Source organism: Ruditapes philippinarum, unplaced genomic scaffold (assembly GCF_026571515.1).
Source record: "Ruditapes philippinarum isolate M1 unplaced genomic scaffold, ASM2657151v2 ctg2656_1_1_1_1, whole genome shotgun sequence".
In the NCBI taxonomy this organism is placed as follows: Eukaryota; Metazoa; Mollusca; class Bivalvia; order Venerida; family Veneridae; genus Ruditapes; species Ruditapes philippinarum.
This window is the reverse complement of record NW_026861372.1, coordinates 19,677-91,765: the sequence shown is the minus strand read 5'-3', so window position 1 is coordinate 91,765 and position 72,089 is coordinate 19,677. Positions and strand designations below refer to the sequence as shown.

Sequence of the window (72,089 nt, the reverse complement as noted above, 5' to 3'; positions counted from 1 at the left end):
CCTACCTTAATATGTTTATATGGTTATTATTTATGGCGTAAATCTTGCCATTTTCTTCAATTGTCAATTCTGGCACCAGTTCCAAGTCGAAAAAAAGGACTTCAGTTTAAAGCAGATTTATGAATCTGTTGCAAATGCGAAGCAACATGCCTACCGTTCTCTCTCTATAATTATGTTAACCATAAAAATATTTGTTATTTACTGTACGATTTACATAAACACAAATGAATATTTAAAAGTCGTAAAATTGTTGTCTGTATTTGTAAAGAAATTGATTTGCTCTTTAATCTTTGTTCTTTCACGGTAATGATTATGAAAAATCTATATGTGTCATGTAGCAATACTAAACGTATTCAAAATTGAGAGAAAACAGAAACCCAAAACGGCAAAATTGACTTAGCTAGAATGTCCAATGAACGTGCACATTCAGGATCACTTCCATTTTTATGCTGTAAAGCGTTTTGCCTCAACGCGGCAATTTCAAAGTCAAAGGGTATTCTTTTGTAAAGAGTTATTTATACGTATAACCATAATGTTATAAACCTGTAGCAATGTTTAAGTATAATAGATTCATCTTTTTAATACATTGGCACTCGTTGATAAAAAATATTTTACATCCTGTTTTCATACACACGGTAACCGTTTTTCGTGAACTGGATATAACTTCGTTCACTTAAGAACACTAAACACTATTTATTTTATTATTGCATTTACTTCTGATGATAAACTACATATCTGACAAATTTAGTTAATAATATCAGTCAATCGTTCCCTTCCTCTCTTTACAATGTATATTGGTGAGCTCTCTGATAAAGCTGAGTTGACTGATAAAATTAACTAAATTTGTCAGAACAGAAATAAATGCAATTATAAAATAGATAGTGTTTAATAGTGTGTTTAATAGTGTTCTTAAGTGAACGAAGTTATATCCAGTTCACGAAAAACGGTTACCGTGGGTATGAAAACAGGATGTAAAAATATTTTTTATCAACGAGTGCCACTGTGTTAAAAAGCTGAATCTATCATACTGAAACATTACTACAGGTTCTTTATATATATATGGTTATACGTATAAATAACTCTTTACAAAAGAATAACCTTTGACTTTAAAATTGACGCGTTGAGGCGTAACCCTTTTCACAGCATACAAATCGAAGTGATCCTGAATGTGCACGTTCATTGGACAGGCTAGCTAAGTCAATCCGAGCCTGCACAGTTCAATTTTGCCGTTTTGGGCGATATTTAGGGTTTCTGTTTTCAATTCCACGTTTAGTATTGCTACATGACACAAATAGATTTTTCATAATCATTACCGCGAAAGAACAATGATTAAAGAGCAAATCAATTTCTTTACAAATACAGACAACAATTTTACGACTTTTAAAATCATAGCGCAGCGAGTAAAAATCATTTAAATATTCATTTGTGTTTATGTAAATCGTATAGTAAATAAAATGTTTTTCATGGTTAACATAATTATAGAAAGAGAACGGTAGGCATGTTGCTTTGCATTTGCAACGGATTCTAAAATCTGCTATAAACTGTAGTCCTTTTTTCGACTTGGAACTGGTGCCAGAATTGACAATTGAAGAAAAATGTAAGATTTATATCATTCATAATAAAGATATGAACATATTTAGTTAGAGTTTTGCCTTCCGTACTCCCGGTTGATGTAAACCTGACTTTTTAATCATGACGTAGACCAGATAACGCCAGAAAACGAAATAGCTTGCAACTGAAGCCCGCTCTAATACAAGCAACTTCCAAGGTTATGCAAAGTGTTTGATAAAACGGCTTATACACTGACGAAGATCCAATATTCTGTTGAAAGCTTATATTTTTCCCCGTAGACTGCTGCATATCCCAAAGAAATTGGTACAGAAATAAAATATTTACGGCTATTTTCTTTTCCGAATCGAGCAACATTTGTCTTGGAAATGATGCCGAAAATGACGTCAATGTCACGTGGTATTGCCACACTGTATTATAAAGTACCGTGACAGCATGCAGGCTACAGAATGTTGCTGTTTGAACAACACGTGTTCACAATAATCATCAAACGTACATGTGTTATAGAGTTTATTTGTTAGTAAGTTTACTTGTTAGTATACCGACCTTGGTACCAAATAGCGCCTTTTATTGTCATTAACGTGTAGGGATAAATCATTGAATTCCACAATAGACTTTGTCGTCTCCAGCGTCTGTAAAATAGTATAGTCTGATTTTATTGACCTGTCAAATATGAATACATTATAGCACTCATTTAAATATTCGATCCCCTTCGGTTTTGTCCGTTTATTTTACGAGAATTAATATGGAGCATATGACTAACGTTTGGAAAACTCGCACTAGCTTAAAATAGGTTCTCGTAACATCCGCAATAGCACAGTCGGTAAAGTCGGTAAAGATACTACCTAATGTATGAGAGTTTCGAGGTTCGATCCCTTCTTTTTGACATTCTTTTTATGCTTATTCTTTCTTTATATTTAAGAATATTTTAATAAAAATTGTCAAGCGTACATGGATATGAAACAACTAAGAAACATTGAATGGTCATCACGTTTTGTATTGTATTTTACGGCACTGAAATGACATTTATTGATTTTAATCCGAAAGAAATTTGATTACTAATTCTTTAACAATCTTATATGCAGTATAGTATTTACCAAACAATCGCTAAAAAATAGTTATGAATGAGAAAGAAAATGTACATACGCTGTTTCGATCTTACAACACGTAGGAATTAGATATATTCCTGTAGTTTACCCTATTTCAGTATAAACAAGAGTACTTTAACCACATCTTACTGCGTAAATCTCACGGAATTTACCGAACATTTATCGAATATTAATATATTCTGTGCATTGACCGTATAATCAGAATGGAATTGACAGGTTAATAAAATCAAACAATACTGTTATAAAATACTTATAGACAGCATAATGTTGAGATAGTTATGTCCTTGAAATGTTTGATCAAGGGATCTTATTGTACTACGACTTGCGTAATTTGATTCTTTCTGGTGCCCCCAGTATCATAGTATATTAAATATATACACACATACAAATAGATTTAACATTTCCAACTTAATGTAAACATATTTTAGATGTCAATTTAAAAACATTTCAATATGTAAACACAACTTTGAATTTCTGTAGAACGAATGTAATTGAAAATTATACTTTTAATAAAATGATATCATGAACGTACGGGTGCTTAATTTTAGCTGGACACTTTTCTATAGCTGAATTCGAACTCCAAGCTTCAATTGGTGTTCCTCCCCAGCTTGAATCAATTAATCCTATTGGATAATCAATATGGTCTTGCAGGTCACGTGCAAACATGAAACAAAGTGCCGAGAAATCGTCAATTATACCTGGAAACAAAAGTTGTGATAATGACATTCAATCGAAAGCAAACAAATCGAATATTTAAACACTTCTTTGGGGAACTAATTTAGATATTTACTAATCGTACAACTGAAAACCGTTGTTATTAAATAATGAAACATTTTACCTTTAATTGGATATATCCACGGATGAAGAACCTCAACATCTTCTCTGGCTGAAGAACTGGGAACTTGTTTAGTTGTTAACATTCGTATATTTTTGTATTGTAATGAATGGGTGATTTCATATTCACTATTATTTACCTAAAAATAAAACATTAAATTTGTTTATATAAGTTTCACATTAGTTGTTTGAAAGTAGTTTAGTAAAATGTTTCTTATACATATCTATTGTGAAATAATGTTAGATAACGACTCAACAATGTTGCAATGAACGACAAAAGAAACAATTACCATACTCATTGAAAATTGCATGTTGCTTTGTCCTGAACATAACCAAACATCTCCAAATAACACGTCATAAAGATGGACATTGCCTTCACTTGAATTCACGAGAATTTCGTGCGGACCAGGATCGTTTTCTGCTGGAAGTTTGACTGTCCATATTCCAGTGGAATCTGAAATTTGAAAAAAACGCCATTTGAAAACATAAAGTGTTTTTTAATCAAAATATGAAAATAAGATCAACAATGGAGAGGTAAAACTTTCACAAAACTCAGCCTATAACCTTATGCTTCTAAGGGATCACTTTTCTTCTCTCAGAAATTCATAATATCCAAAACCAAAGGCTTCCGAAGGGAACAAAACACACAGGGTGAGACAAACTTTGGGAAAAGGGGGTCTTTAATTGACTATAAGGAAACCTTTGTTGATTATAAGAACTTAATGGGGAAAGGGATGTAGGAAAAGTAAGTAGGGGTAGAGGTCTAAAATGGAAAGAAGGAAATTCGTACTGGCGAGGTGAAATAATTATGAAAGTCAATACAAAACACATAAACAAGACATAAAGTAAGATTATATCAAAACTGTAATGGTATATGAAACTTGACATTGAATATCACCTTCTCTTGTTGACCTTTATTTTAATAATTATCATATAGATTTTCGGAATTAAAACCATCATTCGGAATTAACATACATTAGTCAGATCAGTTTTATTTTCATATCTACCAAACTAATAGGGCTATAACGTTCGGTGAATGACTCATTTGCTACGCGTATGTGTGGGTTGCCGTTGGATACGCGCTAGTCTGAAAATATGGTTATGTTACCGAACAAACATTTTTTCTGCTTAAGTGTTCGGTAATATATGCACCCGCTCTAAATCTTCAAGAATGATCTAGCTGTAAAACGCCAATACAGTTTGTTAAACTCACTAGCGTAAAATTCGTTTTTTTTTTCAACCGGGCGGAATTATTTCAAGGGTTCTAGGACTCTCTTTAGGTCATATTATATCAACACATATTAGATCTTTATCTTTTCCAACCCGATTATATAAAACAGATTTGAAAATTGCGCAACTCATATACAGAATATTCAGTACAAATATTTCATTATCTGGTAATATATCTACCATCCGATGTCTCATTGTAGACATTTGTTTCTGCTACAAGAAAGCCATCCATCCAGACAGAAACAACGTCATCGATGACGTCAGCATATCCCCATAATATAGCGCGTTCCGGGGCTCGTTGTAAAACCATATGATCGCTGTAAGAATTGGAAAACCGCAGAGAGCTTTGTACACCTATGTAAAACATAAAGAGAAAATCATATTAATTTTAGTGTAATCAGTAATAAGTATATTTATGACAGCGGTTGTAAAATAATTAACATTTTATGATATCGCCGCTTGAAAAACAGATATTAGCTCTAAAAGTGAAATATCTTATGTAATGCATTCTAACAACATGGAATTTTCAAGTAAATCTATTGCAGATGAGTTTTGTTCCGAATTGTGACCGGTTTTTAATATTGTAAGTAGAATCTAATTTAATTGTGAATATATGTACTATCAGGTATTAAGATATGAGACATTATACCAAACATTATCACAAACGTTAACGCACTATTCTAACACTCCACAAGATTTTGTCACTATAGACAAAGAAGAGGAAAAAAAGGTGTTAAACTGCCAATAAACACTGGTTAGGGACTACTTGTATATGCGGTTGTTATAATGACAACCAACAAAGCCTTGGCAACAAAATAGAATGGACCTTATGTCAATATAATGATGTCACTCTTTCTGAAATATATCAAGACTTAATATGAGATGACATATGATAATCTGTGTGCAATTAGGGCATCATCAGATTTTGGTACCGTTGTATTTTAAACAATTATCAAACAAAATCATGTGAATCAACTTTAAAGGCACATTATGCCTCAGAAACGAACGCGATTCATTCATAAAATGCAGGCGCCAATGACGTCATTTAAAGCACATGGGGTGTAAGACAGGGTTTTTAGCATCGGTGTAACTGTCTGATATGCAAGAAAAAATCACTATAACTGCACCGGCTGCCAAAAAGCAACAGAAGCAAAAGTCGGTTTAGGTAATTATCAATGGCTATCTTTTTTTGGAAACTACGAGTATAAAAGAACACCTAAAATAAAAAAAAATTAAAGAAATAGATATTAAAGCATTTTTGGGCATAAGGGGCGTTAAGAAAGCGAAAGCAAAACCAGCTAAAACGATTCACTATGCCAAGTATAAATCAATCATTCATGAGTTCATTTCGTTCAGCTAATTAAGTACTGAATGTAATAAAACCTGACAGGTGATATTGACATTTATACCATGTGGTCTAATTATACTTTATCTTTACATTATCATCAATACAATATACAACAACAACAACAACAAAACAACATCATCAAAATCTATATTTTCTTAACAATGTTGTGTAACTTTGCAATCGAGCGCAATTGGTTGATATATTAAGCATTTAAAACGTGCGAAATTATGTTTGCCCTTGAAAAAATAATGTCAATGAAGAGTATAGAAAATAATTCGGCACTGAAAACACTAAACTTTCCTCGAAAATGAATATGTTAAACATGATAAAATTCTGTCTGTCAAAACATATGACAAAAGTTCCATATATGAGTGTAAAATATACGTACGCAGTGAACTCACAACCACTTTAAAAGCCGAATATAGACTATTTTTAAACCGCATTTATCATTAAATGATGTATACAAATTTTATTAACTTACTTTTTTTCTTTTCATGCTTTCATGCGGCTTATTTACTTAATATATGAAATGTTAAGAATATATGGAAAAACTTACCAGAAATTAACAACGTTATAATTATAACGTTGTAATCCATTGTTTAAATGTTTAACTTTCCTCATCTGTATGCTCAAAATATATGAATACGTTTACACCGTTATGTTACGTTACGTTATGTAAAGTGATTAATTTGAATTCACGAAACACATTAACGTATTGAATCATACAACTAGTGTTAAGTGCATGGCGGTATAATAGTAATTTGTGATCCGTGACACGCATGAGATAATAGTCTGTCCTAAACAACATGATTGATTGTTGTTATATATATGACTAATATCATAACAAACAATTAAACATGCTCAGAAATATTGGAATATGTATTATAACTGCGATGGTATTTATGCTTTTATAATTGTTTTTATGTATGTATTGGAAGAAATGACAAAATAAAATGTTGATCTGGTATAACATTGATCTGGTATAACAATTATCTAGGATAACATTGATCTGGTATAACATTGATCTCGCGTAACATTGATCTGGTATAACATCGATCTCGTATAACATTGATCTGGTATAACATCGATCTCGTATAACATAGATCTGGTATAACACTGATCTGGTATAACATAGATCTGGTATAACATTGATCTGGTATAACATAGATCTGGTATAACATTGATCTGGTATAACATTGATCTGGTATAACATAGATCTGGTATAACATTGATCTGGTATAACATTGATCTGGTATAACATTGATCTCGCATAGCTTTGATCTGGTATAACATCGATCTCGTATAACATAGATCTGGTATAACATTGATCTGGTATAACATAGATCTGGTATAACATTGATCTGGTATAACATTGATCTGGTATAACATTGATCTTATATAAATTGATCTAGTATAACATTGATCTGATATAACATAACATTGAGCTGGTATAACATTGGAATGGCATGTCATTGATATAGTATAACACTGATCTGGTATAACATAGATCTGGTATAACATTTATCTGGTATAACATAGAGCTGGTATAACATTGATCTGGTATAACATTGATCTCGCATAGCTTTGATCTGGTATAACATCGATCTCGTATAACATAGATCTTGTATAACATTGATCTGGTATAACATAGATCTGGTATAATATAGATCTGGTATAACATTGATCTTGTATAACATTGATCTGGTATAGCATTGATCTTGTATAACATTGATATGATATAACTTTTCTGTATAACATTGATCTGATATAACATTGACCTTGTATAACATTGATCTGGTATAACATTGATTTGTTATAACAGAGTCAAACAATTCATGTCAATTCTTTAATGTACTTAAAGTAACAAAATTCTGTCAAAATGTAAAAAGAATGAAATATAGAGGTCATTGTAAATTGTTGAGAACAATACTGAATTCTATTAGACTCGTACACAGAAGCAAAACTTATATCAGACTCGGCTCGTCTCACAAAGGTTTTGACAGCTGTGTACGAGTCCAATAGAATTCATTATTATACTCAACAGTTTATAAAAGCCTATATATATTTCCATTAAAATGAAACGAAAGAAAAAAATGTTGAAAGCTTAATTGTTACAATAGAAGCTTATAAGGATCTTACTCCGACTGCTGGGACAGACCGTCATATCTAACTCAAGGGTAACTGTTTTTTTCGGCGGTAACGTCCGAGGCTCTGCCGAGTTTCCGCTAAACAGTTACCTGAGAGCTAGATATTCCGGTCTGTTACGACGTCCGGTTTTTGATTTATACTCTTGCATAATACATATTAATCATATTAATCATATTTCGGAAAGAAATTGCGAAAACTAGTATTTTCATTTAGCACCTTTTTTCTTGTAGAAACTTATGAATTTACATGTACAACTACATGCAAAACGGCAAAATGACGTCATTCTAAAAACGCTATTCATTCATAAAGCAAATAGGCCCGTGGGAATGACGTTTGTCTTACATGGCACCGGTGTAAACAGTAGATAATACTGTCTGATATGCAAGAAATACTTTTTCATAATCTATGTATATTTTTGATATTTCTCTCTGGAAAATAAATTACATGTATGTGCATGTTTAACAGTATTGGCCGTTGTAAATTATCATTGCATATAGAGCCGCGTCTTTATTTTCTAGGATCCTACATAAAAGTAAAGCAGATAAAATATTCTGAAGTATGTGCATTTTATCATTGGTACTTACTGTTTTGACTTCTGTCATACAATTAATCTAAGAAGCTGTATTTGGTTATCGAGCTTCGGTGCAGAATATCTTTATTCAAATTTATCACATACCTGTGCCTTTTTTACGACTCCGTATCAATGAACGCAGTAATTTACCCATCGTCAATTGCGTTAAACAAACATAGCGTAGAAATATGAATAAGGGGAGATTGCTGAAATGAAGCGAAAATAAAAAAAATGTAAAATTTACAGACTCGGAAAGGCGCAACATTTCTGACGCCCCCTAGTAAACCTAGCCAAATGTTAGACTAACTGTTAACCTTAACAGTATATAAGCGCGTCTTTGAACAGTAAAACAACTTTTTTACTGTACGCAGTTCGTCTGTTGGATAAAACTAATGTGATAAAGAGAGAAACTTATTCACTAAACCCTTAAAACTCTATGATCAAAACGTTATGTTCACCAGAGTTTCATATTTTAAAATTTTATTCTTTTATTCATATCGTTCAATAAATTCAGTATTGAACTTACATGTATTTGGTATAATTATATAACAGTGTCCCGCATTTTTAAGGAACCAAGTCTTCACCTAATTTCATGTGTGGTTTCTCAAAAAAGAAATATCACTTGTATTGTTTTGCAAAAAAATCCTAATAGATGAAAATATTAAGACAATTAATATAAACCTACCTACGTTTAATACACATTACTTTAAGAAAAAGAACGTTAACTTCCACAACAATTCTTGTTGTTCCCCTTGTGCAACATTTTCCCCAGTTGTAGCGTGTAACTGCTTACGCAGATACATGTATTGTAGCCGTTGAATCATTATAATACTTCAAGTTTGTAATGACGCATTTTTATGTTGGCTGCTTGGTACCATTTCCTGTTTTCGCCCCGTGACCCGCCATTTGAAAAGTAGAGAATTAACACGTTAAAATGGAGGGGACACGGATCGAAAACACGCTAATTAGCGGGGCCGAGGGGCGAAAATTCGAGATTTTAACTACTTAAACGGCGAGGGCGTGGAGCAAAAACACGTTTATTAGCGAAGCGCGGAGCGAAAAGTCGATCTTTTAACGAATAATTTGGCGGGGGCGCGAACAACAGCACGCTTATTAGCGTCCTATAACAATAATATATTTCGCTTCGCAGCCCTGTCGTATTACAATTCAATCTCAACTTTTTGCCCCGCGTCCCCACTAATAAGCGTGCTTTCGCCCTGCGCTTTTGCCATTTTAACTTGTTAATTACCTACTTTTCGATTGCTGGATCGCTGGGTAAAAACACGTATGGCACAAAGCAGTCAACATACTTTTTGGATAAGCGGGACAATTATATAAACTATATACACGGCAAATGTCAATTTGATCACTAGTTTCACTTTTTTCACAAATAAATGAAGTTGGCTGCATTATAAATTCGTTATTAAGACAATTTACAGGTTATATGACTGTATTAAAAAGTTTTTGCAGTATAACCCGAGCCTAAAGGCTTAGATTATATGTGCAAACAGGGACAAATAGTTTTAGTTATGAAGAGTTTTGACAAGTTATGTGACCCTATATAAATGGTTGTTTAGAAATATAACCAGAGCCGCTTGTTGAGTGTTATATTGCAAAAACCCGTTTATATACGGTCATATAACCTGTCAGGAATATTTTTAACGAATCTTTAATACAGTCAACTTCCTTTTCAAATTTTGTTATGTCGCCTTTCTTTAGATATCTTGAAGTTTTTTTATGTTTTGTATACACCGCACGGTATAGATGAGGTCACAGTGTGAGTTGATTTTTCCCCATTCCAGCGCATGATTAGTTAATAATGTTATTATCAAGAAAATAACTATCTGTACGTCTGTACAAAGGTTATTTATGAGCATACATTTTCACCAAAAGTAAGGATATGCTTGCGTTTATTATGCATAACATACAACAGTAATGCATATGCATGAATTTAATTCAGGTTGCTATGTTATTTTAATGTGTATTTATTCTTAATAATAATAATAATAATAATAATAAAAATAATAAACAACGAAACAATTAATTTCACTAATGCGCACTAAGTTAGGTTCAACAGCTCAAAATTTTACTTTATTTATCAAAAATGAAAACTCGACTAACACGATTCACTTAATATGTTCTTGCCTACTATCTTTTTGGTCAAGTTGAGCATATTCATACAGAAACATTAAAGGCCTGAAAAATCAAAACTTTATTGAAACCAAAAGATTGTAATAGAAACACAATAGACTATCCAAGTACAGTGAACTTGAGTTTACGCATAAGATCCTATATGTTGTATTTCTTGACTGATAGATAGATTGATAGATAGGTAGATCTTTATTCAGGTTTAAACACACATACATGTATACATAATACAAACACTTAAGCATTTTATATAAAACTGATGACACAATTGTAATAAAATATTTCGGAAGTTTGTCAAAACATAAAATATCACAGACGGTCATTAAATAAAAAATATAATAACTAAAAACAAAAATCTAATACTATTTCTTTCTATGACTAGATATCCAATTTCACTACTTTAAATAAAATGTGACGACGTAAGTGGAAACATGTATAGGTACTGTCAGATAACCTCGGATTGCCCATGAAACCCGAGGTTATTTCCAATGGGTCTTGGATATTAATAAAAAACCTTAGCTTATTAATATTAACTATAAAAAACAAAAAACAATTGAAACATATTTGAAAAAACAAAACTATCTATGGAAATGGAAAGATTTCATTTACGTAAAATATCAAATTTAAATATTTCCATTAACTTTGCTAAAAGGAAACAATAAAAGTTTGAGGATCAATATCTAGTCATACTGTTGGATTTTTAATTATGATTTCCTAACTGTTCTTAAATGGGCCCTTCATGAGTTTTAAAATCCCTTTCTTACTAATTTTTTTGATTATGTTTGGCAAGGAATTCCAATCATTAATTGCTTTTTGAAAAAAATTTACTTATCTTTCCCATAATTCTTGGACCCTAAAAGTACGTCGCCCGAGTTGAATAAAATGAATGTCTCTAACGGTTAAAAATTTTCTTTCTATAGAAGGGCACTGGTTATTAACAATTTAAAAACGATGATTAAACGTTATTGCTTATTTCTGTTTTCCTACATTTAGTAAAGACATATTAGCAAGAATAACATTTTGCACTATCTCTAAAATCCCTACCCGTGTATAAATCTAACAATTTTTATTTTGACAAAATTTGAAGCTTATTTTTAAAAACACTTGTTCGACTCGGGTACCAAGAAGAACAATGCAAATCATGATGGACATTTGTTAATGGCTGGATAAACTATTTTCTAGCCCTAAAATCTAAAACATTTGCTTGCCTATACAAAAACTTAAGACGTGAATTCACCTTTTAACAATAGATTCACCTGACAAAGAATCATAAATATTTAAACCTTGATATTTAACAGATTTTGTGGATTCAATAGTATGTCCATTACAAACAATTTTAAACTCTTTAACTTGTTTTAGTTTACGTTTGGAACCAAAAATAAGACATTCAGACTTTCCTAGATGAAGTGACAATTTGTTATCTACAAGCCAAGATGAACAAGACTCTAGTGTTTGTCCAAGTTTTTGAGAAATAATACTTGGATTTTTGTGAGCAAAAAGAATTACACTGTCATCGGCATACAGAATTAAGTCTACATTCTTGATCTATACTAATTCTCATGTCATTTACATAGCACAAAAAATAAAAGATACTGAACAACCTTTAACCAGTATTTATGTTTTCTTTCTGTCCCTTTAGCCAAACATAAGTCATTTATCGTCTTAACATTATTATCGTAAGGAATAATGATAACAACGACTAAATAGGAGTGACCAATACTGGGCAAAGCGTTTATTAAACGTACATAAACTCAAACGCACATTAGTTTTATGATAAAAAAAAATAACCACGAAGAATGAGTGGTAAATGTGTCCGTGCACTTATACATAAACAGATTAAAAAAAAAAAAAGAAATGCTTTGGATAAAAAGCTTAATCGTTAACAGTTCTAAACCTCCCCGTATGCAAAAATCAAGGTTATACTGTAAATTGAAACAACAAAAAATTTTTTTCTAAAAAGATAAAGATTTTGTAAACATTTTAATCAAAAAATTAATATGTGTTTATAATTTAAAAGCAAAAAAAGACCTTTAACGAGAAATCATATATGGGTTTGGGGGTGGGGACTTGATTTAATTTTTAAACCCCGACTGTAAGAATGAAAACCCATATTGTATGTCGTAAAAAGGATGACATTTTTTTTTTTAGAGATATTTCTAGTTGAATAGGAATTTTTCCCCTTTTCTTAAAAGTGATACCTTTTTCCTGGAAAAAAAACTTTCTAAAAAAACAAATGTGGAAATTATCATTTTTTTTGCGTTTTTAAAATAAAAATTAGGCAAGAACGGGGAAAAATCATTTTCTTTTTTTGTTACACATGGGCACCGGCGAAAAAATTAAAACCCAGTCTTGGTGTCTCAATTTTAATTTAATAATTCCCAAAAAAAATATCGATTTCTTAAAGAAATATTTCCCAAAAACTTTAAAAAAAAAAAAATTTAAAAACGGAATGGCTAAAAACTTTTGTTTATTAAACATTTATGTTCCCAAATTTTTAATTTTTTTTCTAAATGTCGGTTTTTAAAATGTATAAAAATGTTGCCTTACCCCTCAGGTAAAAACCCCCTTTTTTGGAGAACTCTTTTGCTCCTATGCACCTAAGCTATGGAATTCCTTCCCCACCCTCAACTGGAAGTGTTTTTAAAAATTTAAAAATTAATTATGATGGAAGAGAGGGTTGCATGTTTTACTGTCGAAACCCTGCATTTTTTTAGCTCCATTTTCCAGTTTTGTTCTTCCTTTTTTTTGTGGTCTTCCCAATGTATTTAAAGTTGTTTGTTATATTTGGGGCCCTTTTCTGTTGAAAAATGTGGGTTTTTAAATCTATAATTACGTACATATACAGTGGGAACTGGGGGGGGTATAGTTCCCGCCTCCAAAAATCCCCCGTTGAGGGGTTCATTTTTGGGGGGGTTTACATATTGGACGGCAGAGAAAGGGAAAGGGGGCAAAAATATATTTTTAAAATGCTCGTTCTTGGTTAGTTTTTTTGGGTTTCATATTATGGGAAAGGGAAGTGTGTTGTTTTTACTATGATCAAAAAAGAAAGAAAAAAAAACTCGACAATCTGATTTTACTCGGGGTACGCCCCCCGCCAAAAACAGAAAATCGTGGGGTGCTTTTCTATTTTATTTTCAATGGTTTAAATTTTTTTAAATTTTTCAAATAAATGTTTATTTACAGATTTTTTCCGGGGTTTTTGAAAATTTTTTTTTTTATTCCCGCTTTCGAGGGGGTGCTGATCACTTCTTGCCAATTTGAGTTGGGTATTTTTATTTTTTTAAAACTTAATTAGTGGTCACACTTTTGTGATCCTTCTCATCTTCAATGTCTTATTTTCTTTCTTTTATAACAGGCCTGTGTCAATATCAGCAGAATCCACCCAACTTTTAATTTAATCTTATTTTATGTATGTGCTAATATGTTCAGCATTTTTAATCTAGATATATATTATTTTATTCACTTATAATACAGTAATTAACTGTTATTCTTAGCATATCAATACTATTCATTACTTCTTATTATTTTACTTTAAACTATTACATTTAGTGTCTACATCCCACATTATAGTATTATGATTAATTTAACTTGTCTTTTACCATTTGTCTTTCAAAGTTTATCTTAATGTGCTTTTTTATGAGTTTTTATGTTTATATGCATGTATGTCGGTCAAAAGCTATACATAGCTTATGTTTTGTAAAATGTTATATATATATATATATATATATTTATACCGACAATAAATAAAATACAATTTGTAAAATGTTATATATATATATATATATATATTTATACCGACAATAAATAAAATACAATTTGTAAAATGTTATATATATATATATATATATTTATACCGACAATAAATAAATTTTGAAATGATTTGATTTGATTTAAAACCACTTTGCTTAAGAGCAAACGAAATGCCATACAAAATTGAATTTAACATGGATTCAGAACGAATATCACTCTGCATATGGGAAATATACAATGACAACGTATAATCGCTACAAGGGACGGGGAAAAAATCATATTTTTATTCGACCCTATAACTCCGCCTTGCACGGAACGTCGCATTCCGCGACCAAATAACTACACCGCCTTAAGCGGACAATCGCATTCCGCGCCACTTTTTTTGCGGACACTTGCCTTAAGTGATGATAATATTCCACCTTCCGTGATAAAATACTAACCGCATTCAGCGGACCGTCGCATTTCGCGACATTCTTTGAAAAAATACAGAATAACACAGGGACTCTTTATCTATGCTGCATATTTATTTATTTTTACATACGTAAACACGCACAAATATAAAGAATAAGTTTATTAAAATTCGAATCTAATAGCAAGAACTTTACTTTTAAAACGTCTTAAATCAAATATACATTTTGAAATGTAACTGGTGAAGATATCTTTCGCATTATCAAAATCGAGAATTCCGTGAACAGCATCAATTCTTAATCCGGAAGAACCGAAGAGAATTGGCCAAAAGGGTGAACTTGGCCATTTGGGAACGACAAGAGTAGCGCGTGCGCGACAATACAATACGTGCAAAATTGCTTTAGAAACTAGGCATACAGGAGGGACCAGCAAGTTATTACTTGAGCGCCAGTCTTGAGTAAAACAATCGACAGCTTCAGTGTCAACGTCTATGAACAGAGAGTTAAATCTCAATGTCTTGCGATTTTTAGAAGTTTCAAAACGGTCAATATCGTGAGGCCCCAACATATAATCGATGTACTCAAAACATCCTTTGACACTTCCCAATCGTCGGTATTTAAAAAGTTACTAATATCATCAGCGACTGTATTATATTCTCTTGGAACCCACTGGATTTTTAAATCCACACTGTACAGTATGCATGTGTTAAAGATTTGTTCAGCCTCGTTTTGTAAATCGACTTTAGTACCTCCGCTTTGAACAATATGAAAACGCTTCTATAGCTGAATCACCCGGGGACTTACCGCCTTTTCCTGGTAATAAGCTCCACCACGTGAACAACCAGCATTTTCTATCTCGCTGTCTGACATGTATACTGTGTCGTGTAAACTTGATGTTAACTATTGCCCAGTATTGCGTCGAATGACCAATATACCTATAACACTGGTTTAAAGTATACAGTCAGTGCATTGCACACTGACCATAACCATATAAGGTAAAAATCGGAAAACGTACGAATATTAACGAATGAAAATAAATATATTTAATAACATTTACAATTCTCAGTTTTACAGAATTTCTCCTTTGTTCAACATAAATATAAGTATATTTATTTGTGTTTTGCCTTTAAACTCCTAACAAATACTTTAAATGTATAGTTTTGGTATTTGACTGTCATATTAAATAAGTGTATGGTTTGCGATTGCATAAATTTTATTTAACATCAGTCTAATGTTAATAAGACATATTTTTGTACATGAGTTCATAATAATATAGTTCATAATATAATCATCGTTCATTGAAAAAAGAATTTTTAAATATATTTGGGTATTTTATGCTTTCACTTTCTCTAGGAGACCATTAAATTATGAAAATGATAAAAAATGTAACTTACATGATTTATACAGACACTTCATCCCAATTCCTCCAGCTATTTGTGAAATTTGACTGAGGCACTCCATGTTTGTTTTGCATTTCATAAATTAAAGATTAACTATGCTCAAATTTGATACTTTTTCTGACTTCACACAAAGAAGATATGTTATGCTTTAACCTATTACGCGATATTCATGCCTTTTAACGCCTTTTTCATACCCCCCCCCCTTCTGTTCGGGGGTTTGAAGGGGAGCGGCAGTCCCCCTCATCGCCAAGAAAATTTTGGACTTGTGAGAGGCTAAAAATGACCACAGAACGATCATAAGGTAACGTGTAACCAACGCTGAAAAGCATTTGACTCTATCTCAATCCATTGAGAAGTTGCAGCACTTTGAAATCAATTTTGATGGAAAAAATCAACGCAAAACAGTGATTTTTGGCAATTTTGAGATGTCCCCTCGTTGTCATGGTAACAGAAAATTTAAGCCTGAACATGTTGTTGCAAAGGCAATGGTCCAGTCAACATTTGTGCCAAGTTTGATTAGTATTGAAGGAGTTTTTATATTTTATAGCAATTTGAACTTGTAACGGGAGACTTTTCAATGAAAACAACCATTTTTCACAAAATGCTCATGAAGTAATGGGTTAAATGCTACACACTTTAAGTGAACACACTGATTATACAAGTATAGTGTCGCAGGTTCTTTTTAAAAAAAATACCATATTTACTTAATTATTATTATACAAGAAAAACAATAAAAATGGAACAAACAATCAACACAAGATAAGTTTTAAGGTTTATTTATTGATGATAACCGACGTTTCGACTCTCACGAGTCTTCATCAGGGTTATAAAATATCAGAATACTAGAAAAATCATTGTCTAACGTATAAAAATCGGGTATACTTTACGTCACGTGATTTGTTCTAAAAATAGTGTAAATTATGTCATTTTGGGTTAAACCTATAATCTATATTTAATTGTATGCTTTTAAGAAAAAATACCGTAAATGGAATAAATGTTTATGTTAATGTCATTCAGTGTTTGTTTCTTTTTCATCCTGCCAATTGGTTGATGTGCTTGTGTGGCTGCTTCACGGAGATGGATTGTTACTTCTAAAGGGTGACAGTTAAAGTGGGGATAATTCCGGATCTATTATCATTTCTTTTAAAATTTCGTCCGTTGTTGATTTTAATGCATTCTGTAGCCATAATTTTACGCCAGTATTATACGGAATTTTGGTATGGTGGTTGCTTCAAAAGGTTTTTTCCAAGGTTTGATAGGTTGTATTTCAATGTTGTCCTGTTTATTCTCTAATTTGGTGACGTATCGTTTTATTTGTTGTTTGTGTATAGTATTACTGTGTTTCTGAAGGTGTTCCCGTCGGCTAAAAGAGTTGTTGCAGATGTAGCATATAAATCGTAATTTCGTGTCTTGGTGAATTTTAAAGTGTCGGTTGAAGTTACTTTTTGATCCTTTCAGAAACTTGTTGCAGGTTTTACATTGTCGTCGTTTTTGTTTGATATTTCGATGAAGTGCTCGTTATTAGTTGTTGACTGTTGTTTCTGTAAGTTACTTTGGATTTCCATTATTACTGTATCAAGCTGAGTCCGGATGGTGATCGTGTTTTGAATATTGATATAAGCGTATTTTTAGTTCTGAGGCGGATGTTGACGTTTCTAGGTTTTGATAATATCATAGTTACGTCGACGTCATTAACGTTGTGTTCATGTGTTGTGTAATGGCGAGAAACGGGTTTATAATTGTTGGCATTTTTTTTGTCTGCGAAATGGCCATATAGACGTTCTCTTATAGTATTACCGGTTTGTCCTACATATTGTATTCCACATTTGTTGCATGTTATTAAATAGATTAAACTGGATGAATTACAGACATACATTGTATGTGCCTTTGATATGAAAGTATTTTCATGTTGAATGAATTTTAACATATGATTTACTGCTGATATGTTTGCATGCGATACAATTTCTTTTACATGGGTGTGATCCTTGTGGTTTCATCTGGAGATTGATGTCTGATTTTGTGAGTGTGTTTCTTAGGCATGCTGGTTTTCGAAATACTGTACATATTTTGTTTTTATTAAACATTGTTAAAGTGGGGTCGTTTTCCAGGAGGTGGGTGTATTTAGAGATGATATTATTTGCTCTTAGAATAAGCGGGTTATGAGTAATTATAAGCGGTATAATTTCCTTTTGTGATTTAGTATCGACATTGGTATCAAGATCGGTAATTTTGGCTTTTTTGATAGGTTCGTATATTAACTTTCTGGGGTAACCGCGTGCAATAAGGTTTTCCGTAAGTTGTTTTGTGCATATTTCAAATTGTTCGTCAGTGCTGCATATTCTCCTTATTCTGACGGCTTGGCTATATGGGATACTTGCTTTTTGGTGACGTGGATGGAATGAGCTATAGTGTAAATACATATGTGCATCCGTTGGTTTTGTGTATAGTGTGGTCGATAATTTTCCTTTTAAGTCTTTGTTGACAGTAACATCCAAAAAGATTGCTGATGTTTGGTTTATGTCTACCGTAAATTTGATCGTTGTGTGGAAACTATTTAAGGCCGTAGTGAAGGAATTCAAATCCTCTCTCGAGTGTGGCCAAAGTACATAAATATATCGTCAATATATCTCCACCATACCAGTGGAGATATCGGGTATTTCGCTAGGAACTCTTGTTCTATGTTATCCATTAAATTATCGCATAGCTAGGTGCGCATTTGGTACCCATCGTTGTTCCGGCCATTTGTTCATAAAATGTATCGTTGAATCTGAAACTTGTTTTCTTGAGTATGAAGTAAAATATTCTTATTAGGATCCAGGTTTTAGGTTCTTGTTCAGATCTTTGTTGTAGTGCATATTTGGCTGCTAAAATGCCTTCTTTGTGTGGAATATTAGTGTAAAGTGCTGTCACATCTATTGTGACTAGGAATGCGTCTTTAGGTACGTTGTTTAATTCGTGTATTTTTTTTCTAAGAAATTACGAGTATCTTTAATATATGCTGGGACTTTGCGTGCTAGTATTTGTAAAAAGTGATCTACAAATTCGGATAATTTTTCTGTAGGACTTCCACAAGCTGAGACAATGGGGCGTCAGCGGTTATTTGGCTTATGAATTTTAGGTAATAAATAGAAGATGGGTGTCCTGCAATTTTTCGCAGTAAGGTAGCTGATGTGTTGATGTGACATAAGGGAGTGTTTCTTAAGATATGTAAAAAAAAGTGTTGATCTCTCTGGTGGATTTGTTCGTAAGATCGGAGGGTGTAGTCCTGTATGTGTTTTTGTCGTTGAGTTGTCTTAGACTTTCGGCAATGTAATCTGATTTATTTAAAATGACTATCGCTCCATAATTATTATTATGTCATATTTTATGATAAAAAAGAGATTCAATCCGATAAAATAATTATAAAATATTTTCTCCACTATCAAAATTATAGTTATGAAAGGTGGAAAGTCTACAATATACTCATTTGCCAAACAATGTGGAACACAGGAAATCATCGTTTCGGCGACTGAGGTGAATTCTGGCGGCATATTGCTGCAGCATTCATTAACATCAATAAAAAGAACTAAAATTCATAAGCTTACCTAATTCAAGTCCAACGAATATCAACATTCTATATCGATTTTTTTTCTGTTTCACAGTATTATTTTACTTGTCGCAGCCATCTTGGAGTCTGGTACATGCATTGATATATGCGATATGATTGGACAAGCCCAATTGGACGTCCAATTAACTTTCCAATTTCCTAATGGATTGTCTTCAAACTTGAACAAAATAGTCTTTTAGGATAGACCTTCAAGTTAACCCGACAGACCTTGACCTTCACTCATAAATGACCTAGACCTTAAGTTAAACGTCAAATTATTGAAATTTTCAATGTTTCTGTAACTTGCTATAACTTTGTTATTAATAAATGGATTGACTTCATATTATAACATTACATCATCGTAAGGATGTTCTAAAACTCATAATGACCCTTTTTTTTGCGACGGACGTGTCCTCAAGCGCGTTCAGAGCTTTGTCATCTACACATGGGATTTCGTCGGCTACAATCGAGCAAGTGTCCTCAACCGCATAACAGCCCAAGAAATAGTACATGAATTTGATACTCTAAAGCTCCCATACTTTTTCGGGATATCTTAAAAACTTCCATATTTAGCCTTTTCAATTTCAAATTAAGTTATGCAAGTTAGAATATGAACGTATTTGATTGATAAAAACGCTGTAGCCCCGTAGTATTATTACGCAATATGCAAATAACTGCTGAAACGATTTACCGCTGTCGAAATAGTAGGACAGCAAATTATGCTATAATTAAGGGGTAAGCTCAATAATTTCTAGAAATTATAAGTAGGAAATAAATATTTCTCCATTAAACAAAGCGTTTTTATAAAAGAGCAAAAGTTTTTTCGTGACTCAGCAATTCTAGAATATCTCAGGCATTAATTTCATAATTTTCTAGGTCACGATATGAGTTAACCTGCTATCAGCTAATATGAGTTGTGATAGATTATAATAGATAACACTATTCTAAAAATAGATTTTACCCCATCACCACTACATCACCTGTGCTTACTTTCGGACAAGCGATTATCATTTAAAAGGGACTTATATCAGCATATAAGCAGAGTAGTTAAAGATAAAACCTTAGTATTTCATAACATAATAAAAACTAATGAGAGATGAAGTATCGCTTACACAAAAACGAACGTTTTAACTGATCCCGCGTTGATTGTTTCACTTTATATTAAGATATAATACTGTTAAAGATAAAAGTAGTAAAACGATACATACGCATAAATTATGTTTAATATGAAGTATTCGTAAAATTAAAAGTCTATTTTATTTATAAATAGAATAGAATAGAATAACTTTTATTTCCAATCAAGGGTCATGCTAATTGACGTATAAATCACAATAGTAAGGAGATAAAAAATAAAAAGGTGGTAAAGAAAATAAAACTTGATTTGTATTATAGCAATAACAATGATCTGGAAATAAACAAAATAACTAATAAACTAAACTTATATATTTAACATCATATTAAACTTATAATGATGCTTAGATACAAATTAACTGTATTGTTGTATCATGTTTGTAAGTATTCCTTTAAATTACACCAAGTTACACAAAATTTATACCTGTAGTGAAGCTGTACTGTAGAGAAGCATTCTTCAACCAAACTAACCAACATATGACTTCAATTCAAGTAGAACTACACGTACTGTTTTGCACACATGTCCTTGAAAAACACAAATACAGAGTAATATCAATTAACGTTTTCTCAGTATCATTTCTGAGTTTCTAAAAATAAAAATAATATCTGCAAATTGTATCACGATTATTGCACCTTTCTAAACCTTTCACAGTCTCTCAAAATCTATATTAACTAATACACTTCTCGAGGACTGGTGGCGATTATAAATAAACCCTCTCCCCATACACACATTACATCTTTCAAAGTACTGCATTTTCTCACACGTTTGAAGTTTCTAAAACTTTAAAAGTTTCATTTTCAATTTGTTACTTAGAACTTTGATTTCAAAGTGTAATATGCCTCCCATACAGCCAGCATAAAAGGAAGGGAAAGAAGTCAAAGAGGAAGAAGAACACCAAGGTCAGTAGAGTTGGTGTTGGGTGTGAATATGGTCAAAAGAATAAGAGAGGAAAACACATGGTATACGTATACTGTCCGATAGCCGACCGGATATCTCACGGCCTTTGCCCGTATACCTTACAGTCCCGTAACCCATACAATGGTTTTCACCGCTTGACTGTGCGAGTATCCTTTGGAAATTGTCCGAATACCTACCTGGACCAAAGAGAAGGAATGACCACCCCCTTCTTCACGGACAGTATTAAATTGTTTATGTCTCAAATTATCAACAGTGTCCCACCGATACATCTATCTCGGACGGTCGATGCTTGTAATATGGCGTTGGCTTTAATGAGTTCCTTTTTGTTAATATGGTACCGTAAATGATTTATTTTGCAATGGCAAAACTTTATGGTATTTTATCATTATAAATACATGTGTTCTCATTAATATCCATTCCATTGTCAAAAGCAACATTTACACAGTCAAATAAATGGAATATTAAGTTTAAAAAAATGAAGGTTTTATTGAACTTATAATGTATCGGTAGATATTTACATTCAGGAAGAAGAAATTACACGTTTTACGTCAATGGATCTCTGCGCATGTCCATTTTGAAACTTGCGTAGTCTGTTATGTTAGTGTTCTTATCACATACGGTTTAAATGGTTTATTGTAAGGAAATTAAAATGACTTAAAATTGAGGGTTAGATTATACTGTGACAATGTATTTAATTGTTTATTTTGCTGTTATTTTTGCTGGAATGCTCACAGGTAATTTAAATATTCAATTCAATATTTTATTTACCCTTTATACGTTTTAAATTAATCCTTAATTAAACCGAGTTTAAACTATTAAGACAGACTACGAATGAACAGTATCAAAACGCTGTTTTTGAAAATGATGATAAAAAATTCAGACATGTTGAAAATGAAAATAAAACTATTTGAAGCTATCAAACGAGTTACTCTTTGATTTTTAATAATTCATTTTTAAACTTTGGTACAGCATTTGTAACATTCAACTACTAGAGTACTTCGTTCGTGATTCTGATCGATAAGCGACCAATAAATGTATACATATGGATACCTTTAAACACAATGTTGGTAAATGTAAAAATTCTCTTTGTCCACTGAAATGAATGTATGTCAATGCATTTTTTAAATCTTTTTATTCAAAACTGACTGTTACTGTAAATGACCTTACAATTTTGCATATTAGACTCACCGTTTAATATAGAACAATGCGTACACAAAATATGACCTGTAATTGTATTGCAGCATGATTTTTTTTATTTCAGATGCAGCTGCAATAGACTGCTTCAGTTCAGATCTAGGTAAAATGGAATTCGACAGGCTGACATATTTTATTTGATAGATACATAATTCAATCCCAAATCCAAACCTTTAAATCCTTATTAAAGATCTTAAATACTTTTTATGTTTTAAATTGTAGTAGCATTTTAAGTTTCATGTATTACATAATCTCGGATAAATACAATTGTTTCAAGGGTAAACCAAATTTTACAAAAGATTTCATGATGACAATTTACTTATGATGTAAATAAAACGGACTGTTATTTTTACAAATAATTGAAGAAAATAAAATCATATACAATGTAATAGATTTGTGTTGTTAGAACAAATGTTATTTCTAAAATGTTTCCATCTTCAGAAGAAATAGTCACCATATATACATTGATAATGTTTTTGTTTTTGCAATTTTAGATGTTTGCAATGCAGAAATTCCCGAATTTCCAAATTTATCGTCAAGAGATCCCACATTTGTAATTACCAACAAAACGTCAAATGCGACATATTGTGATGTGTATTCAATAACCACATCTCAATGGTACAAAAGCGAAGCAAGAATGAGTGTAAGTTGCCCAGGCATGTACATGTGTGGCACAAAATTCCCTATCTGGATGGTCGGTAAGTTAAAAAAAATATGAATATTGTTTTAAAATGTATTGTTCAGCTTCGATTAAAACCTTAGAATTTGAAAACAATAAATATATTTGCACCCGTTAAGTTCCCAAATATTAAGCAAAATACTTGATAGATACTGTTGTTTTTACAAATAATAATGAGTATACGATAAATAGATTATATATTTAATGAAAAAGTGCATAAGTGTATTTCATTACATGTGTGTAGGTAAGAACCCAGAGCCGGAAGAAGGTGTGGTGAATCGTACATCCTGTCTGAGAGACTTTGATAGTTGTTGTCTGAATATCTACAAGATGACAGCTGTCAATTGTGGAGAATTCATGGCTTATTGTATAATTGATCTACCATCCAGTTGTCATCAAAGATATTGTTTTGGTAATCATTTACTAGTTTTCATATTTAATAAATATACATTTAATCTGTATGAGGCAGTATGTATAATAATCAATTGGAAAAGCAACGCTTCTTTTCGCAGGAAAAATATAACTTGAAAATATGATAAACAAGGTTGCACGATAATATATATGTTTTTTAAGACATTGGACCATTATCAACAATAGATCCACAACACACTAACGACATGCCAACTATACAAAGAAGCTCCACCAACAACCCTCCTGATATTGGTGTTTCAACCACAACCAGACAAATGCACAGTACAAGTGCTACTAGTCATTCATCAGGAAATGGTATATGTCATAGTTTAGTACACTTTTTTTCGGTTCTATTAATATTTTTTTAACAAAATAGCTTTCCTTCACATTTACTTTTATACCACATACATAGATAAGTAATTAATCATTCATTCCTGTACTGATTCCGATCCGAGAAGATCGGTAAGATCAATATAATTGTTTTAATTCTGTGTGTGGAATTTAAGTTTTATCAGTTTATTTAAGTTTTATCAGTTTAACGTTTATCTTATGTAGTGGTTAGTGTATTCCTTCTCGAATGGCGTTATACGATATATTTCCTTCCTTTAAACCTTTGTGATGCGTCTAAATTCCTAATTAAACATCATGTTTTGTGTTAGTGTTAGGTTCTACTTCCAAAGTGCTAGGAAGCGATGAAGTGACATTTCACTTATTACTGCTATCCGTAAACGAACTGAAACATTTTTTAATTTATCGTGTTTGCCGACATTTAAAAAAAAATTCTGTCCAAGCTTGATAATTGAAGGTGCGAGGGGGCGTGGACGGTAACTTGCACTTTCCAGTACCGTCCATGAATAGGCTCAATCAAACCGAGCTTGCAACATTTTCAATTTTGTCGTGTTGGGCTTTCTTTAGGGATTCTGTATTTCTCTATATTATTTTGAAAATTTTCATTTCAGTAATAATTTGAAAAATACTATCAGTATTGGTAATTGTTTTTCATAATCTTGTTAATCTTGACATATCAATGACAAACTTATGACATGAGTTTTACGCGTAAATTTGTAATAAATACTAGTAAATCAAATCTAATATTTTTCATCTTTAGATAACAGCTCTATCCAGATCACTATTGCATTATCAGTGATTTGTCTTTTGATAGCAGTTATCTGTGGATTATTGATCGTTATCATCCGGAACAAAAGGTATGTTTTGTCCACCTTTGTTTTGATATCAACGGTAAACGATGTATATATGGTATATACTTCCTGATGGTCTCCAATCGTATAATTTTAGTTTTATGTAATGTTGCATATGCTGAATTAAACAATGTTTAATTTTTATTTCGTTTCGTTACTGCAATGAATTGCTTTCCATACCAAATTATGATTCAATGCTAGGGTACTATGAGTGCATTATAGTTTGACATTTCCCGTAACGTATCATATATCTTTCGCATTGGAACGGAGTAATTAATTACATTGCAATGCGAAATGTGCAACATTATCTGATTATTACATGTAAAATATAAGTATATATGTATTTCCATAATAAAATGTGTGACAAAAATGAGTTGATATAAATCATTTAACGATGTTAGTAAAGAGAATATGTGTTTTGCGTCATTTGATTCCCAAACGTCATGTACAGTACACCTTTTATATAAGTATCTGTTCAGTAAAGCGGTAATTTAACCAGATGAGAATAATTAACCCAAATTTTAATTTTGTTTAATCTAAATGCTTATTTAATTTACTATAAATTCGAATTATTTACAGAATCGCAAAGATAATCGATGAACCTGAGAAAGATAAAAAGTATGAGAAATTAGAAATAGCGGCTGTTGGTGCAAATGAGAAAATTTATCCCGTCCTGACTCAAGACACTATAGAACAAGGAAAGTTCGGAGTTTGCTTCAACAAGACAGATCTCATTAATGTTGAAAAACAGCTGACCACCGCTGCCAAAAGAAATAATTAAATCATGCGACTGTTTTCATACTAACTAGATAGAAACTACATGTAAAAGTGTTACTTTTCATTTCACTTGCCCTATATGCTTTTGATTGTCATGTTGGAGTTCTGTTTTGCTAAGCAACTGTTTACTATAATGAATACGCATAAAAACAATAACATTGACAACATCACAAACTCGAAGATAAAATATCAAATCATTATCAAATTTGATCGTGTAAACGATGGCTTCTCGTCTTAAATTGTATTGTTTCAATGTTTATGTTGAACATTTGAAGAGTTATCTGACAATCTCGAGATATCATATCCTTTAAAGGCTTGTGTTTTCCTAAAACTATTGTTACAAGATGTTTTAAAGTAATAAAAGGGAATTACACAATTATTTTGTCTTTTGAACCGAGTCTTCTTTGGAGAAATGAACTCCTATAAAATCATGCCTCATTTCTAATTCAAATAATAACAACCTTACATCACAAATTATTTCCTTGTTGGGTTAAGCAAACTAATGTTATTTTATTATTGAATGTCCTCTGTACCAAGATATTAGACAATTGCATATGAAAAATATGTTTGGAGAAAACCTAATCTTTTAAATTTACAGAATTATTTCATTCTGAAAATGTATGGATAGTTAAAAATTAGATATATTTATTTTCAAAAGTTTTAATGAATGAGACAATGCACTGTATCAACGATAATCATGTCCGTTCAGTGTATTATACATATATTATATATAATATTTGTTATTATGAAGAAGAATTGACTTTAAAATAGACCGATTTCGTGTATTTCATGCTAACATCATATTATTGACGCTATGTAAATACCAATTGTATTAGTACTGTTTACTGATTGGCATATTGCCTTTGTATAAATAAAGTTTATCATATGTCATTTAATCGGATATTTTCCCTTTAACTACACATGTGTGTAAAAACCTTACTTATAATAGATAATTGTTAATACAAAATAAATATGATAATTTTGATTTAGATCTTTTCATTTATCCTCATTAATGTAGTAAGTAATATTTTAAACAACATTTATTTTGCACGGAAACTGTGAACATTGTATACCGCCATTTATGCGCCTAGATGATCAATTGTCAAATACATTTTGGTGCTTCAGTTGGTCTGTCATCACGATCGTGTTGACGTTCTACCTGTTGTCAAACATACAATCGCTTTCAAAGCAAATAAAGAACCATATTACAAAAACGATTAGACAATAAATATTGGCAAGTTCATGCTTGCCTTACATATTGCAACTTTATGATCGCTTTAACATTTATGATAAAATACCACTTAAACAGGTGCTAAGGCCAGCATTTTCAAATACATACAATAAACATATTTATAAATCACAGCAGTCATGTTTGTGCGTGAGGAGGCCATAGAAAGACGATCGAAGAAATTTATACTCCCGATCCTTGAAGATCGTTTAGTACGACTAAACTGTTGCTTTTGTGGCATTATTAGAATTATAGTCTTCAATACTGTTCAATCACCCCTAGGATATGTTGCCTGCTTTTAAAATTTGTCTGTTGACGTCTTATCTGAGATATGAAGGCTTCTAAACAGCCGACATTAGTGCGTTCAAAATTTCATTTCATTTATTTCCAATCATTGTTTTCCTGTCTACGGTACACGAATATTTTTCTTTTCATTTTGGACCATACGCCGCTTTTAATGGAATGACACTAACGATTCACATTGAAGGTTCCATGATAACCGCAATATGATCACATCTACGGATTGTAAAATTTTATGTAACTTTAGCAGGTGCTTCAGGTGGGGTTGACGGTAAGTCGCACTTTCCTGTACCGTCCTTAAACAGGTTCAATCAAACCGAGCCTACATCATTAATTTGCCTTTTTAGGCATTCATTCTGGATTAAGATTTACTCTATTTCATGTCTGGTTTTGTGATGTAACAAAATAGTTTGACGGAAAATAATTTGAGGCCCTGAACTCGTGTTTGAATTTTGGACTTTTGCTCATTTCAAGGGCAGATAAATTCGCAATCGTATAATGACTTATATCCTCTGTTGTCCCTGATTTGCCTTACAAATGATGCAGTATATCAATAATTGGCGGCAAAGAACTTTTTGTCAATCTTTCTTTCTTAAATATACATACGGAAATGCTACTAAAATGATAAATTTTAGAAGCATTTTCAGCCTCTTAAATTACATAAATTGCGTAAGAAGTGAACATAATCATTTATGAAATGCTATAAACTTTTGTTTTATGATAAATATCAAAATGGTAAAACATAAATCAATAGTATAATCAAAATTTGTCTCTACTTATGTTCAATATAGAAAAAAAGCTTGATTGCCAATCTTTTCATTTTGCTTAAGTTTTTCTGTTAGATCATGCAACGTTAAAGTAAATTCAGTTTACATTCTGCCTATTTGTCTTTATGTAATTGACAGGAAAATCAAAATACATTTCTTTGAAGAATATATCAGATATAGTATTGGAACTTTCAAACAAATTATGAAAATACTTAAACATCAAGTAATCGGGTTTATTATATTTCCGATATTTTTGTTATATTTCCGATCCTTAAAGATCATTCAGCATGACATAATTGTTGTGCTTGTGGTATTTTTAGTTTTAACTTTTCGGCATTTTCTAGTTGTGTGGTTCCAATATTCCTACTTGAATAATGTTGAATCACCCTTAGAATATGTTGCCTGCTTTTTAACGTTGTCTTTTGACGTCTTATCTGTGATATGCAAGAGTCATAACCTCAGATCCCATTTAAAAATTCCATTTTTTTTAGTTCCGCCCATTGTTTTCTCGTTTAGGGCACACGCTATTTATTACTTGAGGACCATACGCCGCTTTTCATGGAATGGCACAGAAGTGTCGCATTGAAGGTTCGATGATAACCGCCGTATGAACACATTTGCGGATGTTTCAAAATTCAAAATTTTACCATTTCAGGTTTAAATGTTAAATTCTGCTTAAGCCGGTGCAAGGGGGCGGCGTGGACGGTAATTTGCACTTGACAGTACCGTCCATGAACAGACTAAATCAAACCGAGCCTGCAACATTTTCAATTTTGCCGTGTTGGGCTTTCTTTGGGGATTCTTATTTTCTTTATTTTATCGCCACATCAGCGTTGTTTGTGCCGTGTGGAGGTTGTTAAACGTCGCCCCGTACATTCAATCAGAGATGTTATATTTCCGATCCTTAAGATCGTTCAGCATGACATAATTGTTGTGCTTATGGTATTTCTAGTTTTAACTTTTCGGCATTTTCTATTTGGGTGGTTCTTCAATATCCCATTTCAAAATTCATTTTTTTAGTTCCGCCCATTGTTTTCTCGTTTAGGGCACACGCTTTCTATTTTTTGGGGACCATACGCCGCTTTTCATGAAATGGCACAGAAGTGTCACATTGAACGTTCCATGATAACCGCCGTATGAACACATCTGCGAATGTTTCAAAATTCAAAATTTTACCATTTCATGTTTAAATGTTGAATTCAGCTTAAGCCGGTGCTAGGGGGCGTGGACGGTAATTTGCACTTGACAGTACCGTCCATGAATAGGCTCAATCAAACCGAGCCTGCAACATTTTCAATTTTGCCGTGTTGGGCTTTCTTTAGGGATTCTTATTTTCTCTATTTTAACCGTAGGGCATTGGGGTTTTGGTTTGTTTGTTTCATTGAGAAATATACTGATTCAATATTTTTCATTGAAAATTACGTTGCCCTTATAAACATGCAAAAAAAGCAACTAATATATTCTACATAAATAAAAGTACCTTAAAATATTATCAAGGGGTATTTTAGAGCAAATCCATAATTTTCAAAAATACTACAGCAGTTTCAATATACCTCTTGAGATAACGATTAAAATCGTCAGCAGAGAAAAGGAAGTGTAGCACGCGATTGGCTGACCTCAGACATACGCCTTAATATCAAATGTTTTTGAGTGCTTAAAAAATAAAGTTTACCTCCCAGTGACAATAAATTTAAAGTCGTTTTTAGAAAATGCTTTAAATTGCATTCCATTTCAAATTAATTATACAAAAATAATGTCTTTGAAAGCTTTGTCAAATAATACATGAGGTAATGGGTAATACATTTTCCTTATTAAAACGCATTTAACAATTAGATAAAGCGGGTGTGGGTTCAAATGATGACATCATTTTTATTTCGCTTAAAGGTTATCACGCAACGTTTGTATCAATTTTATTATCATGCAGGAAGTGAAGAACATGATTGGCTGATTTCAGTCAGGTTACCTAATATAGATCTTTATGAGTGCTCATGAAAATAAAGATTACCTCATAGAGAGAGATAATTCATAGTCATGCCAATTGACTGACATATGAGATAGCCAAGTAGCTGTATATTAAAATTAATGAAAAGATGTTTATGTTCTTAAATTGAAAAAAGAAATTCTCTTTTGGCATGTTTATGGTCACTTGTTGCACGATTTTCTGAAACATATTGTTTTACAATATGCCAAATGCAGCCATTGAAATGTAGAAAATAAAATATTTATTATTTTTAATTGGTAAGAAATAATTAAAATTAGAAATCGAGTGTCTAAAATAGAATAGATGTTTCTGCAGTAATAAAATAGTCATGGTAAAAAGCAAATCCTCTGTATGATACAAAATATCGTAAAATAGAGTGAAATAAGAATCCCTAAAGAAAGCCCAACGCGACAAAATTGAAAATGTTGAAGGCTCGGTTTGATTGAGCCTGTTCATTGACGGTACTGGCAAGTTGCAAACTACCGTCCATGCCCCCTGGCACCGGCTTAAGCAGAATTCAACATTTAACATGAACTGGTAAAATTTAGAATTATGAAACATCCGCAGATGTGTTCATATGGCGGTTATCATGGGACCTTCAATGTGACACGTTAGTGCCATTCCATGAAAAGCGGCATATGGTCTCCAAGTAAAATAATGCGTGTGCCCTAAACGAGAAAACAATGGGCGGAACTAAATAAAATGGAATTTTGAAAGGGGATCTGAGGTTATAAAGTCTGCATATCACAGATATAACGTCAAAAGACAAATTTCAAAAGCAGGCCTCATATCCTAAGGGTGATTCAACAGTATTCAAGTGAGGAATACTGGAACCACTCAACAAGAAAGATGCCGAATAGATAGAACTAAAATACCACAAGCACAACAATAATGCCGTGCAAAACGATATTTAAGGATCGGAAATATAACATCCCTGACTGAATGTACGGGCGACTTTTTACAGCCTCAGGTCATAACGCCCTTGTCTATTGTTTGCTATAATGTACTATGCACTATTATGGGTATTATTTGGTATCACTTCCTAATGAAATAGATATAGCATATTGTGTGAGTGTGCATTGAACGTCCTTCAAAAAGTGTAGAGAATTAACATAATTTATGTTTCATTATATATAATAAGAAATCTGGAAAAGGGCTATTAATGAAAACAATAGCGTAATCTCCATGGGGTGAAATGTTTAGGTGCAACATCTCGAACGGACCTTGCCACCCTGGTTTGGACAATCTTTAACACCTGCCACACAGCACTTGACACCTGATGTTGTGTGGGGGCATTGAAAACAACAATAAAAATGACAATGGCATATTGAGTTTGATTTTGTTAATGAAAGAATGTGACATAAATACATTTGGTAGACAGAAAATCAGTCTATCAACATAATATAAATACGGTGTTGTTTTTTTTTTTTTTTGGTGTTTTTTTTTCAAAATAAAATCTCACGTATTAAATGTTATGTATATTGCTTTGCTCTAATTGTTTGATTAAGTAGGATAGTTATACTTTTGATAGATTAAATCAAAGCACAGACTGCTTAGAGTATTCTCAATACAATGAAGCGAAAACAATAAAAAATACAACAATTTTTATTATATGTTAAAATTCATAGCCCCTCAAGTAAATATGATTCGCAATTTTCTTTTTAAAGCTATTAATACTTATACGTGCGGTTTGATAACACATTGTTCTGAATAAACGACATGTAAGATCATTACTTCCGCTACGTTTAAATATTGAAGTACTGTCTTTGACAAGATCAAAAACTACGCAGATAGCGATGAAGGCAATTCGGATTATTTTTGTGCTTTCTGTTGTTTGTACTTCATTGGTTTGTAAGTTTTATTTAATTATAACTTAGACACATACGTATGAGAAGCAAATATTAAAAAAAAAACAAAAAAAAACCCAGAAAAATAAATAGGAATTTAAAAGATTTTTCTGCAAATTTATACTTATGCATTTTAAGCTATAAATCGCGGATTTTACTGTTTTCATTGATAATTTAAAGGAACACACCTATTCTTATTTACAGTTGAAAGATAAATACGATCATTGCAAGATAATAAACGGATTTAACAATGTAACAGCAGGGGAAAAAATGTTGATTATTTTAGGTTTTTGAACAATAAAAAATTGAAATTGAAATTTTATAGAGACACTGAAGTGAGCCAGTCATTATAACTATCAATAAAAAGAGTTAACTTAATAAATGCCACACATGGCTTGCTTTATATGGACAGTGGTAATTAGTGCGAGTTATCTTCAACATCATCTGGCACCTGTTTAAGCAAAACATAACATTTAACCATGAAATTTTTATTTTGAATTTAAAAGCACGTACAGTTTTTTCAATTTACGGTACTTAATTAACAGAATTTGAAAAAAAAATACAAAAAATAATTGTTAGTATTTTTCATTTGAAACCGATTCGTGCTTGACAATGAAAGGTACCATTTCAATTGAGGAATTGACCATACCTTTATTACCTGGCAAATACCAATATAGCTGTTTTACGTTTAAATTTCTTTGGCTCAAAAATAAAAATAGTTTTTATTTGAATAAAAATACCTTTATTTATCATGATAACGGTGCACACCGACAACCTCATTTATGTCCAATAAACAAAATCATACACAAAAAAATAATGATAAGAATAATAATTACCATCATCATCCTTATTATTAAGCATTGGTTTATCATGAGTTATAAATTGTTGGTTTAAAGTTTGTTTCAATTTCTTACTACAGATAGCAGCTGCGTTGAAAATGTTACGGAACTACCCAACATGCCTCTCCGTCAACCGAGCAGGCTATTGGAAGATGGACCACATATAAGTGATGACAATCTGAACTATGAGTGGTACGGTGTTGTACATAATGGATGGCAATATATTATGGTTGACTCGACACAAAGGCCAAATTATACGAGCTGTTTTACATATTATCCTGTTTACTTAAAAGGTGAAATTAAACTTACAATTAATAAACTTTACCAAAAAGAAACGCATATGATTCTTTAAGTATTGTTTTAATAGTGCATATAAAATAATCACGTGACAATCAATAAATAATTAATTTGATATAAAAGAAACATATTGTATTATTTATTCCTTAAAATATACAGTTAGTAAAGGTTTATGGTATGACTGTAAAATGGTTTTCCTTTACCCGACGAATGTGACTGTAATTTGGTGTAATTTAGTGGTTCTACAATAACATTAACGAAACTGTAGATTTAGTGTTATAACTTTATACTCATTAAATATGATGTAAAAACATTAACTTGTATTCCTTCACGTTGGTATACTATATATTCTAACACTCCACGTGATTTTGTCAGTATAGACAAAGAAGAAAAAAAACCGGTGTTAAACTGCCAATAAACACTGGTTAGGGACTTTTTGTATATGCAGCAGTTACGTTTTCACCCCCGATTATATAGTTTATAAAGCCTTTTAAAGCAACAATAAAAAAACATTTTTATTAATATTATCAGTTAATTAATTATTAATATCAGTTCTTATAATGTTTTCTTTTCATACAATATCGAAATAATCTCATATACACTGACGCCACATATTTGATCCATATCAGTTAATAACTATTTTGACAAAACGGCGTCAATCCGTAAGCAGCGTAATGACGTCATCCTAAGTAAAAAACTCATTCATAAACAAGCTAACGTTATTTCAAACATACATACATACATACATACATACATACATACATTCTATTCATGATAAATGGGGCACTGATGTAAGTTTACACAATACGACGTAAGTTTTTATTGTTGAAAACTTGATAAAATAACGATTTTTCTTATTATTTTGTTTGTTTAATAATTTCTATATCTTCGCAACGGTAGGGTGCGAAAATCGAACAGCGTTATACGAAAATCGGCACCGGAAGATATTTCCGCTTGAAGAAATAACATTAGTGATCTTCCTTATTTAATCTTGTTAGAATCGAAATAACATCGGTCTTAGCGGTGTTTATCGGCTATTCAACACCGGTTTGGAGTTTTGATGCGTAGGAATTGACCACAAAGGAATTACAGAACCTGAAGTTCATACAAAAAAGAAACGCACTATTACCGATTCACGCGTATATGTTTCACGCAACAGTAGTGAAATTCTACAGTATTGAATTTTTACCTATATATACTTGAAATAAATTTTTAGATTTTTTTTCTTTATAGATAAACACCCATCGATAGATAAATTAACTGAGACACCAACAAATGTCGTAGCCTGCCAACGTGATTATGTGATTCCGTGTTATATACAACATCAAGTGAAGATAAGGAAATGTGGAGATGAAATACAGTACTACCTGCCCCCGACAAAGTCATATAGTGCATTCTGTTTCAGTAAAGTGTATACGTTTATATTTAAATGTACAAAAATTCCAACGTAATACATTGGTTCATGAGAAACTCTTTGAAATCTTTTATAGAAAACTTTCAAATGAATACTGATATATGAGAAATCAAATCTTTATACATCTACAAAAATTTCATACTGATATTTTTAGTGATAAGAAAAAACTGATTTTAAATTGCATGATAAGATTTTTCAAATGTTATATAACGAAACACATTAAAATTGTAATGAGTTTTAATTGCAGGTAATTATTCCCAACTGCACATTACACCTGATATATCAGACGTTGAACTTGGAAACATAGATATAGCACCAGAGCTCAGATTCAATGAAAATGCGAGTGTTTCTCCATTTGGAAAATCAACACGTTTCGACCCGTATTTTCAGTTCCGATGTTTGTACAATGTACAAGAGGCTTTCTATTACAAAGTTAGCTGGTAGGTTCAGACTTGGCGTTATTTTTCATTTGTTTCATTGACACTTCAAAACTCATAAAGCGACCTTGGATTTTTGTAATTTTGTTGTGATTAATGCTTCCGAGGGATTACTTTGTTTTCAGATTTTTAAACTTCACAACAGCAGGTGTCAACCCAGCAAACACAAGACGTCATACTGACGTCAGATTTAAGTCAGGTTCTGACGTCGGATGACGGTCGGAAAAACGGTTGGATTTGAAAGTTTTTTTGACGTAATAATCTGACGTCAGGTAGACGTCAGAATCTAACCATTATTTAACCTTTTTCTGACCATTATCTAACCATTTTCCGACCTCAATCTGACCATTTTCCGACCTAAATCTAACCAGTTTCTAACCATTTTCCGACCTCAATCTGACCATTTTCCGACCTAAATATTAACCCTTTTCTGCCCTAAATCTGGTCATTTTCTGACCTTCATCTGATCATTCCCCTAATCTTTTTTGTTTCACCACGTCATAAATATTTTCTGGCTAATCCTGATTTGATCGAATTTAATGTAACTCATTCTATTAAGTAACTTTCCCTCCAATGAAATGTATAACAGAAAACTAAAAGCAAAAATATGTTTTATGCTTTTTTAATTTAAAATAAAAATTGCAATTTTAAGCTGATACATACAATTTTAGTAAATTCTGCAAGGTTAAATAATTTTCATAAATTAAACAAAATAAAACATAATTAAAATAAGTTAATTACAAAACAAAAAGGGATTACAAAAACAATGACATAAATGAAACTAAGAAAACATGTACAAATATTAAAGAACAAAATAATGTATGCACATTTCTATCAAAGTCTGCCTTATCAAATAAAATAATAAAAATATTATAATTTTAAGAAAAGTTAAAAGATTCTGATAATAATGTTTCAAGCAATTAATTTTCAGTATTTTAACTATATTTCTACAGCATTTCTAAAACATTTAGTGCCATTTTGCATATTTTGACCTCCTTTGATAATTGTCAGTAATGTATAAATTGCTGCCTTTTAGTTACTTCACAAAGTTATACTTTTAGATATCCATGAGAATTAGCACGAATTTTGAGGTGTGATGCTTTAAGATATGACCTTCTTTCAGCACCCCTCGTCTGTCCGGAGGATATGTAGCGTTTGTAGCGTCCAATAGCGTGTGTGACATCATTTTCACTGAAAAAAAAAGAAATTTATGAAACATGTAAAAATAACAAGCAAAAATGTTTTCATGGTTATCTTAACTTAATGAACAATTTTGCTAACTTTTTATAAGAGAGCTTTAACAAAAATTAAAAGTAAACATAAATACTGAACATTTAAAAAGCCGCTTTTAAACTCCAGTTTAGTATGGATTAAAGTATGTTATAGAATTTACAAAAATCTTACTTTCATATGTTTCTTTTTTCATATTCACGTGTTTCCGTCCCTCCGACCTTTGAGAGCATGTCCAACACTTTAACTACCTGAAAAGAAAATTATATTCTAACTTATGTATATATTCTACGTTTGAAATAGAACAGTTACGCAAGTCTTAAATATTTCATAGTTTTAAATTAAAGATTTAATGCCGAAATGTCTGGAACCAAAACGTCTTGGGTTATTTGGGACCGGAACGTTTTGGGTTATTTGGGACCGAAACGTCTTGGTCCGAAATGCTCGAAATCGTACAAATTCATTCTCAATTCTCAGATTTTAACTGACAAAAACATCACAGTTTAAGAAAAATATGAAAACTAAGCATTCTCTTTGGTAGTACTGAAAGGCATATTATAAACTCTTTACAAGCAGAGTTAAAACATGTCAATTTTAAAAAGATTTATTATTAGACATTATCGCGAATTTGTGTGACATTTCACTTCAGCTGTTCAAATAATGATAATTAAATTTAAGAGTGCTTACAATCATGCAATTATTTATCAAATACAAAGTAGAAATAAATCTAAATAAATTGAACTGACCTTTTTGTTCAAGAAAATCTATAATATTCACTTTATCAGTGCATCCCGATTCCTGACCGACAGCCAAAACGTAACGCCTACGAATTTGAATTTCCATCCACGTGACTTTAGATTCGAATTATAGGTTAATTATGTTTTCTTTCCCTTTTCTGTCACTATGATTAAATGTTAAAGCACTATTAAAAAACTCGTGATTTTGATACATATAATGTACCACAAATGATAATATTATAACGTTTGTAAACAGATATGTGGCTATAAATAGATTTCATAACAATAACACATGTAACTTGCCTATATACAGCGCCACCTATATGTTTTATTAGGTTGCAGCGCCGCGATCTTGGTCTGTATTTATATAAGAACATTTCATTTGTAATCCAAATAACATTTGAAAAAAAGTTTAAATGATTACAACAGCGAATAAGGATTATTTTTTGTTAATTTTTTACCTACTGTCAGGACACCGACCAGAACCTGACGTTAGCACGACGTCAAAAAGAAACGTCTAATAAACATCGGTTTTTAACGTCAGATTTACGTCGTATTTTGGTCGCCGACGTCGTGACCAAAATCTAACATTAATCCGACGTTATTTTAACGTCATGTGTTTGCTGGGAAGTGCTATGTGGCAGTTGTAAAAAGTTGCCCGTACTTCACGGCAGTGTTGTTACATTTTTCTGGTTCCTCGGGATCATTGATGCCAGCACTATTAAGTGTCGAGAATTGAGTATCGCTCGTACTGCTAAAGCCGGTTCTAGTCGGCGTGAGGGATGTTGCACTTATTCATTATCCTTCATGTGCAGACTCAATCAAACCGAATCTGCAATTTTCATGTAATTTTGTTGTGATTAATGCTTCCGAGGGATCAGTTTGTTTCTAGATTTTTGGAGCTTAATTGGTGGTAGGGAGCTCAAAATGTGCAGACAATTTAGTTCAAAATTCGGCTATATGTTGTATAGTATAGAACATTCCGGATATAGGAATTTATATTGTGTTCGAAAATATAAACATGCATTTTAAAGATATGCTATGCTCAAATTTAATTATAGAAAATATTGCTTATTGCTATACAGTCGCATTGCTAATATAAAATAAACATATTTGACTTCATACAAATTTGACATGGTGTGTTTAATACTCTACACACTAGAGGTGGTAACAATATGAATATATAGTGTCAATAATAAAAACGACTTGCAGTTTGTTTAAGAAAAGACAAACTTTACTTGACATGTAAAAGGGAACGCAGCTTCCCATACGCGGTTTATACATTCTTTTATTAAAATTATACAAAGTGAATAAGAATTTCATACTTTACAATAAATGTCTGCAATTAAAATATTTTATTCAAGGATGATAAAAGTATATCTTTATGCCATTTGAAAATCTTAATCGTTATTATGGTACATGTTATTGGATATCGCCTTTCGGCATTTATAAAGTTTTGAATACTAGACAATAATGATTCCTTCAAAATTGTATTGAATATCAAGAGTGTTTTGTGATTTTTTGGAGCGAATTATATTATGCTATTAAATGTTAAACAATAGAAGCCAATTTTTTATCAGTTCAATATGATACGCATCTGAAAATTGACATCGAAAGTTCTGAAATGATGTTTTGTTTGTTTGTTTGATTGGGTTTTACGTCACACAGTTTAGGTCATATGGCGACGTTCAAGCTTTGCTGGTGGAGGAATACCTAAGGTGCCCTTCTGTGCATTATTTTAGGCACGAACAGGCACCTGAGTAGAACCACTGACGTTCCGTAAGCTAGCTACATAGCTTCCTCACAAGAAGAATCCAAAGTGCCTGTCGGGATTCGAACCCACAGCGGTGAGGGCATATGGTTTGAAACGATGTTGTAGTCAATTATTAAAACACATACATATTATATGTTCATTTTGACTAGGTATGTTGACGGGGCCATTTTAGTTTCATATGGTCCTACAACAGACATAAATGACTTACTTTTTCACCAGAGTGTGCTTATAGACAACAATATAACAATGGGATTCGATGTAAGTATTGTATAATGACATCTAAACACAATATTTATTTATTTATTTTGTACGTCTTTACTTTACATGTTGTTATTGCAATTCGGGTTTTCTTTTTTCCCCTTTTTGCTCATTTTAAGTGGTCACAAAAGTATAATGATGTTGTCATATATCAGAATGTTCAGTATTGTTTGAACGTATTGTTTTTTAAATAAAAAGGATTGAAGTTAGTTCGGGCTGAGAAATCCAAGGCGGTCGCCTCTTTTTAATGGATTGACCAATATCATAATAACAAATGTATTCTTAATGTAACATAACTGTAAATAAAACATATATTAAAAGAACAGAACAATTGCCATAGAAATTTAAAGTAAGACTAACATATATATTAAAACTCAAGGTCATAGCAAAAGTGAATGGTGAGAATGTGCCTTATTTGAATACATTGACTATCTTATTACTGTTTTCAGTCATGTTTCCAAATTTGACTGCAGAAAAGGTCTGAAAATGAAAGGACTAGTTTGCATTTTATATGCAGTGAATGAATATCTCAATACCATAGACAGGGGTTAGGGATGCTGACAAACACTTCAATTATCAATAGGTACTACTTCTACTCCTGGGTCATATGTTATGAAGTAATTTCACAATTATCTGACTGTTTTGCAAAACCAATGTCCAAATGTTACCTATCCTTTTCATAGTTTTAGTCTGTCTGATAAAGGATGAAGACCAAGATAATGGTAAAGGAAATAGATGCAATAAATAGGTCATTGTCAAATGTTGTCCCAACTGAAACTACAATCTGAAACTTCCAGTTTTTCACCCATTTAGGATGACCATCTCGGCTGAAATACTAAATATTTATTGATCAAAACAATAAGCATACATTATCTAATATCCACACATTTGGCCTATGATGGTTATTTATTAATGATTATTTATTATTAAAGAAATGAAGGATAAATCTAAATTTATCGATAAATTCTTCGCAAGTATTGAATGTAATGTTTACGACATAATTAATTCTAACTATGCATTATTCAATTTAATAGATGTATTTAATGTAACATACACTTTAAACGTAAAACATTATTTGTTTTCTTTGTAAGTTAAGAGAAATATTTTATTCATTTATATTTTGGTCCGATATGGCTGTAGGAACCTTTTAAACAATATCATGTCCAATTTCTTATAGATCAGGTTTCCACAACTTTATAAGCCGCTTTTTAACATTTTGTTTTTCATCTGATGTGGCATTAAAGTTTTGGATTAGACCCGTTACGAAACTTAACCATAATAGCATACCTTGATTTAACCTTATTTTTTATTTGCAAATACCCTTGTCCCAATTAATTCTTATACATTTTGCGATAAAACAATTATTTTAATATCGTTCTATACCATTTAGAATATCAAAGCATTAATGCCGTCATTAAAATTGCCTATTGAACTGTGAACATCAATTACGCCGACCACAGTCGGCCATGACATTTAGGAGCTACACGAGACCTCGTATGATGTCATTTATAATAACCGATGAGAGAAGAGTCGTGGACTATATTTAGAACATCTTGGTTGACATGATTTCAATATTTATAATTCAAGATAATGTTTTTATTCATTTTTTATTACTTAAAAAATATACTAAAATCAAAAGTCAGTTTAACACCTTTTTCAATATCTTTCAAAAGGTAATTTTTAATAAAGTTGGAAGAAATGGGTTCTGTTTTCTTGACCTTTCGCACAAATTAACCCGTAACGGTCAATCTCGCAATCACGTGGTCAAACATTTTGGCAATATGGCGGCCAAGTGCTGAATATTTTTACAGGTTGGAAACTATTAGGTAGTTTATGTTTGTAATAAGTTCTTTACGTGTCCATCCTCGGCTTATCAACAGATTATACATAGTTTTATCAACGTATCCTTCACTTTACTTCCTGGCATGTTCGATGAATGAATACGAGCGTGTCAGATTCCTGCCACGATTATTGATGGACTTTCCCTACGGGTCTGTCTTCAGCATTCACGTCATGTCATAGTTTATTACCCTTCCAAATTTTCTAGCCCCTTTTTGATTGGATATTGATCCGCCGAAAGAAATTGATATTACCGAGCCAGACGGGGAAAATACAAACTAAATTTCCGCGTTGGGTACCCCACGTACGTTGTTAACAACATGCGCTGTGGCGATGCGCATACGGTTCGATTATACGCGGTGTAAATTCCAATATACAAGCACGTTTTAACTGCCAAATAAAGTAATATTTACCAAAATAGAGTAATGTTAAATATTCTCATCAGTATTGAAAACAAATATGACCTCGTCAAAACTTGATATAAATTACAAAAAAAATTAGTCATCAACAACTCCTTTTCTCGTTAGGTACCAAAGCAAATACGTCATGTATTTATGTAACGTCATGTTGTGGTAAAGGAGTACCCTAAAGGTTATCTATTTAGACGTTTCATTTGAAACAGCAATAATTTATTTTATCATCGTCTTACTCGGCAGGGAAAGGGTAATCAAATCATTACTTAGGTTTTGGAGTGATATATGTGGATATATTACCTGCCAAGATAAAATATCACCCTCGCCTAACGGCTCGGGTGATATAAAATCTTAGCAAGTAATATATCCACATGTATCACTCCAAAACCAAAATAACATATGATATAAACGGGTACTCTGAATACCTTAAGCTAAAACTGGTGACACTTTTGACTTCAAACTACATGACATATGAAATGGTCAGTTAATCCCGACAATAAAATTTTTAAAAAGTGATGTCATTATCGCAATCTTTTGCCTCAGTTGCCATAGGACAATAAAGTACAGTTATATTAATTTTATATTTTGTATTGAAGTCAAAATTCTACTCTGTTAACAGTTTGCTGCTTCAATAACAAGTAATTCACATTTAGTGCTTCAGTCTTTAGATGATGATAAATTATTGTCTCAACCTATTATTTTACATAATATTAAACTCATTTTGCCCTTTAAAATGTATTGGTTTCTGAAGGATAATGTTCCTTTATCGATAGACCACCTTGAACGCATTTTTGTAATTTTCTGGACACTGCAATAACGATAAATAAATGTGATTTTACATGTCAAAACATTTTCTGATTTGCATATACTATAACAACAAGTAGTCGCACATGCGTAGCAAACAAAGTCGAACAAGGCACTTTAATATTGCATCTAACTTACTGTATTTTGATTAAAGGCACATAATGCCTCAGAAAAAAATATGTTCTCCTGTTTTAGAAAAAACATACATGAGTTTTATGATTTTTAATTCTTGGCTCTAGGCTTATGCTTATCAACTTGAAAAAGTATCACTGAATATGAAATATGAAATTTCTCATAAAATTAGCAAACAAAGTAGTATTCTAATTTCTCACTAATCGGATAGAAAAATCCGTAAATGTTACTAAAAAGAGCGGTGTTGGATTATCTTGTATATAAGAAACTTCATGATGTTGACAACTTAGCTGTACCTTTCCATTATAACAGTGATTTATGTACTAAAAGAACACAAGTACAACATTTCAATAAATATGATGACATTTAATGGCCTATGATCAATCTTCAATGTGTATGTATTGACAGGAAATTTAATTGCACTACCTTTAAAACAGAAAGGTTTGTGCTTGTAATAAAATTTTCTTAGATCTGCATTAAGCTAGAATGCTAAATTTCTTCATTTAATAGTCATGTTTGAAATATGATCAAAAAAGATACGTAAATAATAAAAGAGGCTATTTTAGTCAGACAGTTTTTAACTGATCTTCGTCATGACCTTGACCTTCATTGTTTCCACACAAATCTTTAAACTGTTTTAAAAAGGAAAACAAAAGTTTGAAAATCAGCTTTGTAAAACTATCAAATATTGTGACCATACTTAATTAAATGTAACACGTCGGAGCATATATTAGGAAAATAGCTGGTTTTTTGGCCTTCCTTGTTACAAATGCCTTTGCTGTAGAAATATGTTTTATCCTTATTAAGAAATGTTTCTTTTTTGTCTGTACGTAAGCTAAGTATTTATGCTGTCTAGGACATTTTTTCAGTCATTTTATAGAAATGATACTGAACAGAAACATATCAAAATAGTCAAAAAAGGATTATTTACTTTTGACCTTCGAAATGACATTGACCTTGATAACCAGATGCTTTTTTTAATCTTTGAATTCCAAAAAGTGTTCTGTTTCTAAAACTAAACGTGATATTTAAAGTTATTAACACTATTTTAAGAATACATTTGATATTATGAATAAACAAGCGACGGCAATCTTGGACGCCATCTTGGATTTCTGAACCCGGTCCAATGTCAGACACTAGTCATTTATTATAATCATAAACTACAAGCGATACTGAACTTTTTAATATATGACAACGTTTGTAATATTAAGTGACTACGTAATGGTCATTTTAGCTCCGATTGTCACCCTGCTATTAAATGTTCGTTTTGAATACTTCGGGATAAAATACAATGAAAGACCTTTGAAGTACCTTTTGTATTTCCTTCATATATTTTATATTATATATATAATAAAGAGATTCACGTTTAAGCTCTTTGCAATTATTTTAAAATGTCTACAACAACATATGTATTAGTTTGTAACGTATGTTATGTAAAATAATTAATTGAAAAATGTAAAATGAATGTATTATGTAAAAAGGAAAATGTAAATAAACCGGCCTTAAACGTGGTTAAAAAAGAAATAATAATATAATTTTCCTTTTGCTAAGATTTATTGTGGAGTTAGTGCTCTTACGTCTGAAGATGCGGATGCCGGAGTAACAGAAATGGTGTTTAGTAAAAACTATTTTGCAGGCATCAAAGTAAGTGTATAGTTTAAGAATACGCGTAACCACATTTCTAATTGGTTTCTGACTTTTCCTATTTGTTCTTTTTTTCAGCCATAAGTCTTCGCACAATGATTGAATGTATTTTCGATGTTCGACTGGAATCAACTTTCAGTGTACAGCAGATATAAACTATGATATGTTTTTTAAATGTCTACCGTTAAGCGCGTATGAGCACATCTGCGGATGTTTCAAAATTCAAAATTGCACCATTTTCATGATTAAATGTTGAATTCTTCAGATCACCAGGGAATGTTCATGAGTCCCACAACCAAAAGGTTAACCTAGAAAAACCAATTGTTATCAAAAAAGTACGAACGTACCAAACTTGTGACAACCTTAAATAGTCTGCCAATTTAAGGCAATTTAATGCCAAAATGAAGAATTCACCTTAATATATCTTCTATTCTGAGGAATATTTTCTTCAAATCTTAATTCAAATATCCGGACAGTTACTTGTAAATTTAACTATTAAATTTGTGCTGACAAAAGTTGAAATATAGAGGGGTAGACAAGTAAGTTGGTTTCGATCCTTGTACCTTATTCACGGCAATGCAATAAAATTGATCACAACTGCTGCCTGATATAGATTAATAATGAAAAATATCATTTCAGCTTCAAAGTAGCCTTATTCACCAAACATAGTCCTTGCTTTTTTTCTTGATCCAGTTTTGAAAGGACGTTCAATTAGGCATCCGAGATGACAATGAAATGCATTTTGTAGTGTCGTTTAACAGTATGTGCAGGTTGTGCTAAAAGAAGCGTGTTTTTGTGTTTTGTTGCGTTCATTGAACGCTGCCTTTCCTTGTTGATCTTGTTTACATAATAAACTAGATAATCTATTTCGCTAAAGGAGAATTTGATGAATAGATATATTCAGCAGATAATGTTTCTTTTTCTCATAATGCACATTGCAAAGCTCAAATAGATAAATAAATTATCACTAATAATACTTGGATTCTTTTTGTATAACTGTGAATTATCTCTTATCAGATATAATTTTGTACTTAAAATATCATTTGTAACCATACAGGTATCAAGTACAACCATCAACATTAATAAAGGCGACACAGCGGTTCTTCAAATGACGTCAACAATGCCAATAGGCTGCGGATATGATGATGCAGCCGATGATATTTGTATTGAAAATTTTCAAATATTTAATAAAGATAATGAAGGATTTCAATGCCAAGCTGATGTTGCTAATTTAGCCTTTCAACCAAACCAACGATGCTCTAATGGATTAAAGGTATTCTTTATATTAGCTTAAGGTCTGTAGCGTACCCGTTTATATACTAAGACATGACGTGAACGCTGAAGACATATCCGTAGGGAAACTCCACCAATAATCGTGCCAGGAATCTGACACGCTCGTATTCATTCATCGAGCACGCGATGAAGTAAAGTGAAGCATGCTGATAAAGTTATATACAATATAACAATAAGCCAAGTTTCAGCAGTTTAAAAACTTAATTCGAACATAAACTAACTTATAATTTCCGATATGTAAAAATATTCACCGTTTCGCCGCCATCTCGCCAACATGTTTGATCAAGTGAGTGCGCGATTGACCTCGGGTTCATTTACATATGCTTGGACGATTACGAAAGCAATGCCGTGTGCTTTTAATTTTTTTACTTAATACAGTTTTCCCAAAATTATAAAATGTGATATTCTGGCTTTAAATCTACTTCTTTTTTTTCAGTACTGTAAAGTAAAACAGCAACAAAACATTTAATCTTGAGTATTGAGATATTGTCATGTCAACAAAGATGTTCTAAATATAAAACATGACAGTACATAAAGAGTGTCATGGTCAACATCAGCCGGTTTAATTGATGTTTCGCAGTATGATATGCAAATGTATTGACATTATTAATTTCTTGATCATCTTAATAGTCTAAAACTATGTTGAAATGATATTTTTATCAGATAATACGCAAGAATAAATTAGGAAAAGGATATTTGCAAATTTTAACAAGATTTTACCAGCATGTCTTATTCTGAAAATATAAAAGATTGTAATAGAATTTTAGTATATAAGGTGGGATCTAAGGTATTTATCGAGAATTGGTTTAACTGATAATATTGTTAATCATTTGTTTAATAAAATATATAATGCTATGTATATTTTTCTTTTGGATCACCATGGAAGAATACAACTGCATATACTGTTCAGTATTTAAAGACTACGAATTTCAATGCCATCATTGACCACATAATTATTCGCCATCCAGACTGCAACTTGAAAATAAGAATAAATAATGATCAGAATAAAATTTCCTACTTAAAAAATTTCAGCGTCACAGCCAATAACGTAAACGAAAAAAGAAGTTTATAACACCAATAGCTGAAACACTGACAATTAAAATTTCAAAATTTCACGAATATTCTCCGTTTAAAAAGATGCCAAAATTGTCGACGTCTATGAAAGATATATACAAGAATAAAAGTCGTACATGTCAGAAAAAGAAAGTCAATGAATTTCTGAGAATATAAAACAGTGTTTAAAAAAGCAGAATGAAATCAACGGTAGGTGTAAAGCTTTCAACATGTTGAAATAAGTAATCTGCAAAAAAATCTTGTAATGATATTTCGAGGTTTTTTGATACGTGACGTTATATAACGGTCACGTCAAAACTAACAACAATGCCGTTGAACTAAATATAAACAATTTATAGTACATATGTAATATTTTAGCTTTATAGCTTTCCAAAGAAAAATGAATGGTAAGTTATAGTGAAATAAAACAATATTAGGCATACATTTGCTTGTGTAATCGGCGTGTGTTGACATAAACAAAATATGAGGCGAAGAGCACAACGTTTTATGCGCATATATTTTACGAAGAAGGTTATGGATGTATATTTTAGCAAAGATAAATTATTTCTTATTATGATTCAAATGATAACATACCGTAACATATTAAATTCAAGCCGATTTTTAATAGTTTAATGTGTCATTACGTCTGAGTGTACGTTTAGATGCTGAGATCTTCTCACAAGATCCGGTTGGGGTTCAAATCGTTTATATACTGTGATCTTTTAAATCTAAACGAAGAAGATGAATAAACAAATTGCGATAATAACGTTATGTAATTCTTATCTGTTTAAATATTATACACATGTGTTTTTCAATTTCATTTACTGCTTCTTGTTGGGCATTTTGTATAATTTTATAAAAAACATTGTATTTCATTTTACAACAGACTCTGAAAAATGGAACAATTTGGAACCCTGATACAGTGTTCAATTTCTCTATAGTGACAACCGACATGAACTATAATGATAAACGACTTTTTTACCTGTTGTTACAATTTCCTGATACAATGGGGCATAAGATTTGGAGGAATTATAATTTTCCATTAGTTAAGGTACGTCTCACAATTTGTATGCAACAATATAATATATTGTGTAAAAAACACTCCTTTTATTTTTCAGAAATATATTATGTACATGATATTATATTTAATTCTGATGCTAATAAATATCCGTTTGTGATATTTTTATTATTTTTTAAAGTGACGTGTACATTAAGATTTAACTAGCTAACTATAATAATCCAGATAAAACAAGTAGCAGTATTGCCAAGCAATAAATTTCAAAATATTTACGATCCCGCCGCACTATCCCGAACATCTAATAAGAAAAGAGACATAACTTAAAAAAAATTGTTTTCTAATTTCTGAAGGTCTCCTCGGAACGTTGAAAGTTAATACACTTTGTGTAAGAAATGGCACTTTCTTAGAGTTTCGTTTTCATTTTTTATCAATATTCTTATGTCAATAGCCAATGTTCAAGAATCGTTTAACTTTTTACTTTACTACTACCCCGGCCCGGCGCCCTTTTATTGCGTGTACATTTAAAACGAGGTGCATGCAATTCATATACCAATCTTTTTATAAATTTAGTTTCATTGTTCTTATATTTAAACATTTAAATATGAAAACATTTGAAAAAAATTGGAATATTAGGTTAAGCACTAGTTTATAGCATTGTTGTAAGATACCGCAAAACATACATTGTAGCAATAATGTTAAAATGTTGTTTTTAAAGGTTATCGTATCTGACAATGGAGAATACAAAAACAAGATTTGTTATTCTCATATAGATCCACATATGAGATCAGCCGACGGCGTGTAAGTCTTTGTATAACTTTATCCGGGTTTTTGTCAAAGATTTAATTTCCTATTGTTTTAATACCCATTATTTCACCATCTTTTCTAGTATATGGTTCTTATATCTTAACAGAAAAAACGCAACTATTTTTTTTCATAATCATCATGATTATTTAAATTCTTTTAGAAGGAGGTAAAATAATAAGTCAGCTGAAATTTTGAATTTATAAAAAGTGATATGAAAATAAACACAATCGTTTTGCAACTGCTACAGTAATGAAATCAATTGTTTATGATTTCTCTAAATTTTTAGGTATTACGAGCAACAACGTAAGGACGGTCAGCTTTTCCCGGGTGTGTTCCTGTTATATCATAACACAAAGTATGGAATCGAGGTTTGTATGTGAAAGAACTTACTTGATTTTCTTAAATCTCAAAATAATATCATTAAAATTTATCTTATATGCATAATTCATCATTAGAATTTATGACTAAAATATTAAAACGTTATCTTTTATTTGACATTTGAGTGTTGATAAGTGAATGTTTAAAGAATATATAAGGTGTAAATAATGTTTAATCTTAATTTGAAAGAAAGCATACAAAGTGTAAGTTATAGTTATAGTACAGCGACGAAACTGTTATGTGGTAATATCATGGCCTGGGGCTACATCGAGAGTCTTTCTCTACAGAAAATGAGGACATTTTCTGTAGGAAAAAGCCGAGATACAGTCCCAGACCATGATATTTCTATATAGTAGTCGAGTTCGACATATTATAATTTTCTTTATAATTTTTTAATTTCAATTTATATTTTGCTTACCTTAATAAATAAAAGCCCCCACTTGGAACATCGGTTACTGTTTATGGTACATGTCAATTTTTCTTATTGTAAACTCCATAGCGTAAGGGCCAATTAAAAGTATGGTGTGTGTTCCCGACTGGTCAGATGACCACATTCACATAAAACATTGCTGTAAATAATTGTGACGCACAAGTATTACACTAACCGCCATTTGATCAGCATTTTTCAATGACATGCCAAAAGATGTCATTTGTAATTTATTTCAATGAAAACGATTATTGTTCTTTTCTCGGGGATTTGAAATGGATGATATTGCGGGTGTTGCTACTATATAAAAGGTGTGAGTTATCTGAGATATAGCACCGTGCTAACATTATAAGTAAATCATGTTACGGGCGTGTAACAGGTGAGGAACATCAAAGAAAAATCGCCGCACCATGCGATAACTTGAATTATGAGAAATGTTGTACTTTCGATTATCATTCAGACATAGACTCAATCAAATTGGATCTGTATATTTTAAACTCACAAGAGAGATATTTACATAATATTTCAGTTTTAATGTAGCTTTAAATTCATAAATTACTTCGTACTGGCAGGTTCAACAACAAACTAAAACCTGTAACAATGAATTGGCAACTTGCGCATGTGGTATTGCAATACGAGCGGGTAAAGATGTTTTCATGATAAATAGATGTGGAAGTATCAACTATCTCGGTTTTACAAAATGCGAAGATGGAGGGATTTTACAAGTTGTAAAAAGACATGATTACAAGTACGATGTAAGTATGTTGTCAAAAAGTTGACAATAATAAAGAAAAAGAATGGCATAATATTTTGACAAATTATCCAAACACTAAAATATAAGTTAAAAATTTGCAAATTGGTGCAAGAATAACCCTTTCTTTTATATGTATTCACCAAGAAATTGTAGTCGTATTCATACTTAATGTGTTATCAGATGGATTAATGTAACTTCCTTACAATTTACCACATTAAAAATATAGATTAAAGTCAAGGATGTTGAAGTTCTATCCCTTTGATTGTTGACAGGAAATATCATCTTGGACAATGGAAAACAAATGTACATGATTTTCTAGAAACGGCACTAAAGTATAACAATCTAAAACTACATAATAAATTCATTCTAGATATACAATACATGCAATATTTAAAAATTACTCAATTCATTTATAATCAAATAAATAACCCATAAGTACATTCGGATAAAAGCTTTTTCCTCGGGATGATATCTTTACTGTTACCCACAAACCTATGTATTATTTATCTACACACAAACTTTATGACAATACATAAACACTCACGGATTGTGTTTCTGATATATAAACTCACTGTTGTACTATTTTAGGTAAAGTGTTATTCATCAATTATTCATTAAAAGTTTAAAATCAATCTGGGCATTTGTTATGTTCCTCAGCAATGTTAAAGCAAAATACTTGACTTGAGGACAACAATGAAATAAATGGATGACATGATAAAGCAATAACAGTAACAGTGGTAAACTGCATTTGAAACAAACAGAACTAAAACAAATCTTATCCATTCTAGTGGCAATATAATTAGAGAAATGATAAGACTAACAAAAATATGAGGCAACAGAAAAGCCGAACTGAAAAAAGCAATACCTAAAGTATGTTTTATTTTGAATGCATTATTTGTTTTGTTAATAGAAAATGAACGAAAACTTGAGTATTGTTTTTACTTGATATTGACTATATGTATCATTCAATTTAAAACTTAAATGTTGTTTACTTATACATAATGTATGATTTTTATTGCAACCACAGGTATTGAATATATCTTCTTTTTTGCGATTTAAGATATTCACACCCATTGGAACTAAAATAACAGTACAACTTTTTCAAAATGAATACGACGGAAGTTACCAAAGAACAATGAACATAGACATTACAATGGCACCTAAAGACTTGTATAACATTGAAGGATTGTGTGGACAGTTTGACAATAATCCTGCCAATGATTTCCGGCATAGAGACGGGGCTATTTCAGAAATAAATAACGCCAATCAAAACAGTCATTTTGCAGACTTTACAGAAAGCTGGAGGTAATAAAGAGAAGAATCCAATTTACTATTCGATCATTTGGAAGTATCATTTCACTCCATTCGACGTAATTAGTTTTAATTTAAAACTGCCCATTCAGGAGATCAATATCAATACTACAATTTAAAAAAATGAGTTACCTTAACATTCTGGCCTTGCTCTTTGCTGGTTGCCAAAGCTGGTCACTTTTATTTCAGCTGGTTAAGCATTTATTGTTTATTAAAACTGGATAAAAGAATATTCTTTCACAAAATATTTCTTATATCATTGTTCAGTTATTTCTACTTTTGACATTTCTTCTTTAGGAAAACAGACAAAATGACGTAATAGATATGTTATAATCTAAATAAAATAGGCGCCTCAACAGATGTCTACATTTAATTGGATATCTAATCTAGACATTGTATTTACAGTTTAACTTCAGGCGAAACAGAACATTTCAACTTATTTAGCACTGGACATAGACTTTTAAATAGTTGGGGTGATGTAAATGGAATGTTTTGTGTTTGCGCAAGTGATGAAAGAGTAGCAGAAGCAACATGCTATCCCACTCAATATTTGAACTGTACGATGAGTAGGTCAATAACTGGTACAAAATGTAATGTACAAAACAGGAGAAAAAGAAACGCCGATGGTAACTTCAGATATGACAAAGAATTAGACAGATTACTTCAATTAATGACACCACTAAATACACCGAACAAAGAAACTAGGGTCAAGGTAATGCTGTTATCTTTTAAGATCGGTAACAAATACTCGCTAAAACTTGAAGGGCCTGTGCTAATTTGTTCGAAAGATCGGTAGTTCGAGCCAACCGGGGTTGAACTATTAGCACGTAAGACATATTATACGTCATTTATTGTAAATATTAACAAATCAGTATTAACGGTACACTATGTGTGTCTATATAACCGCATAGTGTAATTGGTTGTGTTCTATTGGGTAAGCATTTCCGAAACTTGTTCAAAATATGTTTACATGTTTATAATGGCATAAATTCTATTTCAAACAATCAATTAATTAGTAAAATATTAATAAAAATCATTCAACAGCAGCTTTTTGTAGTAATTTACTAAAAATAACACACGTACAAGTGTCATTCTATAAATAGATATCACGTCTGTAGCATTCTTAGGTAGTCTTCTATCTCATGTATTCATATTAATTTGATTGCCCCCTTTAGAGGCCGCTAAAGCTAAAAAATAGAAAAAAATTATTGTGTTCTTCTACTGAACTAATGGATGGATGATCACCAAATTTTGTCTGTAGCATTCTTAGATAGCCTTTAATCAAGTTGCCTCATATTAATTTGTAAGGCTCCTTTTAGGGGCCGCTATGGCTTAAAATAGAAAAAAACTTAAAAATATTTTTTTTGTACTGAACTAATTGATGATCACCAAACTTTGTCTGTAGCATTCTTAGATAGTCTATTACCAAAATGTGTTCAAATAAATTTGATTGGCCCCTTTCAGTGGCCTCTAGAGCAAAAAATAGAAAAAAAAACTTCAAACAGTTTCTGCTACAGAACTAATTGATGGATGATCACCAAACTTTGTCTTTAGCATTTTAGGTCTTTTTTATCAAATTTGTTCATATGAATTTGATTGACCCCTTATTCGGGCCGATAAAGCTTAAAATAGAAAAAAAACCTTCATACGTCTATTACAGGACAAATTGATGGATGACTGTAGCATTCTTAGGAAGTCTTGTATATTAATTTGATTGACCCCTTTAAGTTTAGTTAAGCTAAAATGCCCCAGGCCATGACATTTCATCAATTTATAGTTAAGTACTAAAAGGGAAACAACTTATGTTGGAATGGTTTCCATACATGTGTACAGGTTATGCATTTTTTATAAAAAAATATTCAAAAGCTGTGAGAAAGTCTTAATGACATGGTTGATTTTCAAAGATCTTGAAGAAATGATTTTAGGGCATGTGATTTGTAGCTAAACAGTATACATATCTGCACATTGACTTTCATTTGACATGCTAAAGTAGGACGTCACTAGACACTACTACACAACGGCAAAGTTCAATTACATATAATAAAATCTATTTCTGGAACTGTTTAGTGTTCACAAATGCAATAGTAAAAATAAATTCATCTTCTGTTTTTGTTAATAACTTTCAGCTCTAGAACTCTTTTCCTCTTTGTAGTTACAATTTTTCTTATTTCTATTAGAGAGTAAGATAATTCAACTAGAAACGACCGAGTTGACTAGTATACCTATGTTATCTTAAATAAATATTGACCAGTGGTGTCATCCTGACAAAGAATATACATGTATATCTAAATACTGAGATTATGTAATTATCTTTTTTTAAGATGAGTAAAAAAAGGAAGATAGCAATTCGAAAGACAGTCATAGGCAAATTTTATCACAAATTAATGGATGGAAGATCACCAAACTTGGTTCCTATCATTTTTACTATAAAAAAAACAGTGTCAGGAAACTTAATAACTAGAGAAGCAAATTGAATTGGAGCTGGACTTGTCTTTCTACAAGTTTATTTGAAAAATTATTTCTATAATCACTGCAAAAAACAGTTGTTTCTGGTGAGCGATTCAGGATAATCTTGGCCCTCTTGTTAAATTTGTCTTTCGACGTCTTAGCTGTGATATGCAGGCTTCATAAACTCTGATCCCTTTTCAAAATTTCATTTTCTTTCGTTCTGCCCATTGTTTTCTCGTTTAGGACACATGCATTCTTTTACTTTTTCTAATACGCCACTTTTCATAGTGTCACATTGAAGGTTTAATGATAACCGTCGTATGAACGCAATTCTAGGTCAAGTTGAAAGATGGATCACCTCCGGTCAAAAACTAAGTCACAGGAGCTAAAAATAGAAAAATTCTTGTTAACACACTAGTGGCTGCAGTTTTGATCCAAATAGTCTGGAAAAGTGTCAATAAGGTTGTTTTGATGATTTCTAGATCAAGTTCGAAGATGGGTCATCTCCGGTCAAAAACTAGGTCAAAAGGGTTAAAAATAGAAAAAGCTTGTAAACACTCTAGTGGCTGCAGTTTTGATCCAAATTTTCTAGAAATTTGTCAGGAAGGTTGTTTTGATGATGGGTCATCTCTTTCTTTTAAAGTATCATTTAAGTGATTAGCCAGTCCGTTCTCTGCTTTGCTTTGCGCCCAGCCCTTTTTTGTGTCGGGTCCTCCTGGGTTCCTTGCCACTAGTTTTTCTTGCTGGGTCGTGTGGGGATTGCGTTCATTGAACGCCGCCTTTCTTTAATGATCTTGTTTATAATATATTTTTTTGCGTTCATTGAAACCGCCTTTGTTTGTTGATCTGGTTCATCATATTTTAACAACCTCTTGAACCATAGCTCATTTTTGCCAGTTAATTTCGGTTTTTGTTTAGCGTCAAGAAAACAACAACAACAACAACAACAACTTTATCACCAAAGAAGGAGCTGAGAAGTTATGTAAAGAAAAAATTTCCGGTAGTTTAGCCGTGCAAAAATATTCGGAAGTCGGCGGCAATGAAGAGCCGGAAGAGGTTGTAAAACAATGTACATTTGATGTATTGGTATGTATTATAATGCAACACGAATTTATCTAAAGAGAATATAACAATTTAATCAGATTTTCTCTTGAACTTATCTTCAATAATATCGTTTCAAGGCTATGAACACATTTGCAGATGTTTCTAAATACAATATTCCGCCGTTTTTGTGTTGTAAGGCTAAATTCTGCTTAAGCCTGCGCTAGCGGGCAACTTGCACTCTCCAGTACCGCCCTTGCTGTGGGATTTCAATGGTTCTACTTAGGTGCATGCTCGAGCCGAAGAAAAATGAAAGTGTACCGTAGGTTAATCTTCAATATTTAAGCTGAAAATGCGCCATTTTAACTTACTAATCACCGTAGCTGCGACTTCAGACGACTTCAGTGTTGTTATATTTCTGTTATATCCCATTGCAGACTAAATAGAATTCTGCATATTTCTATTTCAACTTGTTTTTGTTTGAAAGGATCTTGGTTATGCAAAAAGTTTAAGCCTAAACACCACAATTACGTTTAGTATTTATTTGAATATCATTTTTGCCTCAGGTTGGAAACGATACGTCATGGGCTACAGCGCATGTAGAATCTATTAATAATATTGTAAAGAACATTATAGAAAAGGAACCTTCATATGTTGAAAATAACACCGAAAAGGTGGTTACATTCTATAAAAATACATGCCCAGGAAATTGTAGCAACAACGGCAAATGTACTGACAAAAGTAAGTTAAAAATGTTTGATATGATCTTATTATTTCAACTGATAGAAATTTAAATAAAGTACATATTTTCATAAGTACAATCAAATATATCAAATTTTTCAAAATTATTCTGACAATCGATGTCCCTACTAATTATGTATCATATCCTGTCGCCATTGGTCCTTGAATTCATTTTAATTATTTTCCAGGTGAGTGTGTTTGTTATGGATTTTTCCATGGACCAGAATGTGACATAGATGAAAGAGATCCTTTAATAATTGACGATATAGAAGGTGGTGGAGAATGTGATCTAGCTGAAGGGGACGAATGTTTATGTTTCCATGTTAGATCTTCAAATATTCTTGAAGGTTTTAAATGCCAGGCCAATATCTATAAGGTTTATAAATTTCTGTAGAGAAACATTTTCTTAATAAGAAAAAAATTGTTTGCTTTGTATCACGTAAGATGTCGTATCATATACGTCAAAATTGTGTTTTAACTGTGCAATGTCAAAATATTAAATATGCTGTTAATGAGTAGTCTCAAAATTTAATAATATTGAGCTTTAAGTTTATAACATGCATAATAAATATATATATTCTATTTAGCTTTAACTTTAGATTTATGTTCCATTTCTTAATTAACAGATAACAGTTAGTGGGGAAAAGGAGATAATTTTAACACAGTCCTTTTCTGGTGAATATGAGGATATATTTACTGGAGCGTGTTGCATACAAGACAACGTAACTGATACTGAAGGTTTATTTGTTACGAAGTACGATTTTTCTATCAGCAATAATGGCATCACGTACGGAAATGAAAAAAGTGTTCATATTTTTGACTCGTCTTGCCAAGAAGCAAAATATACTTCTTTTGAAAATGCATCGTTTAGCTTAAAGGTAGCTCTCTATTATTTCTTCTTTCCAGTTAAATGCTTATTTAAAACAGTACACATAGCTCATATATGACATTCCGAGCAGTTTGTATCGTCGCAAATGTTATTTATAAGCTGGGGATGTGTTGTGTCAATTTTCAATTTGCATACAGAAAATTTCTGACGAGCACAAAGTCTCATAATTTGTTTCAATTGCAAGAGGGACTAAAAACATGAAAATTTGATAAAATATGCCGATTGAAACCAAACGTTATTTGAAGTGATAAAAAAAAACAGAATTATAAATTAAAAGATTACACATGTTGTCACACTTTAATATTATCTGATGAAACCATAATATTACTTATACCACGTTAAATACTTTCTGTTTGATTTTTATAACTATTTACAAGAATCTGTTAATGATATATAATTCAGTATATTTATATTGATATATAAACAGTGATAATAGTAAAACGTACATATTTCATTTAAGCCTGAATTCTGTTTTATCAATGGACATTGTGTAGCAGAAAACGACATGTCTCCCGTAGGTTGTTTAGCTTGCCAGTCAGCAGTTGATGCGTTTAATTGGACAGGTATGTGACAGAATATTATTATTTATATGTTAAGGTGAGTAAGTGCTTGCGTCCGACAATGCAAAATTTGCCCATGCTACTTTACCAGGTAAAAAAACTCAACCAAATACTGGCGGTTACCAAACCAGTGTTAGGCATGTAGTTCGGAGAACTTATGTTACTTGGCTAAATTGCTCCTTCATTGTATACAACCACATTTATTGTCAAGTCAGCGACCTAAGCAATAAAGGCAATGACAACTACATACGAATGAGATTTTACTCGAACTATAAACAATTGATTTATGTAAGCCATGTCGGAATAATGAAAAATGTTCAAAAATCGTTTTACCTTTTTCTAATTCGTTTGTTTTTGCAGGAGCTAAACAAATTCCATTTATTTAGAATCAGTATGATTTCCAAAAACTGATAAACATGATCATTAAATAATTTTTATTTAAAATGTTTCCAGATAAATTACATTTATTGGTTTGTACTTATGTTTTCTTGCAATTTATTTTTATTAAACATTTCTGGCTCTGTTTTCTCTTTTAAATTACAACATCCTTTATTTTCTTTTTTATTTTATGAACATGATTTTAAAAACTACAGATATAGATGAGTGTCAATCAGGCCCCTGTGAAAATGAAGGGACTTGTACAGACCACCCAAATTCATATACTTGTTCCTGTGTTGACGGTTTTACTGGCAATAATTGTGAAATAAGTAAGTTCGTTTATAAGGTTAAGTACATCGAAATATTATAGGAGTATACCATTTGATATGATATACGAGTATCTATTCTAAATAGAATACAAGCTAATAATGATAAAATACATTCCTACTATTAATCGGGCCATAGTCCAACATTTTGTTTATGTACGTAAATAGCATGGGTGTTATCAATACACATTAATGTTTATTAACACTCGAAGTCTAGCATTGTTCTTTAGATAGAATTATATATAATTGTAATGTCGGCGAATACGAAACTATGAATATCGAATGAAGCAGTTATATCATAAATGAAAATATGTTAGGTTACACTCTTAAATGAGGTAGTAAAGCTTTTTCTTGCAGATATCAACGAATGTTTATCTCACCCATGTCAAAATAATGGGATATGTAAAGACGGGGTTAATACGTTTACATGCGAGTGTCAGCCTGGTTTTAAGGGGATTCACTGTGAAACAGGTAGACGTCTTTTGCATGATATGATATTGTTAACGATAAACTTGATTAAATTTACTTTACTTTGATGGTATTTGAGTTATATATGTATCTAATTGAGAAATAGGTGTAGTCATTTGTTCTTTCATTGTTTGTTACTATTTAGATATAGATGAATGTTCGGCCAATCCCTGTAAGAAAGGAGGTACCTGTTTGGATCGCGTCAACGGATACACTTGTGAATGTTTAGCTGGAACGTTTGGAGTGAATTGTTCTGCTGGTACATATATTGTCATTTTTGTTGAATAAGGGAATTTAACGTTGTCGTAATTATATTAGACTTATATCAAATGAAACCGTCCCGTCATGACAAAAAAAAAAGCAAAAATAAACAAACATTAGTCCCTGTAACATAGTACTATGTCGATAATGATATTATAAGCAAATCACAAATCGCTGCCTAAACTCTCAGTAAATATCACATTAACTAGTTCCATACACTTGGATGCTCATCAAAATCTTAGACTTTTTTATAACATCAGGATTATACAGTTTTCATTTTGAAAGTTTTATTATGGTCTGATAATGCACTTTTCCTAAGGCAAAATTATGATTTAAACCCCAGATTTGTAGACGACAAACCAAGATGTTCATTGTTTATTTTTTTTAGGTATGAGGAATTGTTTTCTTTTCATGTTTTACTCTGTTCTAAAGCGTATAAACGTTCATTGAAATGTGACGCAAAATACATTTTTTCATCACAAAGAACGCTATCATAATCTAAGAATAACACTGTTTATGTGACCTCGACTTGAGCATTTGCATCACGAGGAAATATAAAAAAGATAATTAAAAAGATTTGTTTGTCAGTGCGTGAATCACTCGCGTTATCCGGAGGTTAAACAACTAATACCACCAGCACATAGGGAACTTCATGATGTCCCAAGCATTACCCTGTTGTGCTATGTACGGCTTAGCTGCAAATTACTGATTTTATAAATGTGTGCTTGCACATGCTTTCATGGGGTAACTCATTAATGCAACTTTTAGTATCATTGCGCTTATTTTATGTGACTTTACTTTATGATTACGACATGGGCAATATTTTAGCAAATTGTAATTGAGCAATATTTGTTTTGATGACAACGCATATCTACTTTCTCGTTAATGTTTTTTTAATCTTACCGCCATTAAAACATAACCTTTATGATGTTGCTACACAGTCTCGAAACTGGTAGGATCTGAATTATCTAGGAAAGCCTACTGGAACAATGCCAGTAGGGATTTCGTATTATATCGTTACTTCACCTTTAGTTGAAAAAATACGCCAAACGAATATTACAGTCGTTTACATATGGTATTAGTTTATTGTTATGATACTATTCTTTTATCGAAATTTTACTCTGCATTACGAACTGTAAGTAAAATATATAAAACGTTTTTCTTTAATAGAGACAAAATCAAGATTAAGATCTTATATATTGACTTTGTTCTAGTTTTTTTCTGATTGTACATACTTTTACTCTTTATCACAGAATCGGACAGTTGTGCAGCAAACCAATGCGAGAATGGAGGAACGTGTGAGGAATATTTAAATTCAAGAGTATGTCGATGTGTTGATGGTTATACTGGTGCAAATTGTGAAATTGGTTTGTTATGTTATATTTGTACATAACTGTGGTTTTTCTGTAGTTGTTGTTTATTTATTTTATTTTATTTTTTGCTTAAGAAAAATATGTAAACAATTGGTTTTCAGTATGCATTTTAATCAGCAATAAAACACCTACACTCCGATCTGGACTCAATAATATGGAAAAATATATGTAGCTCAACGCAAGAATTGCACGATCAAAATCATAAAAATCATGTTTCTACTAGATATCAGAACAGAATTCGTTTGTCCACTTAACTAGATCCCAAACAACTTAGTTAGGCTATCAGATTCAGTCTGACACAGATTGGAATAATAGGTTTAACCAAGGTAAAAACATATCTTTATATTGTTTTTCAAAGTCGAGATTATAATATCTTTTATACTTTTCATACCTAGTTTATTTCAAACTGTCTTATACTATTTGTTAAGATATAAATGACTGTGAAAACAATCCTTGTGAAAATGGTGGCAGTTGTACAGATTTAGTAAATAGTTACCAATGCACTTGTGTATCTGGGTATGAAGGAACTAACTGCGGAAAAGGTAAATCAAAGTTCTTCTATTGACATTTATATTACTAATTGTAAGTTTCAAGTTGATGTAGGTAATATTCATTATTTAGTAAAAGGAATGAGCATGTCGAGCTTAAAAGAAACTTTGAGTTGTTTAAAAATGCGTTGTAATTGATCCTATCAGATATTTTTTTATGAAATAAATATGAATAAAAGAACCAAAAAAAAAAGATTTTCCTTTTTCATAGCATTACAACTGAACAATTAAATGATTAGCAGATATTATTTGCTTGAATTGATTATTAACAATTTACAACTGCTTAATTGACTAATGCGCTTATTGTCGTACATGTAAGGATATTGTCTATGCACACAAATGTACACGTGTTAGTCAATACTAACTGCATAAATTGTGAAAATGTTGAGAGTACATTTTATATTGACAATATTATCAATGAATAATTTACACCGAGTTTGTTCCGATGAAAGCAAACCTTAGCTTCATGTCTAAAAAGCATTGTGGTAGTATTATGATGAAAAGTTCACGATTAATATATTAGGATGATTATGTTAAATAAGAAATATTTTAAAATAGCTTTGATTGATCTTTTCTGAATGGTTTATTCAGGATTTAAAGATAAAATTATTTAATTAACATTAGGCGAACATTGGGTGTAATATACGTTTGCTTTAGAAATGCAACAAAATGAATGATGCACCAAAAACCTCTTATTAGAAAAATATCATTCAAAATGATTGTACAATGACAAGTATAATAAATTAAGAATTTTTTAGATGTTTACATGAACGATATTATCATTTTAAGGAAACAGCCATTGTCACGTTATATTTTTTTCGTTGCTACAAACAACAAAAATTGTAACTTATTTATAGATATCAATGAGTGTTCAACTGATCCCTGCAAACATGGTGGGTCTTGTGTGGATCTAGTTAATGGATATAACTGTACGTGTGTTGCTGGTTATGATGGAACAGACTGTGAAAACGGTGAGAATGAACATGTTTAATACAAACTGAAGAAATATTTAAGAATTTGATATGCTGCCATGTTCAATTAGAGTAAATGTTCAATACTTAAAATAAGGTTCTGAATAAAAAGATGTGAAGAGATGAACATTATAAGTATCGCATGTGTATTCTAAACCTAGATATAAAGTTACAACTCCAGCATGTTTGGATGTAATATTTCTGAATTTGATCTGAATCACAGACGAACACATACGCACACAAACGGACGTGCAATTACACGCTTTCACTTAAATTTTTAACAGAAAAGAACATATCTTTTAAGCTTTAACAAGATATATATGATTTAAAATGATACAAATCGCAGATATAGAAGAGTGTTCTGCCTTTGCAATAATGGTGTCTATAAGGACCTTGTCAATGATTAAGAATATACTTGTGTTGCTGGACATAACGGCAATGAGTGTGATATAAGGATATATTCCTACATATATTATTATAGTATACTCGTGTTTTTTTATGAATTAGCAATTTATTTGATACATTTGTTTGTTGCTGTGTTAAAGTAACACTTATTATAAATGAAAATTTCGGTGCAGAAAATTATAGTTTTGCATGTTTTGCGTTTGTCTTCCTACAAACATCCAGCATAAAATGAGCTATCACTTTCTTGAAAATAATCATTTATGAAAACAGACACACGTCAGAAAAATATCAAGGAAACGTAAACATGAAATCATTTACAACATTCGAAACTAACAAACGGATAATATTTTTTTCTTACATATAAAAATAACTGTAGTTATTTTCATATATTTCTCAGAAATAAATGAATGCTTGTCGTATCCTTGTAAAAATGGCGGTACCTGCCAAGATATGGTCAATAAATATGAATGTTTATGTGTTGCTGGATATGCTGGCACGAACTGTGGCAACGGTAATTTATCTTTATTTACTTTTTATTACATAAATAAATTATGATTTGAATATTTGAATGAAGCTCACGATTTTTAAATTTCCAAATGCAATGATAAATATTTAATATGACCAAAACAGATAAAAATGCTATTTTGTTTGCAATATCTAAACAAGGTATACAACTTAATCGATCTGACATTTGTTGCAAGGAAATCTTTTTTAATATATGATCTTAAACAAAAATGAGAAATCTCATTTGACCAAACAGTATTCTACAAAAATGTTTCTTATTATGATCACAGGAAATAGTAGTGGCATTTTTAAAGGCTAAATTGGATATTATAGAATCAGACTCGTATTCAATTACCACACATTATAAACTTTTAACTATGCGTGCACATATACGTTTGCTTTACAAATGTAACAACATGAATTATTGTTTACTACCAATGGAACATAAGCAAACAACAAATAACCTCTTATTAGAAAACCATCATTCAAAATGATTGTACAATAACAAGTACAATAAATTTAAACAGTTTAAGATGTTAACCTGAACGATATAATAATTAAAAGGAAACAGTCATTGTCACGTTATATTTTTTTCGTTGCTACAAACAACAAAAATTGTAATTTATTTACAGATATCAATGAGTGTTCAACTGATCCCTGCAAACATGGTGGGTCTTGTGTGGATCTAGTTAATGGATATAACTGTTCGTGTGTTGCTGGTTATGATGGAACAGACTGTGAAAATGGTGAGAATGAACATGTTTAATACAAACTGAAGAACTATTTAAGAATTTGATATGCTGCAATGTTCAATTAGAGTAAAGGTTCGATACTTAAAATAAGGTTCTGAATAAAAAAATGTGAAGAGATGAACATTATATGTATCGCATGTGTATTCTAAACCTAGATATAAAGTTACAACTCCAGCATGTTTGGATGTAATATTTCTGAATTTGATCTGAATCACAGACGAACACACATGCACACAAACGCACGTGCAATTACACGCTTTCACTTAAATTTTTAACAGAAAATAACATATCTTTTAAGCTTTAACAAGATACATATGATTTAAAATGATACAAATCGCAGATATAGACGAGTGTTCTGCCTTTGCAATAATGGTGCCTATAAGGACCTTGTCAATGATTAAGAATATACTTGTGTTGCTGGACATAACGGCAATGAGTGTGATATAAGGATATATTCCTACATATATTATTATAGTATACACGTGTTTTTTATGAATTTGCAATTTATTTGATACATTTGTTTGTTGCTGTGTTAAAGTAACAATTATTATAAATGAAGATTTCGGTGCAGAAAATTATGGTTTTGCATGTTTTGCGTGTGTCTTTCTACAAACATCCAGCATAAAATGAGCTATTATTTTTTTGAAAATAATCATTGATGAAAAAAGACACACGTCAAAAAAATATCAAGGAAACGTAAACAAGAAATCATTTACAACATTCGAAACTAACAAAAGGATAAAATCAGAAATCTCATTTGACCAAACAGTACTCTACAAAAATGTTACTTATCATGATCACAGGCAGTAGTGGTATTTTTAATGGCTAAATTGGATATTCCCTCATCTAAATATAGAATCAGACTCGTATTCAATTACCATACATTATAAACTTTTAACTATGCGTGCACATAAAAGTTATTGTTGCGCTTATTTTTGTATGCCATATTTCTCAATTTCTCTATCGCCTCAGTCAATATGTCATTTAACCGTTTAATAGCACAGTCAACGGTCAAGAGTTGAATTAAAATACTGTAAAATAGGATATATTACTATTCTCAATTTGAACACGCAGACATAAACTTCCAAAAACCCTTGTAAGTAAGATATTATGCATCAAATTATAAAAGATAATATATCAGGATTTGTTTATGATATTATTAATTGAAATCAATTTCAAATTCAAAGATATGTAAGACGTATAACTAAGATATTCGCTATCTCTACAATTACTTTCATCTCTATTTAAAAAAAAGACATAAATGAGTGTTCATCAGACCCCTGCAAGAATGGTAGTACCTGTAAGGATCTTGTAAATGGATATGAATGTACATGTGTTGCAGGATATGATGGAACCAACTGTGAAAATGGTAACATGTTCAAGTATATTGTAATTTTATAGACATATGGATAGTATCATTTCTTATATGTCAAAATAAAGTTTTTTTTAATTAATTGAATAGTGATAGTGTAATGATGTATTTTAAGTTTCATAATTACAACATCACCCCAACTCAACGAAATTATTTTGCGATTTTTTTATACTTGAAAAGATTCACATCTCGATTAATATTATATTTGAAAACAAAAGATTTTTATGCATACAAAACAGTAATCATTAATCGCACGCTTACCTTTCAATCTCTATTTCAATATGTAGATATAAATGATTGTTCCTCCGGCCCATGCAAGAATTTTGGTATCTGTAAGGATCTTGTAAATGAATACGAATGTACATGTGTTGCTGGATATGGCGGAAAGAACTGTGATAATAGTAAGACATTATCCTAAACTTAATTAACTACTCTTTTCATTTGGCAGGGTCTATCTTTATACATTCAAGAATTCATAAGAAAGATTAAGTCAACAAAAAGAAATGTTGTTTTGTTGTGTTGTTGTTTTTTTTCCATAAGAACGCAAATTGAAACGGAACAGTAAAACATACAATGGGTAACTAGATGACTTGTTTACTTTTTCAAAGTAACATGACATCATTCTCTACCAACATAAAAATACGGTTGCAAAATAAAAATGTAACTGTCTTTTCAAATGATATTTTTCTATGATGTCTCAGATATCAATGACTGCTCGTCGGATCCATGCAAAAATGGCGGTACCTGTACGGATCTTGTGAATGATTATGAATGTACATGTGTTGCTGGATATGACGGTACTCATTGCGAAAAAGGTGACATTTTATTGTTGTATTTTTGATTGTAAGAAATTTTGTAATTGTTAGAATTTGTATATTTAAAAGAATGTTAACTTAATAAAATGTTGACAAAAATAATAGCATAATGGCATGGTGCACATAATAGTTTTAGAAATATACAGGTTCGTCTAGCATACGAAAATAGTAGGACTTTGTATTTAAAACCTCATATAAAGGAACAACTTCGAAAATCTTATTTGGCCAGACAATGTTTTACTATTTTCAATACAGTAAATAATTATTAACGAGAGAAATACAAATTACTTTTATTCCCTACGTATGTAGACATAAACGAGTGCTCCCCAAATCCATGCAAGAACGGTGGTGCCTGTAGAGACTTTGTAAATGGATACGAATGTGCATGTGCTGCTGGATATGTTGGAACAAACTGTGATAACGGTAGGAAATATTGTGACTTGTAATAATTGATGAAAACTATTTTAACTGTGCGTGCGCGTGCGTGTGTGTCTTGCGCGTGTGTGTGTGTTTTGTTTTTTCTTCAGTCGTACTTAGGATAAAAGAAAGGAATTAAAAGATTTGCTCTTTGGTTTTCGTCGATATTAGTAATAAAGAAGATCGTTTCAAGGGCAAAAACAAACTTATAATTACTATTATCAAATTATGAAATTAAAAATCAATCATAGACCCATAGCGATTGTCAAAGAAGAACATCATACATGTATATATGACATATATAAATGAATTTATGTTCATATTAACCTTATTTTTCATATTAGAGCATCAATATACAGATATCAATAAATGCTCTTCAAGCCCATGTAAAAATGGTGGAACATGTGAAGATCTTGTCAATGGATATGAATGTACATGTGTTGCTGGATATGACGGCATTAATTGTGATAACGGTGAGGATCTTATAATCGTTACATTTTTACTTTTGCATGTCAATCGAAAAAGTTCAATCTTATAATAACAAAAAAGGCAATAAACAATAAATTTAAATATATACTCAAACAGTTCGTAATGAATTTTGATTTTTTAATTATTACTTGAAAGCAATATCGCAGTAAAAGACTTTAAACACCATTGACTTCGAGAAAAGTATTGGTGGTATTTACCTGAAAGGATCTTAAAATGAAAATGTGTTTACAGTTACTATTAAGTAGGATATTATTCATCAAAATATTAAAGATGATATATAAGGATTTGATTTTGACAATGTAACAAAAATAGTATTTCTGCAAATTTCAAGTTGCCTAAACAATCGAACTAAGATAAATTTTGTATAAGCTAAAATACAATGAAGTACTTTATGTTCTGAACTAATTGTGTAAATAAATAAAATTATATTATAGATAATAATCTTGTGAATAATGTACTTAAATAAAACGTTCCTTTTATTGATAGTAAATCTATACAAGTAAATCATTACTATAATAAGTTGTCTGTCGTGTGGAGGCCGTAAAATCACACCGTACATTAAATTAGAGTTATAAAACAAAACAAAACATATACACATAGAAAAGGTTAGTACGATAACTGACTTATTTACTCTTTCAGATATTAAATATGAAGAAAACAAGCCATTCTGTCTAACATCATTTTAGTAAACAAATAAAAATGTTTAGTAACATTTTTTTATATTTCGTCTCAGATATAAATGAGTGCTCATCGGAACCTTGTAAAAATGGTGGAACATGTAAGGATCTTATCAATGGATATGAATGCACATGTGTTGCTGGATATGACAGAACTAACTGTGACAATGGTAATATATTTTTGTTGTACTAAACGGAAAAAAAATTAAATTGTAACATCTAATGATCTTTTCTGTTGATATGGCAATGCGTGAAAAAATTAATACTTGTTTATCCCATTAAACACAGAATATGACAATACACTGCAGCAATACTGGACGTGTTATGCTTATAATTATAAAAAGAATGATATCAGTTTTAATTAAAACTATTTCATCATAACTGCTTAAACGACACTTGTTCATGTGTTGCTAGATATAATGAAATTTACTGTGATAATAGTGAATATTTCTATTAAATGTAATCGCCTGAAATTGTCATCGTTAGTAACGTTTCCATTTATTGTATCTTTTTTCAGAAGCGGAAATAGTTTGTATAGTATTAAAATAAACACATGAATTATCTATGCATTTTCAATAAATATCATAGTGTCTGAATTATAAATCTGTATGAAAAAGACATTTCAGTTTCAATTATGATGCGTACAGCTATTTTAATGTTAGGAAATTTATATATAAATCTTCCCATTTTCAATAAATTTCAAACTTGAATGTTCATCTTCTAACAAAAAATGTTAAAATGTAAGAGGCATTTGTACAAAATAAATAATACTTTTAATACTTTGTTAACCATGTAAGTATAATTGTTGTATATATGTGATATGATATGCCTGAATGTTATAACATTAAATGGCGCGATAGCTCAGTTGGTTAGACTACTGACTGTCACTCCTGATGTTCCGAGTTCGATCCTGGGTAACACCCTTGGGTTTTTTTAGAAACACTTTCAGTGTTTCCCACCTAACTAGAGGTGTACTGGTAAGAAATCCAGGTAATCCTCGCATGTATCAGTGCTAAACACTGGGCATGTAAAAGAACCAAGGAATCTATTCAATAAGAGCTAGGGACTAGTTCCCGGATTCCCTTGTATCTCATTGCTGTCTCTAGAGTCTGCTTAGGTAATGACCCTTGCTTGCACTTTCGTAGGTTATCCTTGACCGCCCGGTCCAAAGAAAATCCATCTATCTATATATCTATGCCTAAAAATATTATGTTATGTGCATATACATGTGTAATATATAGATATATAATCATTCCAAACTGTTGTAGATATAGATGATTGTTCAAAAAACCCTTGTGAAAATGGAGTAACGTGTAAAGATGAACTCAATGGATATAAGTGTTTATGTGCGGACGGGTATGAAGGTGACAACTGCAAAACTTGTAAGTTACTTTTTTCGAGTACATGTATATGTTTTGAAGTTAATGATAACAATCTGGTAACAAATATACTAAAATAGTTAGCATAGATGATAAAATGGTTAAATGTTAATCCGAAACTGTTTAATGAAAATGGAGTAGTAATAAGTGATTGAACACTTTTCTTTTTCACATCGAATTATTTATATATAACATAAATAATCTGGTTTTTATTTTAAAGTTTCACCAACAACAACCATGTCACCGGAAGCAAATCTTGCTCACACTACGATTTCTATGATATTTCCATTTCAATCAAAAATGAATATTACGGATCCAAAATTAAAGTTTGAAGTAACAACACAGGTATCAATTATATCTAAACAATCTTATGTAATGATACAAAGCAAGTGATGTAAAATCAACAAACAAATTTAACATTTCCATTTAATGTTTCAGCATTAAACATGCTCTTAAGTGAATGGTCGAGAACACATAGAAAAAAAATAAATCAGACGATATTCGACTTTGTTGTATAATAAACAAATTTCTTCACCTTGAAATTGTTTCTTGTGTTGTCTTATTCGCTGTTTCAGTTTAACAGAGTCTATAGTTGTTTCTCACTTCATTTCACTCACTTATTCACTGGTATTAGGAAGATTTTCCTTAATTAGAATATATATTATCATTTGAAATAGAAAAATCTTATCTTGTGTATTGAATCTGTTATCTTCATATAATTGGATTGTTACAGCTGACCAAGGTATATGAAGACAATATGGGGAAATCGTTAAAGGCCCTAGATTTATTACGATTAAGGTATGTTTGCTTTGTAAATAGCACCTATTATTTTCAATGTTTTAAGTTATTGTAAAGTATAAAGATAGATGTTTTATAATGTTTTGTGTCAAAAAAGGTAGTCATGTTTTCTCAAAACTAGTAAAAAAATACAAGAATATAATATAAAGCATTTTCTTTTCAATCAAAAGCCCGCGTCTCTTTTCAGTGTCGGAAGTTTAATAGTAGAATTTGAGGTTGTTTATGAGAATAAAACATCAGCTGCAAACGATCTAACGAAGGCAACTATTGCATTTCTGAATAGACATAAGACAATTGCAGTGTCTGATGAAACAGTTTCTGCAACTACCGTAGAGATAAATTCAATAACAGGTAAGTCAGTGTAATGATGTAATAATCTAATATCCAATTATCAGAACATGTGATTTTTTGTTATTTCATTAAACATCGTACTTATTTAGCTTAAATCTGATTTATTACAGTTACTTACGAAACTAGCTCGGATGAAGCGATTCTTTGTAAATTGTATGAAACACTACTTGGGCATTGTCAGGAAAATCAAAAATGTTCTGTAATGAAAGGGAATCCTTCCTGCGTGTAAGTATGAAATTACAGTTTTACTAACCACAGAACATTTCTTTATACAATGTAATGCTACTTGCTTTTCTTCCAATCAATGATATAAGCATGTTGTATTAAAATAGTATTTACAATAACAATGGACTTGTTTATCATATCAAAAATAACATGTTTTAATATGGACACTGGGTGTATATACATGTATATAATCTGTCCTTTGACATTCATTAAGTTCAAGAAACTTGAAATATAAAGATTTCAGTCACCTATTAAGAAATTATTAGCACGTAAATTGTTGGATTTTATAGTGTTTTCTTTTCTTATTTTAGTTTTAATGAAGAAAAGATCAGATGTAAGTTTATAAAAATCATACCAATTTTAAAAAAGATAACAAAATTGAATCGTTATAACATATATAGCATTAACTGTAGTATTTACAAATAAATTTTTACGTTTTTATTTTTTATTTATTTATTTATTTTTTTTTGTTAAGAAATGCTTATAATATTGAAACAATGTAGGTGGATACTTAATGTGTGAAAATAAAACAACAGACATAAAATTGTGGTTAGTATTATTGTTAGTAAGGAATAACCGTTGTTTTACTACATTATCTGGAAATCAAAAACAACTGTTTACCGTTCAGTATTGACATTACACATAAAGTATCTTCTTATTCTATATCAGCGGAAATTAAACATTTTCCTTTTCTAAATAGATATGAGATGTCATGGAGAAATATAATCGGACATTTTACTTATTGTTTAGCAATCGTAATAAACAAATGTCCATAAAGAGGAATGACTGGGTCATAATGTTTTCGTTTTATATTTTCAGTTGGCTTAACACTTGTCATTATTGTTGTTGTTTGTTCGATATTTGTACCAATCATCATTATGACAATCATCTGCTTAGCTATTCGAAAGAAATGCAACAAAGACAAACAATTCAAACGTTCTGAAAGCGTCAATAACGATTCAGAAGAGTAATGTCGGATTTTTTGCCATTTCTTTTATATTATTTTCGTATTATTGTAAAAATCTCATGTGATCAAATTGTATCAGTTAAAATTTGGTCATTGTTTCGTAAAATTCAAACAAAAGACAGAATATCTTTGAAAGGTTTTCTTTTATTAGCAAAGGAGTTTCTCGTTGAGAAACAATATCATATTTTATATAGTTTGAGGCCTATTTTGATACGGTTATAAAAAATTAATTGCTTTTACTAAAGGGATGTTTGGGCATAAATTACTGGGTAATATTAAATTACAATGACATATTTGCTTTCGCCTTTTTATAAAAATGTATTTTGTTAAAATAAAACAAACTATTTTCTTCAGGTTTGGGAAGTCACCTTACTGGAAAAACCCTAAATTAATGAGTTCCTTCTGAAGTCACCATAGTGGACGATATTTAACATCTGACAGATTACTCAAGAATAACAGATGTTTGCAATTGTTAAAATATTGTTTAAATTCCAAAAAAAAGAAACTCAATGATGTGGCTGTATAAACTTGAAGTTATTTGCTTTGCATGAGAGATTCTCCAGAAAGTGCTTGTATAAGTACCTTCATCATGTAATGCCATCGTCCCGGAAAATTACATGCATTGTAAACAAACACATAGCAAAACACATAAATTTTTTTCGTGTTGTATCAATCATGCATTGAAAGATAGACTTGATATAAAAAAAGACAGTTACTAATAAAATATAATTATTTCTGTTGTGTAAAGGAATTAGTTAAGATAAAATCAAAACATTCATAAAAATTGAGAATTGTTTCTTATATAGTTTTAAGAATAGCAAAATACATTACATGTTCATTTAGTGTGTATGTATATTATGTGTATGTATGTATAATCAAGTTCTTTACTGTTTCCATTTCATTTAATGAAAAATACATAAACACAAAGTGTACAAATAATTTATCTAAATAAACCACATATTCATTTTTCTTCACTTAGCGATTGCCTAAGTTCAGTTTTTGATACTACATAATAAATAGTAAAAATATGCCAAAAATACTTGGGTATTAAATATGTCAGCACTGTAGTGTTGCAATGCATTTTTGTTTGTAAATATTTGAGTATGTTTGTGTGTAATATGTTTTAAAAACTCAACTGTAGTACGGTATTCAATCTATTTATATAATTTGATTTTTATAAATTGTTTTCAAACTTGAAAGTTTTCATTTATCACTTTTTTCCTTGCATATTAATAAAATGCCATAAATATCTGAAATTAGAACATGTACCACAATCTGATAATATAAAAGTAATATGTTTATTTCTTTACACATCATGCCTCAGATATGAATCTTTATTCTTTAGAATGAATGGTTTAAGACATTTAAGATGCCAATCATCCGAAGAGTGTAGCGCTTAATGTGATATTATCTGTCTAAAAGTAGCAGTATTTTGACTTCCATGCAAAATGCTAAATCACTATAACCTACTAAATGTCAAAGGTATTAGAAGAATAAAAACATTTGACCAATGAGTTACTTTTTGTTAACAGTAACAGGACGCCA

The 72,089-nt window shown here is 31.2% G+C and overlaps 3 protein-coding genes and 1 long non-coding RNA gene across 6 annotated transcripts in view; 2 read left to right on the top strand and 2 right to left on the bottom strand.

Moving 5' to 3' along the window:
• LOC132715419 (sialate O-acetylesterase-like) overlaps nucleotides 1–6,795 on the bottom strand; it is an 11,440-nt gene extending 4,645 nt beyond the window's left edge. Inside the window, exons 1-6 of the mRNA XM_060698417.1 lie at nucleotides 6,647–6,795; nucleotides 4,923–5,096; nucleotides 3,803–3,966; nucleotides 3,517–3,652; nucleotides 3,211–3,376; nucleotides 2,116–2,201 (exon numbers count right to left, since the gene is read on the bottom strand). Of these exons, the coding sequence (XP_060554400.1) occupies nucleotides 2,116–2,201; nucleotides 3,211–3,376; nucleotides 3,517–3,652; nucleotides 3,803–3,966; nucleotides 4,923–5,096; nucleotides 6,647–6,686 (766 nt within the window). The 5' untranslated portion in view covers nucleotides 6,687–6,795. The remainder of the gene's footprint in view (nucleotides 1–2,115; nucleotides 2,202–3,210; nucleotides 3,377–3,516; nucleotides 3,653–3,802; nucleotides 3,967–4,922; nucleotides 5,097–6,646) is intronic.
• Nucleotides 6,796–22,699: 15,904 nt separating this feature from the next.
• On the top strand, nucleotides 22,700–27,395 carry LOC132715415 (uromodulin-like). Of its 3 annotated transcripts, XM_060698407.1 has the most exons (7): nucleotides 22,711–22,884; nucleotides 23,412–23,447; nucleotides 23,839–24,042; nucleotides 24,268–24,435; nucleotides 24,597–24,749; nucleotides 25,543–25,639; nucleotides 26,213–27,395. In XM_060698407.1, the coding sequence occupies exons 1-7, from the start codon at nucleotides 22,836–22,838 to the stop codon at nucleotides 26,412–26,414; spliced, it is 909 nt and encodes a 302-aa protein (XP_060554390.1). In that variant the 5' UTR covers nucleotides 22,711–22,835; the 3' UTR covers nucleotides 26,415–27,395. The 3 variants fall into 3 exon arrangements, with proteins under 3 accessions (XP_060554392.1, XP_060554391.1, XP_060554390.1); XM_060698409.1 differs by lacking the exon at nucleotides 24,268–24,435 and having other exon boundaries at nucleotides 22,700–22,884; XM_060698408.1 differs by lacking the exon at nucleotides 24,597–24,749 and having other exon boundaries at nucleotides 22,702–22,884.
• Nucleotides 27,396–32,407: 5,012 nt separating this feature from the next.
• LOC132715418 (uncharacterized) lies at nucleotides 32,408–71,049 on the top strand. Its single transcript, XM_060698416.1, has 40 exons — nucleotides 32,408–32,537; nucleotides 33,453–33,665; nucleotides 34,903–35,073; nucleotides 35,331–35,523; nucleotides 39,411–39,519; nucleotides 44,259–44,351; nucleotides 45,409–45,624; nucleotides 47,584–47,748; nucleotides 48,431–48,513; nucleotides 48,806–48,887; nucleotides 49,897–50,079; nucleotides 51,139–51,383; nucleotides 51,795–52,101; nucleotides 54,756–54,923; nucleotides 55,445–55,619; nucleotides 55,808–55,995; nucleotides 56,246–56,497; nucleotides 56,969–57,071; nucleotides 57,662–57,775; nucleotides 58,130–58,243; nucleotides 58,386–58,499; nucleotides 59,755–59,868; nucleotides 60,303–60,416; nucleotides 61,280–61,393; nucleotides 62,196–62,309; nucleotides 62,935–63,048; nucleotides 64,310–64,443; nucleotides 64,542–64,827; nucleotides 65,128–65,241; nucleotides 65,551–65,664; nucleotides 66,018–66,131; nucleotides 66,881–66,994; nucleotides 68,093–68,206; nucleotides 68,424–68,548; nucleotides 68,937–69,001; nucleotides 69,189–69,352; nucleotides 69,463–69,577; nucleotides 69,889–69,911; nucleotides 70,397–70,544; nucleotides 70,899–71,049. The coding sequence occupies exons 1-40, from the start codon at nucleotides 32,483–32,485 to the stop codon at nucleotides 70,948–70,950; spliced, it is 5,595 nt and encodes a 1,864-aa protein (XP_060554399.1). The 5' UTR covers nucleotides 32,408–32,482; the 3' UTR covers nucleotides 70,951–71,049.
• Nucleotides 36,351–38,095, bottom strand: LOC132715414 (uncharacterized). The gene is made up of 3 exons (XR_009623684.1): nucleotides 37,497–38,095; nucleotides 36,925–37,001; nucleotides 36,351–36,711 (listed from the first exon to the last, which is right to left on the bottom strand). It is a non-coding gene; the product is annotated as an uncharacterized LOC132715414 (long non-coding RNA).
• Nucleotides 71,050–72,089: the final 1,040 nt, after the last annotated feature.

Coding starts and splice junctions, on each gene's coding strand:
- LOC132715415 (XM_060698407.1), top strand. CDS start 22,836: ATGTATTTAATTGTTTATTTTGCTGTTATTTTTGCTGGAATGCTCACA. Junction 24,750..25,542: donor TAGTCATTCATCAGGAAATG/GTATATGTCATA, acceptor TTTCATCTTTAG/ATAACAGCTCTATCCAGATC. Junction 25,640..26,212: donor GTTATCATCCGGAACAAAAG/GTATGTTTTGTC, acceptor AATTATTTACAG/AATCGCAAAGATAATCGATG.
- LOC132715418 (XM_060698416.1), top strand. CDS start 32,483: ATGAAGGCAATTCGGATTATTTTTGTGCTTTCTGTTGTTTGTACTTCA. Junction 61,394..62,195: donor TGGAACAGACTGTGAAAACG/GTGAGAATGAAC, acceptor TATATTTCTCAG/AAATAAATGAATGCTTGTCG. Junction 69,912..70,396: donor TAATGAAGAAAAGATCAGAT/GTAAGTTTATAA, acceptor TTATATTTTCAG/TTGGCTTAACACTTGTCATT.